This window comes from Enhydra lutris, unplaced genomic scaffold (assembly GCF_002288905.1).
Source record: "Enhydra lutris kenyoni isolate GAN:26980312 unplaced genomic scaffold, ASM228890v2 scaffoldscaffold68, whole genome shotgun sequence".
Lineage (NCBI taxonomy): Eukaryota > Metazoa > Chordata > Mammalia > Carnivora > Mustelidae > Enhydra > Enhydra lutris.
This window is the reverse complement of record NW_019154152.1, coordinates 10,089,604-10,161,692: the sequence shown is the minus strand read 5'-3', so window position 1 is coordinate 10,161,692 and position 72,089 is coordinate 10,089,604. Positions and strand designations below refer to the sequence as shown.

General features: G+C 37.6%; 6 protein-coding genes across 6 annotated transcripts in view; 2 read left to right on the top strand and 4 right to left on the bottom strand.

The window, feature by feature from the left end:
* Positions 1-10,958: 10,958 nt before the first annotated feature.
* Positions 10,959-12,682, bottom strand: LOC111159492 (olfactory receptor 51E2). The gene has a single exon (XM_022522009.1). The coding sequence runs from the start codon at positions 12,415-12,417 to the stop codon at positions 11,446-11,448; it is 972 nt and encodes a 323-aa protein (XP_022377717.1). The 5' UTR covers positions 12,418-12,682; the 3' UTR covers positions 10,959-11,445.
* Positions 12,683-19,484: 6,802 nt separating this feature from the next.
* Positions 19,485-20,430, bottom strand: LOC111159493 (olfactory receptor 51F2-like). The gene has a single exon (XM_022522010.1). It carries the CDS (start codon positions 20,427-20,429, stop codon positions 19,485-19,487), a length of 945 nt encoding a protein of 314 aa, XP_022377718.1. The 5' UTR covers position 20,430.
* A 17,597-nt stretch (positions 20,431-38,027) lies between these two features.
* On the top strand, positions 38,028-38,972 carry LOC111159573 (olfactory receptor 51F2-like). The gene has a single exon (XM_022522103.1). The coding sequence runs from the start codon at positions 38,028-38,030 to the stop codon at positions 38,970-38,972; it is 945 nt and encodes a 314-aa protein (XP_022377811.1).
* An 11,264-nt stretch (positions 38,973-50,236) lies between these two features.
* LOC111159612 (olfactory receptor 51F2-like) lies at positions 50,237-51,135 on the top strand. The gene is made up of 2 exons (XM_022522150.1): positions 50,237-50,677; positions 50,710-51,135. The coding sequence occupies exons 1-2, from the start codon at positions 50,237-50,239 to the stop codon at positions 51,133-51,135; spliced, it is 867 nt and encodes a 288-aa protein (XP_022377858.1).
* A 12,725-nt stretch (positions 51,136-63,860) lies between these two features.
* Positions 63,861-64,804, bottom strand: LOC111159599 (olfactory receptor 51F2-like). The gene is given in 2 exon segments (XM_022522137.1): positions 63,861-64,453; positions 64,456-64,804. Coding segments are annotated over 2 exon segments (942 nt in total).
* Positions 64,805-71,512: 6,708 nt separating this feature from the next.
* The window catches only part of LOC111159328 (olfactory receptor 51F2-like), a 945-nt gene continuing 368 nt past the window's right edge, over positions 71,513-72,089 (bottom strand). The window contains exon 1 of the mRNA XM_022521731.1: positions 71,513-72,089. This exon is cut by the window's right edge and continues 368 nt beyond it. Within this exon, the coding sequence (XP_022377439.1) occupies positions 71,513-72,089 (577 nt within the window).

Here is a 72,089-nt window from a genome sequence, read left to right as displayed (position 1 = left end):
GAGCACTGGGTATTATATAAGACTGATGAATCACAGACCTGTACTCCTGACACAAATAATACATTATTGAATTAATTATACATTATACATTATTATATATAACATTAATATGTAATGTATTATGATACATTACATATTAATTATACATTATACATTATTAATTATACATTATACATTATGAATTAATACATTATGAATTAATTAATTATTGAATTAATTGAATTTAAATTTAAAAAAATCTTATAATAAAAAAGAAATGCAGCAGATTTCTATACATTGATTTTTTTTTTATCCTGCAACTTTACTAAATTAGTTTATCAGTTCTAGCAGTTTTTTGCTGGCATATCACGTCACCTGCAATTAGTGAAAGTTTTACTTCTTCCTTACTGATTTGGATGCCTTTTTTCTTTTTCTTTTTGGTCTGATTTCTGTGGCTAGGATTTCTAGTACTATGTTGAATGGGAGTATTGAATAGAAGTGGACATTCTTGCCTTATTCCTGACCTTAGGGGAAAACCTCTCAGCTTTTCTCTATAGCTAAGCTATATTAGCTGTAGGTTTTTCACAAATGACCTTCCTTATGTCGAGGTATGTTCCCTCTGAACCTACATTGTTGAGGGTTTTTATCATGAGTGAATGTTTTACTTTGTCAAATGCTGTTTCTGCATCTGTTGAAATGATCATATGGTTCTTTTCCTTTCTCTTATTGATGTGTTAGTTGATTTACAAATTTTGAACCACTCTGCAATGCAAGAATAAATCCCATGTGATTGTGGTGAGTGATTTTTTTTAAATGTATTGTGGAATTCAGTTCACCATTATATTGTTGAAGATTTTTTAATTTATGTTCATCAGGGATATTGGTCTGTAGTTCTTTTTTAGTAGAGTCTTTATATGGTTTTGGTATCAGGGTAATGCTGCCTTCATAGAATGAATTTGGAAATTTTCCTTCCATTGCTATTTTTGGAAAAATTTGAGAATAGGTATTAACTCTTCTTTAAATGTTTGGTAGAATTCCCCTGTGAAGCCATCTGGTCTTGGACTTTTGGTGTTTGATTAGTGATTCAATTTCTTTACTGGTTATTTGTTCAAATTTTCTATTTCTTCCTGCTTCAGTTTTGGTGGTTTATTTTCCAAGAATTTATTCATTTTTTTCCTAGGTTGTGCAATTTGCTGACATACAGTTTTTCATAATATTCTCTTATAATTGTATTTCTGTGCTGTTGGTTGTTATTTCTTCTCCTTTATTGTGATTTTATTTATTTTAGTCCTTTCTTTTTTTTCTTGGTCAGTCTGGCTAGAGGTTTATCAATTTTACTTTTTCAAAGAACCAGCTCCTTGCTTGATTGATCTGTTCTACTCTCTTTTGTTTGTTTGTTTTGTTGTTTGTATATCATTTATTTCTTCTCTAATCTTTATTATTTCCTTACTTCTGCTGGGTTAAGGTTTTGTTTAATTTTCTTTTTCTGGGTCCTTTACATGTAAGGTTAGGTTGTTTATTTGATATTTTTCTTACTTCTTAAGGTAGGCTTGTAGTGCTATAAACTTCCCTCTTAGAACCACTTTTCTGCATCCCAAAGATTTGGGACCATCATGTTTTCATTTCCATCTGTTTCCATGTACTTTTTAATTTCTTTTATTTCCTGGTTGATCAATTCATTGTTTCGTAGCATGTTATTTAACCTGCATGTATTTGTGCTCTTTCTAGATTTTTTTCTCGTGGTTGACTTCTACTTCCATAGCACTGTGATCAGAAAAGATGCATGGTATGACTGTGATCTTAAATTTGTTGTAGCTTGTTTTGTGGGCTAATATGTGATCTCTTCTGGAAAATGTTCTGTGTGCACTAGAAAAATTGTATATTCTGCTTTTTTTTTTTAGGATGGAGTGTTCTGAATGTATCAAACCCAGCTGTTCCAGTGTGTCATTTAAAGCCACTTTGTTTCCTCATTGATTTTTTTTTTGTTCCATTGATGTCAGTGGAGTGTTAAAGTCCCCTACTGTTACTGTATTCTTATTGATTAGCTCCTTTATGTTTTTTTTTTAAAGATTTTATTTATTTATTTGACAGAGAGAGATCACAAGTAGGCAGAGAGAGAGGAAGGGAAGCAGGCTGAAGCAGGCTCCCTGCTGAGCAGAGAGCCAGACATGGGGCTCCATCCCAGGACCCTGGGGTCATGATCTGAGCCAAAGGCAGAGGCTTTAACCCACTGAGCCACCCAGGCGTCCTGAGCTCCTTTATGTTTATAATTAACTGTTTTATGTATCAGGGTACTCCCATTTGGGTGTATAACTATTTACAATTGTTTTGCCTTCTTGATAGACTTTCTATCCTGAAGAAGAGGTCCTCTAGTGCCCTGCAGTATAGTGTCCCCTGTTGGGACACTTCTATGAGTGTTTCCATTGTGCACTGCATGTGCTCTGCTCTTGTGTCCTGGCCCATCTATCCTTTAGGCCAGTCATCTGCAGAGGTTCTCTTTGTCTGTTGTGGGCAATGTTTGGTTCCTGGCCTGAATGTGGTGCATTTTAACTAGGTGAGTTCTTGTCTGTTTGTGAAATCATACCTGTTGCCCCACCCACAGAAACCATAGCTCTGAAAAAACACTTTTTGGAAGATAAGGTGTGAGTAGGGGTTTGGGCAGGTCTTGTGGGGAAAGTGGTCCTCATTCTGGGACTGAGGCAAGCATGACTGGGAGGAGTGGTTCTGCTGGAGTAAGCAAGCGTTGAGTGTCAGCACTGTGCTGGTTCCCACTGGTGGCTAGTGCTTATGCTGAGGGGCATGGGAGGGAAAGGGTGCTGACCAGTTCTCAAGGGGTCTCCCCTTGATTGCTGTCTCTCTTGGATATGCACTGAGAAGAGCAAATAACCTTCCCACTGTGTGCCCTAGGCACTCTTCAGATCATTGTTTCCATGTTGTATGTCTGTGGGTTGTTTGTCTCCTCTCTAAGAATACCCCCAGCGCCCTCCAGTCTCTTACCAAGACAAACACACTGGCCTTTAAAACTCCACGTTTTAAGACCCACTGGTTGCAGGAACTCATGAAATGTAGCCGCTTTCTCGCTTTCTAAGCCAGCTGCTATGGGGATTCATTTTCCTTATGTGCTCCTCTCTGTGCTAGTCTGTCTCTCGCCCTTCTCTGTGACTGTGGCTCCCCTAGCCATGATCTGTTTCTCTCCCAAACCATGTCTCTGCACTTCCTACCTTCTTCAGTGTTGCCTCTTCTCCAGCTTTAGTTGTGAAGTTTGTTCTGCTAGCCTTCAGGTCGATTCCTGCAGTATTTAGAATGATTTGATAGTTACCAAGTTGTGTTAGTGGGATGAGGTGCATTTAGGGCCCTCCTACTCCAACACCATCTTCCAACCTTGTCAACTCTTTAAGATTTTCTTTTTTGGCTTTTTATTTTGAGATGTTTGTAGATTCACATGCAGTTATAATATTTAATATAGAGATCCCATATACCCTTCACCCAATTTTTCCAAGGGTAGCATCTAGCAAAACAGTAGTGCAGTATCAAAATAAAGATATTGACATCGCTACAGAGAAGATACAGAATACTTCCAGTGCCACAAGGATCCCTCATGTTGTCCTTTTATAGCCCCATCCACTCTTCTCCCTCCCATCCCCCGTTTAGCCTCTGACAATCACTAATGTGTTCTATTCAGGAATGTCATATAAATGAAATCATACAATATGTAATCTTTTTTTTTTTTTAACCCCACTGCATCATTATCTGGAGATGTAGCCAGCTTATTCTGTGTGTGAAGAGTTCATTTCTTGTAAGTGCTGAGTAGTATTTATAGGGCCTTGTTGTACCAGTTTGTTTAACCATTCTCCTGTTGAAGAACATCTGTGTTTCCAGTTTTGGGCTATTATGCATAAAGCTGCTATAAACATTTGCGTGAAAACTTTTGGTGAACATCTTTTCATTTCTCTGGGATGAATGCCCAGGAGTACAAATGCTCAGCCATATGTTAGTTGCATGTTTAGTATTTTTAGAAACTGCCAAAATATTTTCTAGAGTGGCTGGCTATACCGTTTTACATTTCAACCAGCAGTGTATGAGAGATCCAGTTTCCCCACATCCTTGCCAGCATTTGATGTTTTCACCTTAAAAAAAAAAAAAAAAAAAAAAAGAACAAGCAAGCTATTCTGATAGATGCATAGTGATATTTCACTGTAGTTTTTATTTCCTCCTAGCTAATAACTTTGAATTTTTCCATGTCCATTTGCATCTGTTTCTTTTTCCACAAAATGTCTTTCCATGTCTTTTGCCTATTTCTAATTAGGCTTTTTTCTAGTTGAGTTTTCAGAGTACTTTATCTGTTCTAGATACCAGGCCTTTCTTAGATATGTAATTTGCGAATATATTTTCCCACTGTTTTTTTTTTGTTGTTGTTGTTTCTTTGTCCTCTTAACTGAGTCTTTGACTCAGAAACATTTTTTAGTTTTAATAAATCTTCGTCAATTTTTCCTTAGAGGAATCACACTTTTGGTGTTAAGGCTAAGAATACTTTGCCCTCTATCCTGAAGATTTTCTCCTAAATTTTTCTAAAAGTTTTAGATTTATGCTTACATTAAATTTTTTTTTTTACATTCAAGTCAGTGGTCAATTTTGAGTTAGTTTACATATGCATTGAGGTACAGTTAACAAATAACTTTGTAATATATTTAAAGGCTATAATGTGATGATTTCGTAACCATATACATTGTGAAAGGATTCCCACCTTTGAGTTAATTAACACATCCATCTTCTCACATACTTATTTTACTTTTTTTTCTTTTTTTTTCTGAGAACATTTAAGTTCTACTCTCTCATCAAATTTTAATTAACCAATACAGTATTATCAACTATAGTCACCATGTTATACTTCGATCCTCAAAATTCATTCTTCTTATAACTGAAAGTCTATATTCTTTTACCATATTCTTTTTCCATATTTCCCCATCCACAGCCTCTGGCAACAGCCATTCTACTTTCTGTTCCTATGAATTTGACTTGTTGTCTTCTTGATTACACATATAAGTGGTACTCTGCAGTGTTTATCTTTCTCTATCTCGAATATTTCGTGTAGCATCTTGCCCATCAGATTCCTCCATCTTGTTGCAAATGGCAGGATTTCCTTCTTTTTTAAGGCTAAATATTCCATCCTTTTCTTGTTTCCATATCTTAGCTATAGGGATTAATACCTGCAATGAATATGGGAGTACAGGTATTTCCTTGAGATAATGATTTCATTTCCTTTGGGTATATATTCAGACAGAAGTGAAATTGCTTAATCTTATATGGCAGTCCTGTTTTCAATTTACTGAGTAACCTTCATTTAGTTTTTCATAGTGACTGTACCAATTTACATTCCCACCAAAAATGTACAAGTGTTCCCTTTTATCTACATCCTTGTCAACACTTGTTATCTCTTGTTTTTTGAATATTATCTGATGTTCACTGTAATACCCACTATTGTTTATTTTGTATTATTTTCACCTTTTATAGGGCCCAGAATATTATAAATGATTCTTGAATATTTAACTTTGAATGATATAAAAATGGAAGTTGGGCATGAATTTTGGCCTAGGCTGGGAGAATTTGTGGTGATCAGCATTGGAAAGAATCTCAGATATGTGATGCGAATCTCTGGTCGTAAATATATATTGACAGTGAATCTTTTCTTCTAATAACAAAACAAAACAAAACAAAACCAAAAAAAGCTTAGGGGAATGTCTGTCCCCAGAAACAAACAAATTTATGTTCTGTCCTTATTTCTTGTCAATCCTGTTTGGAGTAAATGATTTGCTGCTCAGAGAGGGTCAAATGAAATTACTGGGGATGGGAGCTGTCCTGCTTATCGGGCAACCTCAGACTCTGTCTCTCAAGGGGAATTGGCTACCTAAACAAGTGCCCTCCACTGACCAGGCCAACATAAACATGACTGGGAACAGGGCAGTGTTTTTATGATCCTCAGTCCCTGGAGATCCTTGTTCACTGGGAAAGACACTCTTACTTCAGTGAGCATTTGCTTAAGACCCAGAGGCCTCTCACAGCATGCGCTGCTTGGGACCACCTCTATGAGTTGACTCACCTCCCCAAGTTCCCAGAGGGCCTCCTCTTGGAAGCCTTTCCAGATCAATGGGAACCAGAAAGCAAATACTCTCCCAGGACTGTGGTCCATGTGAACCAGGAATAAGCAATGGCCAGAATACCCACTTTAGTTTGCCACTTTCTAGAATGCAATGGCATTTTCCTGGGACAACTTTTAAAACTATGGCCTTCTGTTGTTTTTCTTCCTTTTTTGTGTAAGATCAGTCATTTCAATCCCATTTGAATCCCAGTTGAATCTTACTTCCCCCATTCACCACACTTAGTCCTGGTATAGGTGAGAGAGAGAGAGAACTCCAAGCTTCCAGGCTAATGATTAGATGAGTATTTAAGAAAAATCAGTGGTTTGTTTGCCACAGGCAGAAACTCACATCTCTATTTCCTCAATATCACTGTGAGGCAGGGAGTATCACCCGCTACCCCCTCTATGGTAATAATGAGTATTTAGTGAGTTCCTACTATGTACTAAATTCTGTGCTAAGGATTATGTGTGGTTTGTTGCACATAATTCTCATAAAATCCTGAGGGGTAGCTACTGTTATCATCCCTAATAAACAGAGGAGGAAAAAGAAGCCTCACAGAGGGTGAATTGACTTGATGAGTCAGAACTGTTTGCTTTTTCTATTGGATTGAGCTGCCTTTTATAGAGAGTTTGTGAATATTTTCTGGGGTGGAAAATCCCCATCTTTGTGGAGCAGTTTTGAGATTTGGAAGGGCCTTAATGGAAGAATCAGGGGTAGGAGATCAAGTTGATAAATACTATATTTGGGAAAATAGCAGGTGTGGCCTCAGGGAAGGGGCTTGACTTTCATATGTGAGGCAGAAGGCTGCTTCCAAGAGTCCCTGCAGGGTTCCAGGTTTGTAGGCCCTCTGGAATTGTTTGTATAATATTCAAAATAGGTTGGAATTTAGAGATCATCTAATTTAATCACTATGTTTTATAGAGTTAATTCAGAGAGATTATGTTTATTAGACAAGGTCACCCACCTAGAGGCAGAATAGGAACTACAGTTCAGAGCTCATAAATCCCATACTATGGCTCTTTCCCTCCCTTAATACAGAAGATTAAATAGGATCTCAAAGATTAAATATAATCCCAAAGAGGTAAAAGTACCCATAGGTACTTTTATAAAAGGGCGTTTTCTTTAACCCAGTATAATCAAAATATAATCATTTCAAATTTTTTAAAGTTTATTTATTTATTTAGAGTTTGAGCTGGGAGAGGAACAGAGTGGGGTGGAGAAGGAAGGGGGAAGAATCTTAAGCAGACTCAGCACTGAGTCCTGAGCCCAACATGGGGCTCTATCTCATGGCCCTGAGATCACAACCTGAGCTGAAATTGAGTAAGATGCTTAATTGACTGATCCACCAGCCTCTCCTTAACATGTTCTTGATAAAAAAAAAAAAAAAATCCGATAATGATAGTGAAAATTTCACCTTTTTCCTTTGGTGATTTTTTATTGTTGTAAAATAAATATAACATAAAATTTGCCATTCTAATAATTTTCAAATGTGCAATTTAGTAGCATTAAGTTGTACATTGTTGTGCAATCCACCACTATCCATGTCTAAAACTTCCTAATCAGTCCAAATTGATACTATGTACTCATTAAATAACACCTTATCCTCCCCTCCCCAGCCCCTGGTAACCTCTATTCTACTCTCTATCTCTGTGAATTTGCCTGTTCTACATATTTCGTATAAATGGAATCACACAATATTTGTTCTTTTGTGGGTAGCTTGTTTTACTTAGCATAATATTCTCAGGGTTTATCTATATTGTCAAATGTGTCTCAATTTTATTCCTTTTTATGTGAATAATATTCCATTGTATATATTTACTGTCTTTTGTTTATCTATTTCTCTGTTGATGAACACTTGGGTCATTTCCACTTTTTTGGCTATTATGAATATAGTGTTGCTATGAATATTGGCAAACAAGTCTTTGAAATACTTTTTAAAAAATATTCTCTTTGTTTGGCAGGGGCAGGTGGAGGAACAGAGGGGGAAGGAGAGGGACAAGTAGACTCTGCTCTGGGCTTGATCCCAGGACCCTGACATCATGACCTGAGCTGAAACTGAGTCTGACGCTTAACCAATCTAGCCACCTAGGTGTCCCTGAAATACTTTTAAAAAATGAAAATCTTATTTAGCTTAGCACAAGTCAGTCAGAGAAAGACAAATATCATATGATTTCACTCATATGTGGAATTTAAGAAACAAAATAAATGAGCAAAGGAAAAGAGAAGGAAGAGACAAGCCAAGAAACAGACTTTTAACCAAAGAGAACAAACTGATGGTTACCAGAGGAGAGGTGGTGGGGGGATGGGTGAAACAGGTAATGGGTATTAAGGAATGTATTTGTGATGAGCATTGGATCTTGTATGGAAGTGTTGAAACACTATTGTACACTTGAAACTGACATAACAGTATGTTAACTAATTGGAATTAAAATGAAACTTTAAAAAATGAAAGCAGTGTTTAATTGAAAAAAAATGAAAATCTTAGGGCAGAGGGAAGGGTTGGGGAGATGGGAAAAATATGAGCAGTTGGGCTGCGCTGGAATACTGCGAGAGACTTGAAAGCAAAACATACAAGCTTTATTAAATTGTCAACCTGGCCATGCTCTTAAGCATGTGGAGGTAGGCAGGAGGGTACGATTTAGTACCCTCCTGAGTAATGCATAGGAAGATAGAAGACGATGGAGGTGGTAGGGAGAGACATAATGAGGTTCAAGCTAATAAAATGAGGTCCTAACATCATTATTTGGGGTGAGTCCTGATAGCTGAATCTCTACTTTTACAGACTACAGGCATCTCTTTGTTTCTTTAGGGAAGTTACCCATTTGCTCCATCTTCTCTCTTTCTCTCAGCCTAGTCTATCAGCATTGATGAGCTGCATGACTTTGGAGGCCACTTTATTAATCACAATTAGATATTCACAGATATATATACTAGGAGGGCCCTTCTTCAGAAGAGAGGTTAAGTGTCTGAGGTTTCCTTCCCCTAAGAAAGAACCCACAGGTTGGAGTCTCCCCCGTGGTTTATCCACCCAAGTCCGCCATACAAGATTTGTTCAGTGAAGCTATTAAGGGAATCCAATGATTGTAGTCAGATTTCAGCTTCTCATGAGATCTGAGTTCAACAATACAATGGAAATATCCTGGGGTGTCTGGGTGGCTCAGTTGTTAAGCGTCTGCCTTCAGCTCAGGTCATGATCCCAGGGTCCTGGGATAGAGCCTTCCTTGCTCTGAGGGAAGCTTGCTTCTCCCTCTCCCACTCCCGCTGCTTGTGTTCCCTCTCTCACTGTTTCTCTCTCTGTCAAATGAATAAATAAAATCTTAAAAAAAATAGGAAATATCCCACCTTGATACATTCAGCATCTTTACAGTTGTACAAGCAGTAGGGAACCTCCTGTATCTTCAAATCTGAGTTTATAGGATTCTATAAAATAAAAGCAGTAGGCATAACAGAAAAATTTAAAATAAAATTTTATTATATCTTTTACCTAAGTTAAAACCCAGACATTCAAAATGTTTGACAGGTACAAAAAATACTTTAAAAAGGGAGATATGATTGAGAAGATGTAAGATATAAAAAGACAAAAATATTTTCCTTAATCTGGAAAGAAACAGACTGTGGAATGTGAAATGTGGCTATAAAACATGAACAGTTCTCTGGATTTGATGCTCATGAGGGCAGGGTTATCTCTCAACACAAATATAGTCATTCATTTTATAAGTCACACAGCAGAGAGCAGACAGAATTTGCACAGGTCCAGGAAATAAATGGCAGATGTTAACAGGAAGCAATATAACATGAAAATTAAATGACTGTATTTGGTTATCAAATTCAATTTCAAATCTTGGCACAGCACTCACAAACTGTACAGCTTAGTTATCTTGTTAATGAAAGCCTCCTTTCTCTCACTTGTAATGGGGGTCAAAATGGTATCTACTCCAAAAAGTTGTCATGAAGATCAGATAAAACCTCTGAAGTACTTAGCATAGTGCCTAAAACATGGTAAGCACTCAAGACCTGTTCATTGGCATTATTGTGTAGGGCTTAGATAAATTCCCAGATAATGCATAGTAAACCAGCAGTGAGATCTGTGACAAGCTTTGTTTTATGTAAATTATCACTTTCATTTTCTTCATTTGGAAAGTTACATGTCAGTTAAATAAGACCTCCATAAAAAAGAAATTTAAAAAGTAAAACCTAAGTGAGCCACTATTAATTTGAGCACATTTCCTTCAAGGCAAGGCATAGGTGCTTTTCAAGTTAATTTCAATCATGTATCCTTATTGTTTATTTTTAATAGTATATGCATTTTTCATTTTATAGCAGATTATTTAAAGGTTACACAATATTACTTTTATATAGATTATTCCACATAATATTCCATTAAATAAATGGGCCATACTTGAGTTTACTATTTCTTACTTTTATGTATTATATCCTAGTATTTTAAATATGATTTCTTTAAATAATTGTGTAATCAATATATTTTATGAGAAACCTGATTTCTGCATTTAGGAATACTTTTTTAGGATAGATTTCCAAAAGTGAGAATATAGCATTAAAGCATAGGACTTTAAAAAAAATTCTTGCTACAATGTGGGGGGTTTGGGGGATAAGGAAGGAATAAATGAAACAAGATGGGATCGGGAGGGAGACAAACCATAAGAGACTCTTAATCTCACAAAACAAACTGAGGGTTGCTGGGGGGGAGGTGTGTAGGGAGAGGGTGGTTGGGTTATGGACACTGGGGAAGGTATGTGCTATGGTGAGTGCTGTGAAATGTGTAAGCCTGATGATTCACAAACCTGTACCCCTGGGCTAATAATACATTATATGTTAATAAAAAATTAAAAAATTAAAAAAAATTCTTGCTACATATGTCAATCATACCATCACCTTTGATGGTCATGCATTTATATTTCAACATTGTGAATTTTCATTAATAAAAACTGTGAATTTAATAGATAAAAATGCCATCTAATTGTTGATTTAATATATTATTTCTCAGATTATTAGTCAGGTAGAATAATTTTTTCCCTGTTAAAAAGCCAGTTGTATTTTTTGTCACTCTTCTTTATGTTTTTTTACTACATATTGGAACATTGGTGGATTTTCTAATTTTGACTTTTGGTACAGTAACACTATCAATAACATCAATAACATTTTGAAAGAAATCACGGTAGCCTCCAAACTTTCACCGCAAGCAGAGGCAGAATTTGGAGACCACAGCAGAGAAAATCAATGATACGCTTATAGATAACTAGAATTAAGCTAGCTTTAGGAAATCCTTATGTCAAGCCATTAAAGATAAGGGAAAGTAGAATGGTAATGATCACCTTCTTCCCACATCCTGAGGGTCCTTGTCGTGGCTGATCTTGAACATAGCTAGCACACGAGTTCTGATCTGTTTGGTCTTGGCACCGTAGATGATGGGATTGATCACAGGAGGCAGGAGTAGATAAACATCACCCATGAGAACATGCACAATGGGATCAAGGCTGTTTCCAAAACGGTGTACCACTGAGAGGCCAATGAGAGGAACATAGAAAGCTAATACCACACCGATGTGTGACACACAGGTTCCAAAAGCCTTGGCCCGCTCTGACTTGGAAGGCAGTTGTAGAACCGTTCGTATAATCAGAAAATAGGACAAGGAGATGAACAGAACATCCACGCCCATGACCAACAGTATGGCAGTAAGACCATAGATCACATTGGGCAACGTATCTGCATAGGCCAACTTCATCATATCCTGGTGGACACAATAGGAGTGAGAGAGCACATTGGAGTGGCAGAAGGCCAGCCGCTTGATGAGCAGAGGCAGTGGGATAAAGAAGAGGGATCCACGGACAACAGCCACCATGCCAATCTGGGCTGTTACTGTATTGTTGAGCACTGCTGCATGGCGCAGTGGATGGCAGATGGCTATATAACGGTCAAAGGCCATGGCCAGCAGGATAGTGGACTCAATAGCTGAGAGAGCATGAATAAAAAACATCTGGGTAATGCAGGCATCAAAAGTAATCTCCCGGGAATCAAACCAGAAGAGGGCGAGGATCTTGGGCATGGTGGATGTTGACAAGGCCAGGTCAATTGCTGCCAGCATGCAGAGAAAGAGGTACATGGGAGCGTGTAGGCTGCGCTCTGTCCTTACGATGAAGACCACGATGCAATTTCCAAACACTGCCACGACATACATTGAAAGCAGGGGAAAGCCAATCCAAAAATGGGCTTCTTCTAATCCTGGGATACCAATAAGTACAAAGGTGGTATGTGTGAAGTTGCAGGAACTCATAGCTGGCATCGAGAAGGGGCGCTGGAGAGGGTGAGGTCACCCTGGCAACCTGCTAGCCTGCTAGGACATGGAGCACAATCAGAGGCCAACCCTGGAAACCTGGAAACTGAATGCACCTTAGCTCTCCCTCTCCTACTCTTCCCTCTCAATCTTCCAAGCCCTTTAGTCTCTTTCATAAGCTCTGAAGCCCTCTTCCAAGGGGAAAATGATAGCTCAAACTCATTTATCAATTGCTCCTCTCCAGGTCCATTTACATTAAAAATTTTTTTAGATTTATTTATTTACTTGTTTATTTGAGAGAGAGAGAGAGAGCAAAAGAGAGAGCACAAGTGGAAGGAGGAGGAGAGGGAGAGGGATAAGCAGACTCTGCTGAGTGTGGAACCCAATGTGGAGTCTGATCCCAGGACCCCAAGGTCATTACCTGAGCTGAAACCAAGAGTGGAATGCCCAACTGACTGAGGCACTCAGGCATGTCCCATTTACATTTTAAAAAATGGAATCTAGGGAGAACAATGTTTATCCCAAAATGTATCCTTTCCAAATTCTTTTGGACTCCTCCTGGCCCACACTTTCACAACCCGGATATTGGGTGGTCCTTTTCTCAGACAGGTGTTAACAGGTACCTTATTGAGAACCCTTTCCAGGTATGTTCTTTTTTTTTCTTCCCTCAATTATTCATTCATTTTATAAGCATCTACTTATATGACCTACTATGTACAAGGCTACTTGCTAGATGCTCATGATACAGAGATGAAAGACACATCTTTTGCTCTTCAGATACCCTGCCTATGGTGGAAGATAGACAAGTAACCCAATCATTAGAGTTTGGGGGTGAGTGTTAGCCTAAGGTGTGCATTTAATGCATAGGATGGGGAGAGGCATGATCAGAGAGACTTCCTGACAAAGATAATCCTTTTGATCAGCCTTCAAACATGAGTAGGAATTAGACAGAGAAGGGAATAATGGGTATATGAAGCCAGTGGGGAGAGGGATTTTTTTTCCTTCAAATTTTCAGGATTCTGGGTTCCCAGGTATAAGGTCAGCAAGGGGAAAAAGAAACACAAAAATGACAATTTTTAAAAGATGAGGAAAAAACCTAAGGGGGGGAAAAAACAAGTCTGGAAACTCCTTTGGGGTCATCAAATGAAAGGGAGTAGCTCTCTCCAGTGACTTATCTGTAGATGAAGGTGCTGGTAGGATATGTGGCCTCCATCAGATCCTAGCTGCCTGGACTTGTCCCTTGTGAAGGCTCTTCTCTCTGCTCCTGGCTGATGTGTCTCTCTGCACCTGAAAGCGACCTCCAGGCCACACTCTTGCCCTAGGGAAAACTTGGGTTGAGCCTTGATACTCCTAGAGCTTTGTCTTTCCTGGAACTTCTGCCAACAAGCCATTCATGGTAGGGTAAGTTTTTTGTTTTTGGAAGCCCAGCATTGCCTTGCCCCTGCCCTGCCACCCAAACACTAGGATTTGATCTCATCAAACACTTTTCCTGCTAGGCTCCTAAGGTACCCTCTTCTTTAGAGCTAATTGTCTCTAAAGAGCTAAGGGCTTGGCTTCAAGAAGAAGGACCTCTGAATCTTGGGAATAAACTCTATAGGTATAATAAACTCTATAGGTATCTTCATCAATGATAGTTGGGTAAACCTGTTCATCTCTCCAGGATTCTTCATCATTCCTAATCTGGGTCTTTACTGCAACTGGGAGATGCTCTTTAGGGGAGAGGGTTTGGAGAACAGCGGTCTTAAAATATAGTGTGATGAAATAGGAACTAAAAAGTTTAACTTGGATGATCCCCATCATGGATAAGCAAAGAAGATTCAAATCCAAGATCCAAAGATCACAGAATTCATACCTCTGACCACTATTTGCACTTCTCCCTATCCTCAGATCTTATGTAAAGACATAATAGCTACTCTCCTTGACAAATGTGAGATTCCAAATATGGGCCCACACTGCTATCAGAGAATGAGAAGCCTTTGTAATAGGCAGATAATTGTATCCTTAAATGAGATAAAAGCTTATATCTTGTATCCATGCAACCATCTATGCATCTACCATTGGTAGTTTAGGGAGAGAGATTCAGAAATCTAAACAATTCAGGCTGAAAAGTCTGGGTAATGCTAAGGAAACTTCCCCAGAAGGAGACCAGCTCACTAGACCTCTGTGGGGCCCACAATGAAGGAAAAGGCATGGAGGGATTGCAGGGGGAGCACAGTAATGTATTTCCCCTTTCCCTAAGCCTCTTGCCCATGCTACTGTGTAAGTACCTACAGATACATGGGTCTTTATTGGCCACAGAATTGGATCCTTTCCTGACTCCTCTTTCTACAGGGCATCTTTTCTGCTATTCTAGTAGCAGTCTAAGGCTTTGGGCCATTATATTGTCTCCCCAGTTACCTACCCAGAATACCACATATTTCTCTCCCATGTTGTCTGGCTTTCTGGCCAAAGTGACCCTTGGCTAGATCCAATTTTAGCTTCTCTTTGAGTCTGGATGTGGCTTCTGCATTCATCATTACTTGCCTTTCTGTTCTGTCTGCTAGTGCTGTGGGATATTTCTTCTCAGCCCATGAAGATGCATTTGGGACACAAGGGTTTCTTCTTCCTGATATGAGACAGCTGTGGGGTCCTCGTGATCTCCTAAGATGGTAGGAGTTTGGCCTTCTCAGTCCTGTGTGAGGGTGCACTCACTTGAAAACCAGGCAATCTTAGGAGAGAGCAGGTGGAGCTGGCTTACTCTTTCAAGTGCAGGTCTATTTATAATGCTGCCTAGGAGGCCCATGGGAATAGGCTGCGGGAGTACGTACTGAGGTCTCTGGGGCTTGGCGGGCAGGGGACAGTATCTCCATATTCACTTGTGTGTCAGTCCCATAAGCTTCCCACTTTTTCTGTCTGGAGTGTGTGTTGTGGGGGGTGATCAAGAAGGGGGCATTGCCACTGCCTCTGCCATCATTCCCACACTTACACATACAAGGATCTTGACAATCTATCCCCATTCTTCCAAATAACTCAAACTCTCCCAGGTAGCAATAGTGGTTAGAGATTTTCCTCAATAACCACTCTCCTAGACAAGACAGGCAACAGGGCTGTATAGTTATGTCCCTGGGCTCTAGGAATTCACATCCTCTTTAAAAACCAAGATGGGTACACAAAACCAGTAATTCCTATAACTCAGGATAAGGGCATGCACTTCAGTTTTTCATTCTCAGCTCTTCTCTTAGTTGATGAAATAGACCTTGAGATAGGGAAGTCACTCTCTTGCACCTGTGTTACAGATAAGAAATGAATGAGATGAAGGCTCTTTGCCTTGGTCACAGAGTTTTTAGTGATATTGGTTGGAGAACTAGGTATTCTGATTATTCATCCCCATTTAACAAATATTTATCAGGGGTTTGCAATGTAACAAGATATGCAATTTTTTGAAACCCACCCTTATAGATTATATATCCTGATGAGAGGGACACACAGTTCATGGTTAATATGAGAAACTAAATAGTTTCTCCTTATGACTACCTAAGGAGAAAAAATAAAGGGAAGAAGAGAACAGGTAAATATTGGGATGGGCAGTTGAAATTTTAATTTGAAGTTGGCAGGGAATGCCTCATATAATGGAGACATTTGAGGAGAACCCTGGAGGGAGTAAGAAATATATCCATGAGATCTCTGAGGAAGACCATCCAAAAAGAAAGACAAAAACTGCAAGGTTTCTGAGAAGAGAGTGTATCTAGGGGTTTAAAATAATAAGGAGGCTGGTGTGTCTGGGCAGAGAGAATAAAGGGAAGAAAAATAAATAGAGATAGATAATACGGAATTGGATCGTATAGGGCTTTATAGGACTTTTTACAGGGCAGTTAAAGTTTTTAACTTGGAGTATGAATAAAGGTAGCTACAACAGCAGCCGTGCATTTACTACTGTCCCAGCTTTCAGGAAAGTCTTCAATTCACTGTGAACATGTCAACTTTGAGTAGAGTGATATTTGCTCTGCAAATCACCCATTCCCAAATGTTCAAAGTACCCACTCCCTAGTGAGAAAAGCTTACAAGTTTCCAGGGTCGTTGGATAGAGGGGCCATCCATAGGTTAGTGTGTATGTAAGGGGTGGTGAAGTAGAAGAGAAACATCTGTAGAAGTAGTATGAACATCTTGGCTGTCTGGTTCTTTAGACTGAAGTTCCTTCTCATTCTGATTTTTAGGACTTTGTGTACCCCATCATTTTTCTCTAAGTTTCTTTCTCCCCCCCACAAAAAAACAAATATATAGCCTGTAAATATACATCTTCTGAACTTTTTCACTTCTTTCCAATAGTGAATGAATGAGTCATAGTCCCTGGTCTTAGAAAGTGGGCACAGAATCTGTGATAAAAAAACAGTTACGAGAGAGTCTGAAAAGGGATGTCCTAAGAAAGAACCACAAGGTACTGCAGAAGCACCTGGAAAGGACACCAGACAGGGTGTCATGATGTCATGATATCCCTGAGACATCAGGGAATGTCTCCAAGAGTTACTTCTTTTCTAAGTCAGGAGAAGGGAAATAGTGAGGGTGGTATAGAGGGAGGTAACAGCTTGTGCAAAGGCTTTTGATTGATCCAGAGCAGTCACAGTTAAGAAATGCAAGTGGTTCATTGTGCCTGGAGCACTGAACAGAGGGCAAACAATGAAGCTTGAGAGGTAAATAGAGCCAGCTACTATTAGTAGCTAGTAGTAACAGGGTTACTATTATTTTATTATGTGGCAGACCCTGGTTTGGGGTCTGGAAGACACCATGAATGAAAAAAATTCTTATTCTTAAAGACCTTACCTGGTAATGGGGAAACTAGAGAAGAAATAAATAGGTATGTAATATTTTGGTGGGTAAAGGGAGTGCCAGGTATTAAACATAAGATAGGTAAGGAAGCGAGTAATTGCAGACAGGAATCGAGGGAGAGGAGGTGGTTGTTTTTAATGTAGGAAGGTAACACTTAGGCAGAGACCTGCATGAAGTGAGGCAGGAAACCACAAGGGTGTCTGGGGGAAGAACATTCCAAGTAGGGAGGACAGAAAGTGTGAAGTTTGGTGTTGAAACATGTATGGTGATACTAAGGAAATATTTGGAGGTAGTACAGGTATAGTAGAATGAATAAAGGGGAGAGTAGTAGGAGATGAAGTTGAGATGGTAGAAGGGAGTTAAATCATACAGATTCTCATGAGCTATTATAATGACTGTGAATTTTCCTTGGGTAAGACAGGGGGCCACAGGACATGTTGAATGGAAGAAGTGGCATGATCTATTTTATGTATTAAAATAATCATTCTAACTACCATGAGGAAAGTAAAGCAAAAGTGGATGAAGGAAGATCTACCAGGAGACTATTATGATGGCTGGGCACATGGTGGTATTAGTAGAAGTAGTAGAAAGCAGTTATATTCCAGGTATCAATATTTAGAATATCTGAAAGAAAGAGTCATCGGCCTATTTTGCCAATAGGTTGGATGTGGAGTAGGAGTGTCAGACAGGTATCAGTAATAACTCCAAAAACTCTATCTCAGCCACATGAAAAATAGAGTTTTTAAGTTAGGGAAGACATGGTTGATGTGAACATTAAGATATGTTTTTGGACATGATGAGTCTGAGATGGATTATTAAACATTCAAGTAGGAGTACTGATACATAGGATATGAGTCAGGACTATAAATATTAGTGTGGGATTTGCCAGCATGTAGATGGGATTTGAAGCCATGATGCTGGATGAGATAACCAAAAATGAGAATATAATAAAGAATAAACAGGTCTGAGAACAAAATCCTAGAACATTCCAACATACAAAGATCATGGAAATGAAGACCAACAATAATGGAGACTGAAAATATTATTGTCAAGCTTACTTATTCTCTTACTGAGAATTTTGACACCATCTGGTTATTAAATAGTACTTAATTATCACTTAATAAATTTCCTGAATATCAATGACTAATCCTTCCTTGCTGGATCTCATACCCCCTATAGAGCCCATCTTTATGGAGTGATACCAATGCATCATTGAAATATGTACTTTAAATATTTGAGAATTAATGGCCATTCCTACTTGCTGGATTAAGCCATTATGTGAAGTAAATGCCACAAATTAAACATTTCCAAGTAAATGACACAAATTGAAATTCATTTACAATTCTTAGTCATTTTTGAGTTTCTGCTGGGGCAGAAAGTTGATGGAAGGCAGAGAAAAATTCTGGAATATGTTTACTTAGGAAAGAACATAAAGTAGAAATATATTTGTATTTTTCAGGTTTGAAAATTCTGTTTTGGATTTTTTCTCCATAATATGGTTGAAAATTTCTAGAGGATAGAGTTGTGAGGTTTTTTGTTTATTTGCTTGTTTATTTGTTTCTTTTGCTTCTTTATGTCCCCTAGTACAAATTACATGGACTCATATATATGTATACATACAAATTATATACATGTATACTTACATATAGTTTATATTATAGGTAGCAACATAGTTTATATTATAGGTAGCAACATAGCAACATAAACAAAGTTAAGAGAGTTGGGGGACCATGGAGTCAGTTTGCATGCATGTGAAATACAGTTCTGTTGTTTATGAGCTGTTTAAGAAAGAAACTTAACATTTTTGTGCCTCAATTTTCTCATTGATCAAAGAACTAACTACCTTTTAATGTTGTTTCAGATGTGTGTTAATAAATGCAAAAAACGCTAAGAACCATGACTAGTCAAAGGAAATAATAAATGTTAGTAAAAATTATTATTGCAGTTAGAAAAATACTGCCTATTTCTCATAAAGATATGGCTTTCTCATAATGTGTGATACCAACTGCTCTAAAGTGGACAAAGTCAGAAAATTCAGTTTGTTGGCAGGATAAACAACAGTTTAGAACAAACAGTGATGGATGGGAGAAATGATAGACTTAAGGCTTCACACTGCTCATTCCTTCTATTCTTATGTCTCTGTCTCCTCATCTGTAAAATAAAGGGTCAAGTGAGCTGATGTTCTAAATATATTCCAGCTTTAATTTTAAGTTTTTGTTTCATGATCACCAGTTTTGTTTTTAAATTGATAGTGTCAGGCCATCTCTAGAATTCTATGTGTTTTTGGAATGGATAATTTTTATCACAGCTCTGCGTATTTGTTTGGTCTTCACACTGTAGATGATGGGGTTCATTACAGGAGGGATCAGGAGGTAAGTGTTAGCAATCATTGTATGAACATAGGCTGGGGCTTGTTTCCCAAATCTGTGAACAAAGGACAGACTGATCAATGGAAAGTAGAAAATAACAACAGCCCCAATATGGGAGATACATGTGCTGAAGGCTTTCTTCCTCTCTTCTGGGGATGCAATGCTGAGGATGGTCTTAATAATCAAAATGTAAGAGAGGAGGATGAAGATTGAATCCACACCAACAGTAGAGATCATGGCAGTCAATCCAACTGCATTGTTGATCCTGGTGTCTGTGCATGAGAGCTTCATCACATCAGGGTGGAAGCAGTAGGAGTGGTGGAGCACGTGGCTGTGGCAGAAGGACAGTCTTTTAAGAAGTGCAACCATTGGTGTCAGCATTAGTGTCCCTCTGATGACAATTGCCACTCCAATTTGAGCTATTCTGGAATCAGTTAAAATGGTGGTGTACCTGAGTGGATTAGAGATGGCCACAAAACGATCAAAGGCCATGGCCAACAGCACTGAGGATTCCATGACAGTGAAGAGTTTAATAAAGAACATCTGTGACAAGCAGGCATTAAAGCTGATCTCCCTGGCATCGAACCAGAATATACCCAACATGGTGACCAGGGTGGATATGGACAGGCTGAGGTAAGTGGTGGACAGCATGGAGAGGAAATAATACATGGGTTTGTGGAGGCTGGACTGGGTGACAATGGCAAAGAGGATCAGGCTGTTTCCTGAGAGGGCGGTTATGTAGAGAAAGCAGAAGGGAATGGAGATCCAGATGTGGAAGGCTTCCAGCCCAGGAACACCAGTTAGGAGGAAAATGATGGAAGTAGATGTGGTATTCCAGAAGTTTGACATGCTAGATTAAAAACACAGAGTTCCAAGATGAAACTCTGGAACAACAACAATACTGTATTTTTTGTATTAATACAATTACAAATAATTTTTATTCAACCAAAAACTAACCAAAGATGAATATTTATATACTCTGTAAAAATGAATTGTTCATTGAAATTGATAAAGGAGTATAAGATTTCAACTGCTGTAGTAGGTACCATTCTTTTTCTTATATATACCTCGGTCCATTATTTTTCTTTCCTGGGACACTTTGCTGGTAGCTATGTTCATATTATGCTTTCCTTCCACTTCTCTAGCCAGAGATGACTGGATGAAGGAAAGTCACTTTACTCAAGACTGGTCAATTATATTTCATCCTTTCTGGATTTTCAAATTGTGATTAAGAGGTAGCAGGTTAGTTTGTCCATATAGTTAGCATCAGAAGAAAGTAGACTGGGACTGTGGAGCAGCGATATTATATCAGCCTCAAGTGTAGAAAGCAGAGAAGCTTATAGACAATTTGGGAAGCCAGAAAATATTGAGAAAGAGATACTTATGATACAAAGTACCACCTATGAAATGCTAATAGATGACTTGGGCACCAGTGCAGTCATGTGCAGATGTCTACAGTATCTAGCCTTGAAAGTGACACCTGCAGTGTGGCATCTGGTGTCTCATTTGGGAAGTGGAGTTAGAACACACATGCCTACCACCTTAGGGATAGAGGCTTCTGCCCCCCGCCCCATCTGTGATATAGCATGCTGCTTTGTTCAGATAGAGTTTTCTCTTGAACTGCCTGAAGGCTAGTTGTTCTCCATTTTGTTAAGATATACTTCTCAGGAGATATCTAATAGAATTTTACTGTTTTGCTTTGGAGGGGAAGATATACCTTTACTGTGAATGTTATATTTGGTTTTTCATTCAGTACAGACTTGCAGGCTATATAGGTGGGTATGCATGAGTTGGAAGAGAAAGTCTTGGGAAAGCAGACATTAGGGCTGTGACTGGAGAGGGATCAGTCGGTAACATAACTCTTCCTCTGGAGAACCTAAGTGTTTTCCAGACCACTCAAGTTCACCCAGATAAAGTACCTCAAGGATTCCCTAAAGAAATCTTAGTTTAAAAATTTGGGAAATTTTTAATTGAAATCAGTGAAAAATTAGAGGAAAAAGGAGTCCTAGGCTGTACAAATTGACCCAATAATTAAACTATAACTTTAGACTTTATAATTTAGAGTCATGAGAGTGTCCTCAGGGAACCAATGAAATTTCTGTTAGTAGTGTACAATTAAACCTCCTAATGGGAATAAGAATTGGCAGAAAAGAAACATTCATTAATAAAGGGAACGTTTTCTTTTTGGCACGCTTCTGATGAGTGTTTATTGAGTATCATGAATACAACTGACATGCTGCTAAAATGACTTGGATACAGACTTGCTCAACTGGCATGCATTTCAGTTAACTGTGAAAGTCTGAAAGTTAACAAGTTTAACAGGTTTGATGTTTAACAAGTTCTCTTAGCACTTTTCATAAATATTTTGATTTTTGAAAACATTTTTAGTAATTACAGTTTTAAAAAAATACATAGTGATCAGAAAGGCAAATTAAACTCTACTTAATAAATGAATAGTACTTATGATAATTAAAAAAATGGGTTCACCTCTCATGTTCCACAAGTCTCTGACCTGTTTATTTACTATTAATTTCCAGAACCTAGGTCTCAGCTTTTGAGGTTAACAACTTCCTAGGGTCCTTGGGAGCTAGAGTAATTATGAAAAAGGGAACAGTTCAATTGTGTGTAAAAGGCTTGGGGTATCTGGAGAAGTCTTCTTAGGAAAATCAGCGCTTGAAAGATTGCTATGTTTTGTGTAAATAGAAATGAAGTATTCCAAGGCTATTAGAACAGCATATGTGAAAGTGTTGAGCCAGAATGAATTCTTAAAGAGGTTAGAATCAAGTGAGGGAGAAAGAATAGTACTGTTTATAATAACTTCAGCATCTAGTGTACAGTGGTGAATGATAAAAAAGGGTTATGGGGGTGCAGAGTGTTTCCACAGGTGTTACTTATGTTTGGCTATCATGGAGATTTTCACAATGCTTATCACTATGGCATGCAATGATTGAGTTGTAACTTTGTTATAGAGTGCTAGGAAATTTTATAAGAGATTTTTTTTTAATTACTATTGGAACAAATTATCTTTCATTCTAATTTCTTCCTGGTTCCTTTACATTATTTTGGTAATTCAGACAATGTGTAACTCATTACACATTTTCATTCTTGTCAGTTTTTTCCCTCCCCATTTTGTTGAGGAATCAGAAGAAAAACACAGTGTGTAGGCTGAACTGATCTGAGCTGAGTCTGGCAGAAGAGAACTCCATCAAATTCCTTTCTTTCCATTGCTCTACAACTGTGTCTTTCTGTACCCTCTCCTTATCCATGCTGGGTGCAGACACAGAAGATTCCTTATTCCTTTTTATAGCCAATAACTCCATCTAAGCTCTTGATCAGCAGTCATCAGCACTTAGTTCATTTCAGTATCAAACTGGGAGCTCACTGGATATTTTGTCAGCCCTAAAGATATGAGGCAAATAAAATGGCAGTGATTTGGTGCCTGAGAAAACCAGAGAGGTTGTTAACGCCTCATCTTTTTAAGGCTGAAAACCTTATCTTTAATTAGAGCCCAGGGACGTCTATGAAAATGAAAACTTACCAGTTTGGAGCATGTACTACATGCCAGGCACCCTGCACATAAGAGGAATCAGAGTCAAAGAAATACCACTAGCTGTAGAGTGCATCAGGTAGAGTATTTCTAAGTGATAAGATAGAATAGTGTGGAGTGCAGGTTCTGAGTGTGTGTATACATGAATGTGTCTGTGTGTGTTAAGAGGAATTAGCTTCAAGACCTCTTAACTAAGTAGATGAATTAGAACTGTGTAATGTTTTGATGGGTGGATGTGAATTTACAAGGATGCAAAGCAGGAAAAGGGTGTTCTTGACATAGATAACAACATGGGCAGAAACTGAATGAAATAACAGGGTTTGTTGGACAACTACAAGAAAATTAAAATGCTGGAGGCTTAAGTATGATGCTGGGTGATGTGGGAGATGAGTGAGCGAAATCAGCAGGCCAGGCCATGAGCATCTTCATTCCACAGAAAGGAGAGGGTACGTCAATTTTAGTTGCAGAGCTAGGCATTTCCAAATATTTTATGAATAACTAAACAAATCATTTTTCATTTCTTCTCCCTTAACTCTTAACAAAATTCCTTTCCTTCTTTAGTATCTTAGATAATACCAGTGGCTCCTTTTCTGGAGCTTCAGTTCTCAAGTTATACCCCAAACCATTAAGGAATGCTCCTTACACATTTATATAGATGTTTTCAATATGACATTAAGTTCAACTATGATAGATTGACCATCTTTCTTCACCGGCTCCTGTGCTTCGCTAGTAAGGGAAATAAGAGACAAACCCTATTTTTCCCTCAATTTTCTGCCTTACCTTTTATAATGACAAAAAAATATTAGTTAAAGGACAGTTGGCCTGTGATTATTATTCCTTCACCTTCAGTAATAATCTGGGTTCTTTGTCTAATGACTCTCGGGAAATTCTCCAACTTGTCACTGATGACTTTCTAAACACCAAATCCAAAAGTTTATCTTCAGATTTGTTTTCCTCTCTCTCATCTCAAATTTTTGCTGTTTTAGGCACCTTTTTTTTTTGTCTTTTCTTTAGGTACTTTCTCCTTCATTAGCTTCAGTGATAGTTATTCTGTGTGTGTTGCTTTTTTTTTTTTTTAAATTTCTTTATCGAACAGTGTTTTTGGTCTGTCTTTCCGGTTGTGGTGTTCTTTAAGAGTCTTTTTCTTTCAAGAAGCCCCTGGTTTTTTTTTTTTTTTTTTTTTTTTTTTTTTTGGTCTCTGGTATACTCTACTTGGGATATCTTGGTTTTTCCCACGGCTTTAAATAGCACTTATATTCAGATGACACACAAATCTGAAATCTAATTATAGAGTCTTCTGAGTTCTATATTTCAAAAGTTAACAGGATCTTTGAAGCAACGGCAAAAATGTCTGGGCTGAAACTTGAAAGCAGTCGTGAATCCTGGAACTAGAGTGAGGTGATAAAACAGGCAATTGGGAAAACTAATGGACAGCAGTTTGGAGAGCAGGTCAAAGCTCTCTGCTTAGTGACAGTGAACAAAAGTGAATAAGCTGCTTTATCTACCCATGAGGCATACTCCCTCCTTATAATCCCTCAGACACCTCCACCTCAATATGGGCCAAACGGAACTCATTCCTTCCTCCATTCCAAACCTGGCTCTCTCTCCTATGTCTCGTTTGTCAGTAAATGACATCAAACTAACAAATCATTTCATCAGAGTTACTGCCCTCACATACACACACGTTCACACACTCTTCTCCCTCTCTTTCATCCTCTACATGCAAATGTTCATTAAACACTTGCAAATCAACATATTGATTTTACTTCTAAAATGTCAAAAACTGGAGAATCCAGAGGTTTCTATTTGAGGGCCAAGTAATAGCAATGTGATTCATAGTGGGCGCTTGAAGTTGTACTTCATTGCGCTTTCCTTAATTGAACGAACTTACCTGTTCCTAACATCTTTATTAGGGGGCTAATAGATTTATCAAGGGGAGGTACTAAAATTCCTTGAAACTACTCTATGCTGCCATCACCCTGGAATCTGTTCAGTCTGTCCTCTCCAATCCTGGTACAACCTTCCTTTTCTTCTGTAAAATATAAGCTACAGTCTCCTAATTAATTTTCCTGTCCCCCCCCAGATCACAGTGATGCTCTTCTTTCACTGCACTATTATGAGCTATGGCTTCTATGTCTTTAACTCCTGAACAGATGATATAGCTCTGTCAGTATTGTCCAAGCCATTGCTAATGGCATCATTATAGTGTGTGACTGATCTGTGTTCAGATCCTCACTCAGACACTAATGAGTTTTGAGACTATTTGTAACAATAATAAAAAAATATTACTCATAACATACTCATAACAACAGCTACCATTTATTATTGGAATTTGTTCTGTGAACATTACAGTGCTACAGAATGTTGAGAAACATTCTCTTAATTATTACAACATCATTTGGCAAGTATTACTAAATTCACTTTGATTCCCCTTTTCTGGTAACCGAGTATGACAGAGGTTATGAAACATGTTCAGAATCGGGATTTTAAACCTAATTTTTTAAAAAATTTTGCTCCCAAAACTATGGTTTCATGTATCAGTAGTGTAAACTTTCTTTGATGCAGTTTCTTCATCTATAAGGTAGACTATTTCGTGCTCCTAATAAAGTGCCTGGCATGCAGTAAGTGTTCAATTTTTTTTTTAATTTTTAGTAAGAATAATTGGACTTAGGAATGATTCCTTCAGCTCCTGACAGCCTTTTTGTTTTTTTCAAGCACCAAACCACTATAATAACTTATATAGCACCCTGATTAAGTCATTTGCTTAACAAACCACAAACTATTTTTAATTTTTTGAGGAATCTCCACACTGTTTTCCAAAGTGGCTGTACCAACTTGCATTCCCAGAGGGGGAGGCAAACCACGAGAGACTATGGACTCTGAGAAACAAATTGAGGGTTTTAGCGGGGAGGAGGTGGGGGGATGGGTGAGCCTGGTGGTGGGTATTAAGGAGGGCATGTATTCATGGAGCACTGGGTGTGGTGCAAAAGCAATCTTGGAATACTGAAAGAATAAGATAAAATTAAAAAACAAAACAAAACAAACCACAAACTGCAACCCACACGGGGCAGAAAAATGACCTTTTGTTGCAGGTTTCCTGAGAATAAATAATTCTATAAATTCTGCTGTCCATCTCAGCTCACCATCTGACTATCTCATCTAATTCTGAACATTGTGAGGAAATTCTTCCCGTGGATAAAAACGTTCAGCTCACCTAGAGTCAAGTCTTTTCTTTGAACAAAACAGTTTTACTTACAGAATTTGTACTTGTCCCTCCCGGGCTGACTCAGAAGGCTGACGAGACTTGATTCCAGGGGAGGACAGAGCTTATGAGGAGACTTGTTGCAGCCTGAGTGGAGACAGGCACAGAACTGAGAGGTCCATTTCTGGTGGTGGTGTCACTCACTGTGTCTCCAGGGGTATGGTGGTTCCCAGAAGACTTCTTTTGCCTTTTACAGTCTTTGTCTGTTCCATTACGCAACTACTTAGTGTGGTCATGTGCTTTATAGGCTGATGTAATTTTTTTTGTCCTTGGGCCCTTTTTATTGGAGTGGGTTTTTTTGCAAAAACAATTTTAAGACATAATTCACATATCATAAAATTCACCCATTTAAAATGTACAATTCAATAGTTTTTAGTAAATTTACCAAGTTATACATGCATCATCATGGTCTACCTTTAGAAAATTTTTATTACTGCAAAAAGAAATCCCATGCCCATGAAAAGTCACTCTGAAGAGAATTTTTAAAAATGAAATATTATACTAAATTGCTAAAGGGAATATCATCTGGTGAGTGTAAATCACATTCCACTTGGTAACTCGTTAGCATCTATTACTATTCATGGTAGTCCTGTTTCATTAGCCTACCTCTACTTTTTAGCAACCTGTCCTTTATAACTAGGAAAAAACACAATTTACTCATATATATATATACATATGTCCAGTAAAATATTGCATAAGACTGTCCTGTATTCTAAACATCATGCTAAGTGCTGGAGATTAAGAAAGGGGTTGGTGGGGATTCAACACTGTTCTTACTGTCCATGGTCTCTTAGTTTAGTATAGAAACACACTTAACTGATAATTATCAATACTGATAATTAGTGATAGTGTCTTCTTAGAGGCATGAACCAAATACATTTTTATTTACTTTTTCATAACTTAATCTATATTCTATTTTGAATCCCAGCACATTAACTGGAAGGAAACTGACAAAAATAATTGGGATTCCCCGACTTGTGTTTAAATGTTGCAGATCTTACAATGTACCAAGAACTTAGACTTTGTGGGTGATGGATCTGGCTGGTGATGCAATCTGAAAAGAGGTGACAATTGCTCTCTCTAGTCTTTAGTAAATAGAGTATCCACAGATTGCTGTAGACTGTCCATCTTTTCTACTTATGGTTCCTTTAGATCCTTAGATGTTCCCACCATTTCTGGACCACTCTAGAACATGTGAGTCTTGAAGTCTACCCTTGATTTCTGTCTCTTACACTCTGCATATAAGACTACAGATACTAATATCTTTTTTTTTAATTTTTTATTTCTTTTCAGCGTAACAGTATACTATACCTGGAATGTATCACCCTTCATCATCTCCAAAAGTGCCTTCTTTTTCTTAAGCACCATTATCTCTCACTTGAGTAATTTCAATAGTTTCCTAACTATTCTCCCTGCTTCCATCCTTATCTCTCCCTACCACCCAGTCTGTTTCACCACAGAAAATATCTTGGCCTGAAATACTTTATTCTTTATAATGTAACAACAAACTTTATCATGCATTCTGTGCCCAAGATATTATGAAGTGTTTTTGGTAGAGGAAATGACACCCCCCAAAGATGTCCACATCCTAATGCCTGGAACTTTTACACAGTAGAAAGGATTTTGGAAATGTGATTGGTCTGGAAGACCTTGAGATGAAATTATCCTGAATTATCTGTGTGGGTGCATTCTCATCACATGAGTCCTTAAAAGTGGAGAAACAGAGAGATGGCAGCCTGAGAAGGACTTGATCTACCATTGCTAGCTTTGAAGGTGGCAGAGGGTGGGAGATCAATGAGCCAAGTAATGTTGGCAGTCTCTTGAAGGAGAAAAGGCAAAGGTATTGTTCTCCCTTATGCCCTCTAGAAAATAATGCAGCCCTATTGATGCCTTGATTTTTAGCTCAGTCAGAATCATATCAGTTTTCTGACCTACATGACTGTAAGATAATAAATTTGATGAAAATCCCTTATCACCTTGATTTGTACAGTTACCAAGGATTAGAATTTAAGTAACTTACTTAGGTCTCTCAGTTAATAAGTGTCACAACCACTGTTTAAAGCTTAGGCTATTGGGAACCCTTTAAGGTTTTAAAACTCATTCTCCAGAGAATCTTCACATGACCATTCATCTGCCACTAATTCCAATTCAAATTGTTCTAACCCAGCAGCATGTATGCATGGTTATGTGCTAGCCTGGATGTTAACATGCTGTCAGCTGTATATACTTGCATTTTGCATGAAGGTTGATCTGTTATATCTCCTTACAGTGAACTTCTTGAGACCTTTGGAAACATTTTCTCTACCAGTCTGGGCAAATTCTAGGGCAGTGACTGCGTTCATTGTGTTTATTTATCTCCTGGCCAAAAGAAGGTTACTTTTTTCACAGCAATAGAATTATAAAAATATTTTAGTATACTCTGAGCCAGAGCTTGGTGCATGCACATGGAACTGGTATGCATGTGGTAGAGCACTGACACGCATTGTACTCATACTTTCAAAGGATGGTCTTTCTCACTGCCCTACTCTCATGCCAGCCCAGCAGAACAGTAACTGGTAATTCAATTCAACCTTCTGAAAGTCTGAACAAAATGCTCCTCAATAAAATCGCTTAACAATAGGAATATGCCATTATCAATCTGCCAATATTAATACCATTGAACCTGGGAAACATACCACTGTCTGTAACATTACTGGACTTCATGTTAGTATTTTCCAAACTTGTTAACCCAAACAGGAAGAACAGAATTAGAAACAAGAAAAAATGTGCCATGGGGACTTGCAATAAATGTTATTTACTAAATGTCAATATTTTATTACAGTAAACAGTAAAATATCCTTGCCTGTCAAATAAGCAAATTTTTAAAAAGATTTCATTTATTTATTTGAGAGAGAAAGAAAGAGAGAGAGAGAGCACAGAGGAAGAGTGAGAGGGAGGAGCAGACTTCCCACTGAGCAGGGAGCCCAGACACGGGGCCTGATCCCAGGACCCTGAGATCATGACCAAAGCTGAAGGCAGGTACTTAACTGACTGAGCCACCCAGATGCCCCTAAATCAGCAAATTGTTAAGAAACTTATAATACACAGTGTTATGTTGTTATCATGGACTTAAGCATTGTTTTACAGTATTTATATGAAATTTCTGGAAGTGTATTTTCCAGTATATTGTTGGCTTAAAAGGTCCATTATATTCTATTTCTAGAAATTTACTTGAGGAAAAATAGAGATACAAGCCACATTTTATATAGAGGAACATTTATTGCAGTGAAAAATGTAGGAAACAAAAATTCTCAATGACACAGAAATAATTAAAGTATTTCATCTAGTCATAGGATATGACCTTTAAAATTCACACATGGAGTAGCTGATATAGACGGTCACCCTGAATCAAGAAATGGGAAAACAGGATTCAGGACTACAAGTTTTCTAAGGCATTAAACACTGTAGGTTCTAAAAGAAGCAGTCTGAGACAGGAACAAGAGGCCAGAGGCAAATCAGATAATTTAGGGTTAATATATCCAAATAGTAGAGGCAAACCTAAAAGCAAGCAAAGAATAACAACAAAAACTGTACTGCATCAGTAATTGTGTTTAGAAATAATCTATTTGCTATTTACAAAAAATACTGAAGTCCTACAACTTCTACTAGCCCTCCAGAGTCTGATGAAAGTCTCATTCTCTTCTCCTGGATTCAGTCATGTTGAATTATGGTAGTTCTACCCTACTTATTAAACATTCAATTTTAGTGGATAAAGAAATGTAGCTCTTCCTTTCCTCTGTCTATCATCTTCTTCTGGCTATGATTCCTATTTATCCCGTTCCTCTCTGCTCTCACCATGTCTTATACATGCTTCTATCAACATTCTTCATGCATTCATTTATCATTACAAAAATATTATATGCATACTATATGTCTGTTACTGAGTAAGATTTGAGGGTATGATAACAGCGAACACAATGGATATTGCCCGAGATGTTACAGAGTTTAGTGGAGGATAAAATTAAGTATGTGGGAAATTATAATACTGTGTTACAATTACTATAAAGGAGGAAAATTAATAGAGATCTCTGCTACTAAAAAACCAATAGTATTGACATCACCTGGAAACTTGTGAGAAATACAGGATGTCAGATGTATTGAGTCCTAAACTTCATTTTTGCAAGATACCTAAGGGACTTAAGTGACATTCAAGTTTGGGAAGTACTGATGTAGATCAAATGGATGTTGAGACCTTGCCCTATATGGTCAAGGGAGGCTCGCCAAATATAATTGCTAAAATGAGATCTGAGGAAATAAGAAGAATTTCCTGAAGGGAGCTAGGGATGAGTATAGTAGCATAGAGGGTAGGGTGAGGAGATGATAGAAGGTTAGGGAAATGTTGTAGACATGGTCAACAGCTGTGGTGTTTTATCCCATAGGCATACTGAACATAATATTGGGGAACTGTAATGCAAGAGAGCTAAGAAACAAACACAAACACAAAACAAAGGAAAATAAAACACTCCACAATATTCAGGTTCCATTAATTTATCTTTAATTTTATAATCATAAAATCTTAGAACAAGTTATGTGGTGTATAAACAATGAATTTTGGAACACTGAAAAAAATTAAATTAAAAAACAAATTCAACATCACTTTATGATAAAAATTCTCAATAAATTGGTTATGAAGAAAAAAAATCTTAGAAAAAGTTATTTTAATTTTAATATAAATGTAAACTTTATGTCAATAAAAAATAAAATCTTTTTTGAATTACATTTGAGACGGAAGCTAGGAATCGCTTAATATTGCCTTGGAAAACAAGGCTCAGAGATGAGCAAAAGTGGGCCTTGTTTAGGGAGTTGGAAGATAAATTCAATAAGGTTGAAGCAGAGAAAGTGGAAAGCCAGTGCTTACAGGTTGGTGCCAAAAGTCCTGCAAAGCCAGATTCCTCAGGGAACTGAGAAGACAAAGGATTGGAAGCAGGGTGATGTCCTAATTAGATTTGTTTTACTATGGTGCTTCTCTTACCTGTCAGAAATGTGAACTCCTTGAGGGTAGAGACCATTTCTTCTAGATATCTGGTGTATTGTATCTGACACATATCATTCACTATGTAATAATTTATTAAGATTTCTATATTAATGAAAAAAATAATTGTAATGGCAAGCAATAACAATAAATATTAACAGTTGTTAATAACCTATTATGAGAGAGTACAAAGTGTACTGGGCTGACTTTTCTATGGATTGGTATTGGGTCATTTTGTTTATTGCAGAAAGTAAATCTTTGAAGAGGATAAAATTATTTTCTCCATGTGAAAATGAAGAAATGAAAGTGAAGTGGTTACATAACTAGCCCAAGGACACACTGCTGGTGACAGAGCTGAGCTTTGAAGCCTGACTATCTGGTTTCAAATTCTTTGATTTTAACCAATGCTTATCAAGTCTAAATAGATAGGTGAATGCAGAGAAGCTATTGAAAGTATTCAAGTCCTGGGACAGGGCAATTATAAAAGGCACTCTATCAACAGAATGAATACTGGCCATTATGCCCTTTGCTTGTGTATCCACTAATCATTAAACTTGGGTTATTGGATGGTTGAAATCCCTCAGTTCGCACTGGAAAAGAACCAGAAGTTCTCCTAATAATGTACCATCTCCTGCAGTCCTCCTCATGGACCAGTGCCTTTAGATTAGAATGCTTAGTGTGGCCAGCAAGTTTTTCACATATATATCCCTGTAATTGCCTGGGCATCCTCCTTTACTTCTGTGTCTTGGAAATATCTGTTTGATTTGTGCATATTTTCCCATTGAATCTCAGTCATTTCATGGCAAACTTATCCAGGGCTTGGAAAATGCCTGCCCTGTTTTTGTGTTTTCTGTGGGGAAGACTATGTTTCTATTAGTCCTGAAGGTTCCTAAATGGATGGCATATTTTATCAGGCTTTAGATGAGCTCTTGGAAGGAACTGTGTCTTCCAAGACTCTCCTGGGGATCTAGAATCTTGTGACAGAAGAAAAAAAAAATTCAACAAGACAATTAAGACCTCTGCAGCAATGCTAATGACAATAAATACTTCATTCTTTTTTTCTGTCTAGCAGACCTTTGCAAGACAATGTCCCCTTGGCATAGATTTTGTGCCAAGAAGTATGTTAAATTAATTACTGTTCTTGAAACTACCAGCCCTCTCAATTTGCCTGTAATTGTCTGAGGCTGTATTAATGGCCAAAGGTTGAAGGCTACTTATCAGTACCCACAGTTTTAACAGAAGCTGTCTGCCAGATATGGCTAATGTCTCTACCACAGAGGTGAATATATTAGTGTCAGTTTTAGACCAGTTATCAGAACAGACTAGTGCCTTTGTAAGATTGCAAGGGACATACAAGGGACTCAAAATTTTGTATTCTTTTTAGTTGCTTCTTTTTATTTTTTAAATAGACTGCTCTTTTTAAAAAGATTTTGTTTAAATTCAATTAACCAACATATAGTACATCATTAATTTCAGATGTAGTGTTCAATGATCTTTCAGTTGTGTATAACACCCAGTTCTTTAGAGAAGTTTAGGTTCACAGCAAATTGAATGGAAGGGGCAGAGGTTTCCCATATACTGCCTGTGCCCAAATGTCCATAGCGTCCCACCATTACCAACATCCCCCACCAGAGCGGTTCATTTCTTACCATTGATGAACCTTCACTGACACATCATTATCACTTGAAATCCATAGTTTACATTAGGGTTCACTCTTGGTGTTGTGCATTCCATAGGTTTAGACAAATTTATGACCCTTGTATTCACCATTATCGTAACATATGGAGTATTTTCACTGCCCTAAAAATCCTTAATGTGCCATGCCGCCTATTAATTCCTCACTCTTCCCTAGCTCGAGGCAAGCCACTGATCTTTTTTACTGTCTTCATAGTTTGCCTTTTCCAGATTGTTACATAGTTGAAAGTATACAGTATGCTGTCATTTATGACTGGCTTCTTTCCCTTAATAATATACATTTAGGTTTCCTTTGTGACTTTTCATGGCTTACTAGCTCATATCTTTTAGCACTGAAAATATTCCATTTTGTGGATATATCATACTTTATTTATCCACACCTACTCAAGGACATCTTAGTTCCTCCCAAATTCTGACAATTATGAATAAAAGCTACTATAAATATCCACGTGCAATTTTTGTGTAGCTATGTTTTCAACTCCTTTGGGTATATAAGGAATGTAATTGCTGGATTGCATGGTAAGAATATGTTTAGTTTTATAGGAAATTGCCAAACTGTCTTCTAAGGTGTCTGTACCATTTTATATTTCCACCAGCAATGAATGGGAGTTCTTGCTGCTCCACTTCCTTGTCGGGATTTGGCAGTGTTGTCAGTGTTCTCGATTTTGGCCATTCTAAAATCATTATGGGTTTAATTTCCATTACCCTGATGACATATGATGCAGGGCATTTTTTCATATGCTTGTTTGATGAATCACTTCCTTTTACATTGTCATTTTGTATGCTTGTGTACAGGTTAGCAACACTCCCAAGATATTCAGAATGCCCAGGAACAGTGCGGGCTTTGAACCAAATACTATTGCACTAGCCTCAGTGAATATAGTTATTCAGCAATTCCTTTCCTACCCCGTTCAACGTCTTATGATTTCTGTGACCCTGGCAAATGCCTGGTGAGCAAACTCATGGGTGAACCATTAAATGCCGCTTCTCTCTTACTTTAACCCTGTGCAAAGCTTTGCCTTTATAGCTAGCTGTTCAGGGGTCAGAAAGCTCTTGACTGAGACTTGGACTCCTGGAATCTCCAGGATTATTCTTTGTTGTAGTAAGAGTGAAGCTAGACTGCAAAGTAATTGCCCTTCATGGTCTGTTTTTCAGGGTACAAAGGGTTAGTGGGACACAGATGTGTAGAGTTCTCTCCTAGGAATTTGATTTTCTGTTGGGAAAATGGCTCTTACCAGGCAACTTCTGGGCCCCTTATAAAGGCTGCTTTTCTGAGAGCTGATACCTGAGTAATTCTCTATGAGTTTTCTTGGCAAAAGAGAAGTTCTTTGGTGATGGTTTAAGGAGACCAGGCTGATCAGGAAATATTTCTCTAGCCTTAGGACAGAAGGATCTTTCTGCGCATAAGTTTGTGAGGTGGAGATAATCTCTCTCTCTCTCTCTGGTTTTAAAGGACTCTCTACTGCTGCTTGGGATGACTCTTCAAAGAACAGGGCATAGGAGAAAATGACCTCCCTTTCCTGACTCAAGATATCTTCTTTGCATGAGGTCAGTGTTTTTGTGCATTGAAATCTTTTCTGAATACACCAAGGACTGTACAATTTTCAGATAATTTATGAAGCCAACAGGTCAGAGAAAATTGGTGAACTTAGTAGTACATATTCAACAAATTTCATGTATTAGATCAATTTAAAAACAATGTAATAAAATATACATTAAAGCTATGAAGTTATGAGCATGTATTCATTCATTCAACATATTTTGAAAATTAAATTCCTTTTAAATAAGTAGTGGCAAAGCACAGAATTTGAAGTCAGAGAGAACAGAGTTTAATTCTTGGATTTACCATTGTCATGTTGGATAAATGTGAGAAAGTAATATGATTCCTCTGAGCCTTGGTTTTTCCAATCTTAGCTTCAGTTTTTCATCTGTAAAAAAGGAGCTCAAAAGACCCAGTGCATGTTGTGATAGTGTTGGAGGCAAAGCTTTGTAATGGGGGCAGTCTATATGTTCTTGGTGGTCTGGTTACAAGGGTGTGTAAGTCATACGAGCCCTTGTCTTGTCTTGGAAGACCTCCACTGGGGAGATAGAGACATTTAGCTATATCTTTCCATGAATGCTTATTTAATATTTGCTCATTAGTTGTAGTGCAAGAGGACCCAAGGGGGTTTAATACTCATAGAATTTTAAAAAAAGCTATTCTTTTCCCACAAGCTTTACTAATGGAGTTCCCTGCAGTAGAATAGTCCTGCTCTGTTTCCCTTTGAAAAAAAGAGACCATTAGAAGCATGCAAAGCAGTGGATAGAAGATTCAGAGAAAGAGATACAATGAAGTAAATTGTTTGTTACACAGTAGGCATTTAATACATTATTATTTTTATTACATAGAAGGCTAGTTTGGATTCTTAGATAATCCACTGCAATCTCTTAATTCATTTAACTATAATAAAAAATCATTAACTTGAGAACCTGCTTCCTCATCTTCAAAACAAAGAGGATATGATTTAAAGGTCCTTACAACTTCACATAGAAAAATTTATTTTTATCACCAGGTATGTCTTTGAGCAAATCCATAGTACCAAGGATGAATACCAGATTAATCAGAAAAATGTCAGCTGATCTCCTATTTTAATATATGCCAATATTGTTATGAACTTTATTCATAATTTGAAGGGGCTGTCTGTCAGGAATCACCATATATGCCTGTTGTTAATTGTTTAAGGTCTATTACTATTATCAGATACAATGAATTCATTCATTGAACAGATACTCTTAGAAACTGTTGTTCCAGGCATTTTTCCTGGCTCTGAGGTCAGAGGTCTGAGAACACAAGACTTTTCTTTCTTGGGGTTATTTTCACCTTAGTGGCATGCCTCTGCAGTCTCATCACTAGGTGCCACTTATCTTTTTTAAAAATACTGCTATTCTCTAGGGCTCTTCCTCTGACCTCCTTTTCACTGCTCCTGTGACAACTCATAAGCCTTATTATCAAGGCAGGAGTCCCTTTGATGGGAAAGCAAAGGTAAGTACATATTCTCATTCTTACATGTAAGTCACAGGGAAAAGTCAGGTTTGTCTTCCGAGGTCCAAATATTGACACAAAACTCATGGATTTTATTTTATTATACATTGCCCCTCGATTCAAATTTTCTAACCATTAATTTTTTTGTGTGTTTGAGTTCTCAAGAGGCTTCCTGTATTGAACATTTGTTTCTTTTCTTCTCTTCAATTGCTGTCTTCACGTAATGAATTATTCCCAGTCTAGTCAAAGCCAGTGCCTGTTCATACAACAGTTAGAATGAAACTCACCAAGTTGACTTACACTTAGGTATGTTCTTCCCCAGAGTTATGGACAGACCTTCTTGGAGTACCAGATCTAATTCTACTTCTGTCCACAGCAGACACTAACAATTTGTAGATATTTAAATATTTGTCGATATTTAAATATTTGTTGAGTGAATACATACATCAGTGAATAAAAGAGGAGCATATACCTTAAAAACCGAGCATTATTTCTGTAGATAAAAACAGGGTGTCAGGAAACTTAGGACAAGAATCAGTATAGCGGAACTTCTTTAATCCTACAGATGTTTTGATCTGGGTGACATGCTCATATCCTCAGAGAGGAGATGCTTCACAGTCATCATCCCCCACTTGAATGTAGATGAATCCAGACTCATGAGGGTTTCTGAGGGACCACACCCCCAACCCTTCCATTCATTTCCTTATCCTTTGGCAATAATGGACTATCAAGAATCTTATTCAGGTAATTCTGCTCCAATTATTATCTGTTAGTCTGCAGTTAGTTCCTTTGTTCTTGTAATATTTCTTAAGGGAGAATTTCCTTTAAATAATACCAGATTCATAGCTACCACCTAAATAATGAAGTACTTTTATCAACTGTCACCCATTGCAGTCTGTTTGCCAGATTGAATTTGTTCTTCTGTAGTAGTTTTCATTAATAGCTGTTGTACATTAATTTGATCAGTGATATTTTTCTAGAAAATGTTAGTACTATCTTTGTGATCCTATTTTCATTGGGTGCATAAGGACTTATGAATCTTAATGGACTTCCTTTTTTAAAAAGATTTTTTTTTTTTTTTGTATTTTATTTGTCAGAGAGAGGGATAGAGAAAGCACAAGCAGGGGGGAATGGCAGGCAGTGGGAGAAGCAGGCTCCTCACTGAGTAAGGAGCCTGACACAAGACTTGATCCCAGGACTCTGGGATCATAGCCTGAGCTAAAGGCAGATGCTTAGCCAACTGAGCCTCCCAGGTGTCCCATCTTAATGGACTTTTTTTTTTAAATTTTTAAAAGATTTTATTTATTTATTTGACAGACATCACAAGTAGGCAGAGAGAAAGGAGGGGAGAAGCAGGCTCCCCACTGAGCAGAGAGCCTGATGTGGGGCTCGATCCCAGGACCCTGCGATCATGACCTGAGCTGAAGGCAGAGGCTTCAACCCACTGAGCCACCCAGGCGTCCCTTAATGGACTTCTTAAGGGCAACTGAGAAGTGAAGAAAAGCAGGCTGAATTGCCTTTTGTATTGTCTCAGGGTTACATAGAAATGTCCTGTCTCTCCATGTACCTGGAATCATAGAGCTGGAAAATTTGTTACTGTTATCTACTCTGACCTCCTCTTTTATATACGTATATATGGAAATATACTGAAGCCTAGATATAACATGTTACTCTTGCTAAAACCCAGGTGTCCTCATAAAATTTAATGTTCTGTCTCTTTTCCTAGTTCATGCAAGATCAATTCTAAATCTAGGAAAAGGTTAACCGGGTATGCACTTCCACTGAAGACAAGACAAGGCTCACTAGCAATCCTAAATTGTATGATATGTAGAAGAGAGTGAAAACATCTTTCTTGCCTACTTTACAGGGTATGGTCCTTTGTTCCAGGGAAATTGCTTCCTTCACTCATCATGCCATCCTTCAATCAGAGCATTTTCCACCCTGCAGTCTTCTTTCTTACCGGCATCCCTGGTTTTGAAATTTATCATGCCTGGCTCTCCATCCCTTTTTGTTGTCTCTATGCCATTGCCATCTCTGGGAATGGCATGATCTTGTTTGTCATCCTCACTGAGTCAAGCCTCCATGAATCCATGTACTATTTCCTCTCCATGCTATCCTTCATGGACCTAGGGCTGTGCCTTTCCACACTGGTCACTGTGCTGTGTATTTTCTGGTTCAATGCTCGAGGAATCAGTTTTGATGCCTGCATTGGCCAAATGTTCTTTATCCATGGTTTCACATTCATGGAATCCTCAGTACTCCTGGCAATGGCCTTTGACCGCTTCATTGCCATCTGTAACCCACTGAGATATGCTACAATCTTAACCAGTTCAAGGATCATCAAAGTGGGCTTTGCCATTGTTATTAGAGGGACAATGGCTCTAGTGCCTTTACTCCTACTTCTAAAGCGTCTGTCCTTCTGCCGTAGCCATGTTCTGCACCATTCGTATTGTTTCCACCCTGATGTGATGAAACTTTCATGCACAGACACCAAGATCAACAGTGCATTTGGTTTGGCCATTGTCATCTTTACTGCTGGCACAGACTCTGTCTTGATCCTCCTCTCCTATGTTCTGATCATCCACTCTGTGCTCAGTATCGCCTCCCCAGAGGAACGGAAAAAGGTCTTTGGTACTTGTGTTTCACACATAAGTGCTGTTGCCATCTTCTACATCCCCATGATCAGCTTGTCACTGGTGCACAGATTTGGGAAGCATGCCCCTCCCCTTGTCCATACTCTCATTGGCAATGTTTATCTGCTCATCCCTCCTGTGATGAATCCCATAATCTACAGTGTGAAGACCAAGCAAATTCGCAAAGCCATGCTCAAAATATTCTCCTTGAAGCTCATTTAGGGATTTTTCATTTTGTCTTTTCTTTTCATGGTCTCCCTGACTCATATTTGACAATTTGTTAGAATTGAAAGAGCCTATTTACAAAAGCTTTCATTCTATTCTGATGATGCAATAACTTGCTATTTACCAAGTTCTAGAGTGTGGATTTTATGAGATAGGGACTGTATCTTGTGTACCATTAGCCTTATCACAAATGCTTCAGCTGGCACAGAATAGGACTATAGTGAAACTATGTCTACAAAATGGACAAATGAAGCCATAAATTGACTTTACAGTTTAAAAAGTCTTACATCATCTAAGGTATAGCAATTCAAGGGATGTCTGATATCATTTACATCAGTAGGAAGCCCTAAGTTAATGGTAATTCTAATAACTTATTGGTAATGATTATTATTTCCCCAAATAGACTATACATGACTACAGAACATGAATAAGCATAGAAAACAAAAAGAAATTAAATGAAAAACATACTTTCCTCATTCTTAGAAGAGTTATTCAGGTCCCTTTTGTAAATGTATTAAAAGTTAATTATGTAATAGCCAGTGATTTATGCTTCAAAATATGTAATATGTATCTAATGGAGGAAAGTGAACAAAGATGTATTGTGATGTTCAAGATATCATTATTCAGTGCAATGAAAATTTGGAAACTGCTTAGATAATTAAGGTATTGGTTAAATAAAATATAAACTATCATGCAGCAAGCTAAATACTGATACAGATATAAATGATACATTATTAAGAGAAAAGATAGGTACCACTGTTTGTGTCTGTATTTCATCTGAATATACACACACGTACACACATGCCCATTCACACATATACATTGTGAAAGTATGAATAGACATGTTCCAAATGTCAGAGTGCTTCTTTTTTGATACTTGGAGATTGGCTTGTTTATATTTTCTTTGTACTTTCTTTATATTTTCTTTATAAATGCATAATAATGAGCTTTAAAAATTTTTCAGGTAATGAAATAATCAATTTTCATTTGACACCCACTTCAAAACACAATAATTTTATTTTTCATCTTCCATTGCATCCTCATTCCCATCGGTCTTCATAATCTGTCTTCTATACTATTGATTTATAATATGACATCCACTTTCTGTTTTTGTCCATCACTGTACTGACTGTGGTCCAAAAGCAGTGCATCAGAACCACTTAATATCCTCAACCCCAACCTGGAACTAAGTCAGAAACTCTTTAGGTGGAGCCCACGAATTTGCATTTTAACAAGCTACCTACAGGTTATCACTCATGTTAGAGTAACATTCCTCGGGATGTTTAGTCTTTTGGAAAAAAACACCATAAATTCCTTGCCTTTTATCTATGATCATTTTGCTCTCCATGAATGAAGTATTCACCTATTTTTTTCTTCTTCTAGTTGCTTTCTTCTTTCTTGTACTTACCATTAATAAATCATTGTCTTTTTTTTAAAAGTAAATCATTGTCTTATAGGCAATCAGGTCCATCTTTCCTGACTGACTTAAAAATTTTTGAAAATAGGCAGGATACTTTGGGATTGATATATCATGCACAGACTCAAGTGTAGTACTTAATAATAGCTAATTTAATACATGCTTATTGAATTAACTTGATTTTTACATAACTTTGCAAATATTCTTCTTACACAATTTAGGCATTACATAATTTAGGCTTACATAATTTGGCAAGCACTATGGGAGGTACTGGTGTTAAAACAGTGAAAAATGAAAACATAGTCTCTATTTTTAAGGAGTAACAATCTGACTAAACATATCTAAATTGAGTAATGTTTAGCCAGTTTTTTTTTTTGAATGAGACTGGGTAAAATATTGAAGCAGATACTAAGAGGAATCATGAATGGGATATCTCTCTTTTGGAGGAAGGACCTGAATTAAAGGGAATATCAACAACTCAGGAGGCTGTTAGCATGAAGAGAAAAATAGAGCTCCTAGAAATGTACTGTTTAATAGAGGAGGTATAATACACATTCAATTCTAAGCAATAAAACTATAAACAAGAAATTCAAATTTCATGGATTCTCAGGAAGTCTTAAAAATGGAGAACTTTGAAGGTAAGGAACCATATTTTTTTTTTTCTCTGAGTATAGTTGACACACAATATTACATTAGTTTCAGGTGTACAACTTAGCAATTTGACAAGTATATACATTATCCTATGTTTACCACAATATAGCTACCATCTCTCCTGTTAATTGCCATTGCAATATCACTGATTGTATTCCTTATGCTGTGTCTTTTATTCCTCTGACCTACTCATTCCATAACTGGAAGGCTGTATTTACCTTTCCCCTTCGCCCATTAGTCCAACTACCCACTTCAACTTCCCTCTGCCAACCATCAGTTTGTTCTTTGTATTTATAGGTCTAATTTTCTTTTTGTTGGCTTATTAATTTTTTTAAAATTACATTATGAGTGGAATCATATGGTATTTACCTTTCTCAGTCTGAATTATGTTACTTAGCAGAAAACCCTCTAGGTCCATCCATGTTGTCTCAAATGGCACAATCTCATCCATTTTTAAGGCTGTGTAATATTTTAGTGTGTGTACATACCATATTTTCCTTATCCATTCATCTATTTATGGACACTTAGGTTGTTTCCATTCCTTGGCTATTGTATATAATACTGCAGTAAACATAGGGGTGCATGTATATTTTTGAGTTAGCGTTTCATTATTTCTGGGTAGATACCCAATAATGGAGTTATTGTATCATGTTATTTCTATTTCTAACTGTTTGAGGAAACTCAATACTATTTTCCAGACAATCTGGTTAAGAAATGGGTGGAGGACCTGAATAGACATTTTTCCAAAGAAGACATACAGATGACCAACAGACACATGAAAAGATGTTCAACATCACTCATTATAAGGGAAATGCAAATCAAAATCATTATATCAGGGAAATTCAAATCAAAACCTCATTGAGATACCACCTTATACCAGTTAGAATGGCCAAAATTAACAGGACAAGAAACAACAAGTGTTGGAGAGGATGTGGAGAAAAGGGAACCCTCTTACACTGTTGGTGGGAATGCAAGTTGGTGCAGCCACTTTGGAAAACAGTGTGGAGATTCCTTAAGAAATTAAAAGTAGAGCTACCCTGCAAGCTCTGCGACACTCAATACCCAAAGAACAAATAATCCAATCAAGAAATGGGCAGAAGACATGAACAGACATTTCTGCAAAGAAGACATCCAGATGGCCAACAGACACATGAAAAAGTGCTCCATATCACTCGGCATCAGGGAAATACAAATCAAAACCACAATGAGATATCACCTCACACCAGTCAGAATGGCTAAAATTAACAAGTCAGGAAATGACAGATGCTGAAGAGGATGCGGAGAAAGGGGAACCCTCCTACACTGTTGGTGGGAATGCAAGTTGGTGCAACCACTCTGGAAAACAGCATGGAGGTTCCTCAAAATTTTGAAAATAGAACTACCCTATGACCCAGCAATTGCACTGCTGGGTATTTACCCTAAAGATACAAACGTAGTGATCCGAAGGGGCACGTGCACCCGAATGTTTATAGCAGCAATGTCTACAATAGCCAAACTATGGAAAGAACCTAGATGTCCATCAACAGACGAATGGATAAAGAAGATGTGGTATATATACACAATGGAATACTATGCAGCCATCAAAAGAAATGAAATCTTGCCATTTGCGACAATGTGGATGGAACTAGAGGGTATCATGCTTAGCAAAATAAGTCAATCGGAGAAAGACAACTATCATATGATCTCCCTGATATGAGGGAGAGGAGATGCAACATGGGGGGTTAAGGGGGTAGGAGAAGAATAAATGAAACAAGATGGGATTGGGAGGGAGACAAACCATAAGTGACTCTTAATCTCACAAAACAAACTGAGGGTTGATGGGGGGAGGGGGGTTGGGAGAGGGGGGATGGGGTTATGGACATTGGGGAGGGTATGTGCTATGGTGAGTGCTATGAAGTGTGTAAACTGGGCAATTCACAGACCTGTACCCCTGGGGATAAAAATATATTATATGTTTATAAAAAATAAACTTAAAAAAAAAAAAGTAGAGCTACCCTATGACCCTGCAATTGCACTAATGGATATTTACCCCCAAGATACAGATGTAGTGAAAAGAAGAGCCATCTGTACCCCAGTGTTCATAGCAGCAATGGCCACGATTGCTAAACTGTGGAAAGAGCCAAGATGCCCTTCAACAGACGAATGGATAAAGAAGATATGGTATATATATACAATGGAATATTATGCCTCCATCAGAAAGGATGAATGCCCAACTTTTGTACCAACATGGACGGGACTGGAAGAGATTATGCTGAGTGAAATAAGTCAAGCAGAGAAAGTCAATTATCATATGGTTTTACTTATTTGTGGAGCATAAGGAATAACATGGAGGACATTGGGAGAAGGCGAGGAGAAGTGAGTTGGGGGAAATCAGAGGGGGAAATGAAACATGAGAGACTGTGGACTCTGAGAAACAAACTGAGTGTTTTGGAGGAGAGGAGGGTGGAGTGTTGGGTGAGCCTGGTGGTGGGTATTAAGGAGGGCACATATTGCATGGAGCACTGGGTGTGGTGCCTAAACAATGAATCTTGGAACACTGAAAAAATAAAATTAAATTAAAAGAAAAAAAGAAAAAAATCACAATGAGAGATCACCTCATACCTGTTAGAATGGTTAAAATAAGAAAACAAGAAACAAGTGTTTCTCTTGTTGGAAAGAAAGAACCCCTCCACCCCGTGCTTCTTGTTGGCAGGAAAGGACTCCTCCACCCCGTGTTTCTTGTTGGAAAGAAAGGACCCTTCCACCCCATGCACTGTTTGTGAGAATGTAAATTGGGAAACTGTATTTTCAAATTTTAAAAACGTAAATGTATTAGAAAATGTTTTTAGAAAAGCAACAATGTTGACTTATGCTTCAATAAGAAATTACATATCACTTTGCATGCAGTAGTTATACATACACTAATAAAATTCAAAGTATATTTCTTTCCCTTCTTTATAAAGTGATATAATTCACAGAAAAATACCTAAAGTCTACTTTTTTTCTTTTTTAATCTTACAGACAATACTTTTCATTCCTTTTTAGGTGTGTTTTCCTGTGAATTCAGCATCATCAAATACAGAGCTCTATATATTTTCACAGCTTTTTCTTTAGTTTATAGACTTATGAAACAATGCTTGTTCATGACTGTCTGAGCCAATGTTGAAAATAATAGTCTGGCTCATCTGATGAAGAATTTGAAAGATTGAGTGACTGAGTGTTCTGCCAAAACCACACGAGCACATTGAGGTTCTGTTTGAGAATGTTCCTAATTGATATTTCACTATAACGGATGTATTGTGGCTTAGATGTAAAATTTAAGATTTGTATCATTCAGGTTGATATTGTACCAAGCAGGGAACTACAATATATTATGTAACCTCCAACAAGATGCCTGAAATCTTCAGTTGCTTCTCAAGGATGTAGAAATGCATTTTTCTAGGGAAGGAGAAAGATTAAATTCCTTACTGTGCAATGTCTTTTATGTTGTTTAGATTCAAAGTCTTGAGAATGCCTGTAAAATCTTCTGTGGCATAGATTCTGCCTCCCTGTTTAGCTGTACTTGCCACTTGCTCTCCCACTTGTTCTCCACATGTGCCGACCATATTATGAATCACTCCTGGTTTTCCTGTGCTCTCTTCTCCCATGTATCCAGACAGACCAGGTGATGACCTGGATAAATACATGCTCTTTCTTCTGTGGTCTCATTGTAATTATGCCCTATTGTAATCAGTGATTTTGATGCCTCTTTCCTCACTGACTTGTGAGCCCTGGGGAAAGTGACTCTGTTGTAATTTCTGTATTATCAGTACAAAACCCTGGAATGTGATGGATACTTCAAGTGTTCTATGAAGGATTCAATGAAGCTTTTTTCCCACCATGGATGAAGAAGTCTCTTAAAAATGTACAAAATTGGGGAGCCTGGGTGGCTCAGGGGGTTGAGCCTTTGCCTTCGGCCCAGGTCATGATCTCAGGGTCCTGGGATCAAGCCCCATGTTGGGCTCTCTGCTCAGCAGGGAGCCTGCTTCCGCCTCTCTCTTTGCCTGCCTCTCTGCCTACTTGTGATCTCTCTCTCTGTCAAATAAATAAATAAAATCTTTAAAAAAATAAAAAAAATGTACAAAATTCACCCAACAGATGTTGGAGGAAGATACATTCATCTGCTGGGTGTGGAGGTAAGGTAGGGAGAGAAATGAGCTTGTACATATAGCAGGTGTTTTGTTTTGGAATTTTTACTCACAAACTTACCTCTAGCAAAATTTTACCATAATATAAGGTCAAGGTACTATAATACTAGTCCTTACATGGAGATGAGAAAAGTAGGTGTCGTAAAGTAGAAAGGGAGGGAAGTCATGAGGTAGAATGAACCCTTGGGAAACTTTATACTCTAGGAGCCAAAGAAAGTCCACCAGGGTTTTCTGATTAGGAGATTTCAAACAGCCTGAGTCATGGATCCTTATATATGCTATCTATCCCTGAGGAGAAAGCCTCCACAGCTCCTCAAGCCCTTTTCTTGCAAACAGGTGGGAAAGAACAAGCTCCATATGTTGTAAGTAAAACTGCTGCATTCAGGGAAGACATCAAATGTTACACACACTGGTTTCCTTTAGAATGAGGAAGATCTAATTAATTGCAAAAAACTCTCCTGGGCGTCTCAGGAAAACTATGAAAAGATTTTTCCTGAAATCTGTATTCAGGTAAATTATGTTCTAACTGATGGGGTTTAGTTGACCTGTGGACCACATATCCTGATGCTTGGAGTAGGTTGTTGGCATGTTCTTGCTGTTGTGAGTTTTCTGGTTAGTTGTGCTACATTCCAAAATCATTGTCTAAGTACAGCTGTCACAGCTGCTACCACTCACCACCCCATTCCCATTTACCAACCTCATTCCCATTTACCATTGTTAAATGCTTCCCATACTAGATAGCAGGTGAAATGCTTCACAAATGCTATCTCACTTAATCCTTACAGTTAATGCTGTTGGTGAACTTAATTTTACAGAAGCAGAACCCAATATGAAATGCTTCTTTGGAGAACCTCAGCTGGCTGGTAGCAGAGCCAACGTTTGAAACTAGACCTACCTTACCCTGCAACCATATTATTGACTTTCTCTAATCAGAGGAAAGAGTTAACTCAAGACAGTCCTGCATAAGACCTGCAGAATGCTCTTACAATGGGACTGGAATATTGTTTTTGTATAAGAAAGAATTACTATCAAGAAATGAGGGAGGCACATAGAAGGTTACCCTAAAATAGTAGCACAAGTATTTCATTAAAAAAAAAACCAACACACACACACACACACACACACACACAACTTCATTTTATAGAACTAAAAGAGCTCCCTGAGATTCTTCTAATAGTTACCTGAATAATTTGAGGCCACCCAGCATGAATTAAATGCACAAAGCTATAATGTGTTAAGATCCTGATTTATTTCCAGAATCCCTCACCACTTTACAACTTTTAGATTTAATTAAAAAAAAAATACTTGTTGATTTCCCACACTGCAAATACAGGGGATGGTAACAGGAATATAATGATGAAAGCAATGGTCTACCTCCCAGTAGCTGATTTCAGTTGGAGAGGCACATTTTCAAACAACTTATGATCATGCAATGGAATTAACACTATTCTAGATGTATAAATAAAAAAAGAATGTTACTCCAGAGGAATAAGTAATTCATTCTGCCTTGAGGTAGACAAAGTGATGTCACAAAATGCATCCTAAAGATAATATACTAATGTTGAATTTATGAATGGATCCATGGAACAAACAATAAGTCTAAAGAATTTAGGCTCAGTCAAAGAAGAGTGGGAGATTTATGAATTAAACATAAATTTATGTTTAATAAATTTATTAAATTTAATAAAGCAAGTTGTCTTCACAGTGTGAAAGAACTTGCTATATTTAGTATAGCCAGTAAATATGTGAAAGAACTTGCTGTGAAAGAACTTGCTTGTGAAGGTTCTTGCTATAAGAACTGTGAAAGAACTTGCTGTATTTAGTAGTTTGGTGAGGTAGGAAAGGTCCAGGCTGATCATATCAAAAGGTCCCTGAGGTAGAGAAGAGATTGGACAGCAGGAAAAGTAGATTTTGGTTAGATTGAGAAGATCCTTGACTTTTGTGATAAAGGGGGAAAGAGTTTTGACTTCATGCTGAAGACAATGAAGAGCTCTGTAGGAAGATGTATTTTTGAGAGATCATGCTGGCGTCGATATGGAGAAAGTGTGTAAACAACTCAAAACTCAAGGAGGGGAAATTACGTATGAGAAAATTGCTGTAGTTCCTGCAAAAACTAATGAAACTGTTATTACAATAGAGGTGATAGAAGTGGGAGGGTAAGGATGGGTCAGTCAAAGGACATATTAGAAGTCAAACTCATAAAGTTTGTAGGTTGGCTGGCCTAGATATTTGTGGTAGGCAGTGTTCTAAAAGGGCCCTCACAATTGCTGTCCTCTATGATTACAGCAGTATGAAACCCACCCCTTGAGTGTGAGTGGGCCTATGAATGTGATGGGATATGTTGCATTGTATGTATGGCAAAGAGAATTTGCAGATGTCATTGGGGTTTGTGATGACTTGACTTAGAGTTAATCAAAAGGGAGATTATTCTGGTGGGCCTGGCCCTATCATGTGAGCATTTAAAAGGGACGAGAAGAAGCAGAGAGATTCCTCTGATGGATTGGAAGATGCCACCTGTCATGTGAGAGGTCCACATGGCTGGGTAGAGGGCAGTCTCTAGGAGATGAGAGCAACCTCTAGTCCACAGCCAGCCAGAGACAGGAGACCTCAATTCTATGCCACAGGGAATACCATGCTGCTAATAGCCTGGATGGGTCTGGAAGAGATCCTGACCTCTGGATGAGCACAGAGTCCTGGCTGAAAGAGACCCTGAGCAGAGACCCTGCTGATGCTGTGTTCAGATGTCTGACTTGCTGAATTTTGAGGTAATGAATGTCTGTCAAATCATGACTTTGTGCTAGGATTTTTATGCAGCAATAGAATGCAACAGAGTATGCTTCAGTCCAAGAAAAAGCAAATTTTAGTGATGGGTGTGAAGCATTTAAGAGAGAAATGAGGCTAGACAAATGTTCAATAAGTTGTTGGTAAAGGGAAAGAGATACATGCAACAGGAAGGAGGCAGTGTTATGGTTAGGTTGAGAAAGAAGTTAAAATATTTATAGACTCTGGCGCCTAGGTGGCTCAGTGGGTTAAAGCCTCTGCCTTCTGCTCAGGTCATGATCCCAGGTTTCTGGAATCGAGCCCCACATCGGGCTCTCTGCTCAGCAGGGAGCCTGCTTCCTCCTTTCTCTCTCTGCCTGCCTCTCTGCCTACTTGTGATCTGTCAAATAAATAAAATCTTAAAAAGATATTTATAGACTGTGGTAATGGTACAAATGAAAACATTCAAATTTTAATAAAGAAGGAAAATTGGTAGGGTTATTTGACAGTGCAGAAATGTACCTATGTATTTTTTTATTTTGTTTGGTGTTTAGAAAACATCCAAATTCCTTATAGTTTGATGGTGATAAAATAATTCCATACTTGGATTCTTGTTTTTCTAAGTATTTTATCCTTCCTTAAGTATCTTTGAGGGCAGGTGCCATGTTTATTTTGGTTCTGTATCCCTCTATTGGCTTACAACATGCATTCAGTAATTTAATGTTAAACTATACAAATATCCATGAGGCACCTGGGTGGCTCAGTGGGTTAAAGCCTCTGCCTTTGGCTCAGGTTATGATCCCAGAGTCCTGGGATCAAGCAGGGCTCTCTGCTCAGTGGGGAGCCTGCTTCCTCCAATCTCTCTCTCTGCCTGCCTGTCTGCCTACTTGTGATCTCTGTCAAATAAATAAATAAAAATCTTTAAACTATACAAATATCCAGAATTTATTTAGAGGCTACATAGTAGGTAAGATTTCTTTGGAAGTGAGCAAGAGTTCTGAATCAGGTAAGAATGAAGAAGAAAATCTTAGCTGTGGAGGAAGAAGGGACCATATGAAGAAGTTATTAACCAGTAGTCGTTGCTGAAGTCAGACTTAGATAATATTTTCATCTTTTGTCTCAGCTCAGACAGTAAGACCTGTGACTAAGGGGGAATGGCATGCAAATAGATGTGGGAGAGGAAACAAAAGAAATTATTTTACAATATTTTAAATTTAATTTTAAAAAATATAATAGCTAGTACTTGGTGACTTTTATATCACACTGAAATACCCCCAGAGATTTTCATATACATTAACTAATTTAATCATTATAAAAATTCTATGGGATATATCTGTCATTATTACTTTAGAGATGGAGAAGTTCAGGGCACAGATAATTTAGGAACTTATCATGTGAGTAACTTAATATATATATATATAATATATATATCTTAATATATATTAATATATATATAACATATATATATATTCATTCTGAATGCATCAGCATGTAGAATATGCAGTCCTAAAAAATGGATTTGGGATGCCAAATAAAAATCTAGAACATCAAAGTATCCATAATACTTACTTTTGAGACCCTTTATCCTTCAATAGTTCTGTTTGTAATGGTCTTGATGGCTTATCTTAATTATGTGATATGAAAGCTAATTAGATACAGTTCAAGTTATGATACTACAAATAAATTGTATGTCCATATAGGATGCTATCACAACTACTAACAGATAGTAGGGGCTCAACAAATATAGGCTATTATGACTGGAGATAATCAACCTGCTTCAAAAACATATCCAAGAGATGAAAAGAACATTCTTTTTGGGCTCTCAGAAGCCAATTTACTTTATTTACTATATCAGAATCCCTGCATGTACAGTTTGTTGTTCATCTAAGATTTCATACAACCCAGTATACACATTTCATAAAGTATTTATTGACTGCATACCTTGTAAAGTCAGGAAGGGATGGGTGCAATCTGCTTGACGGACGATGAATTTAAGTAAGAAGGTCATTGCTAGATTTGTTTATAGACAAATTCTGTATCCTCACGTAATTGTTCATTTCCTGTTTCCTGCTTCTTTATTAGATGTGGTCTTAGTTTTTTTCCTTTATTTTTTAAACAATCTTCATAATCTCTTTCTATAATGCAGATATTGTCTTTTATAAATGTTTACTAGGTGAAATAATTACTTTTAAGTCAAATTCATTATAAAGAAATACAGTTTATCATTGCAGGATATTCAGCTTAAGATTCTGCAGTTTGAGTTCAACATGTCAATTTTACAGAATACCACATCCTCTTCCATCATTTTCTTGCTAACTGGTGTACTTGGACTGGAAGCCTTCCATACCTGGATCTCTATTACCTTCTGCTTTCTCTACATAACTGCTGTCTCAGGAAACAGCCTGATCCTCTTTGCCATTGTCACCCAGCCCAGTCTCCATGAACCCATATATTATTTCCTCTCTATGCCGTCCACTACTGACCTTGGCCTGTCCATATCCACCCTGGTCACCATGTTGGGTATATTCTGGTTCAATGCCAGGGAGATCAGCCTTAATGCCTGCTTATCACAGATGTTCTTCATTCAACTTTTCACTGTTATGGAATCCTCAGTGCTGTTGGCCATGGTCTTTGATTGTTTTGTGGCCATCTCTAGTCCTCTTAGATACGCCTCTTTCTTAACTGACCTTAAAATAGTACAGATTGCAGTAGCAATCATCAACAAGGGACACTAATACAGACTTCTATGGTGTTGCTTCTTAAACGATTGTCCTTCTGCCGCAGCCACGTGCTCCACCACTCCTACTGCTTCCACCCTGACATGATGAAGCTCTCATGCACAGACACCAGGATCAATAGTGCAGTTGGGTTGACAGTCCTGATCACCACTGCTGGAGTGGACTCTATCTTCATTATTTTTTTTAATTTTTTAATCATTAAGACTGTCCTCAGTATTGCATCCCCAGAAGAGAGAAAGAAAGCCTTTAGCACATGTGTCTCACATATTGGGGCTGTTGCTGTATTCTATATTCCATTGATTAGTCTGTCCTTTGTACACAGATTTGGGAAACAGTCTCCACCTTATGTACATACTCTGATTGCCAATGCCTACCTGCTAATCCCCCCTGTGCTAAACCCCATCATCTACAGCATGAAGATCAAATAGATATTCAGGGCTGTGCTAAAAGTTCTCCAGCCCAGTGCAACAAAGGAATAGATGGATTTTTCACTTTTTTCTATTTCTTGTTATTGTATAGGTGAGTAAAATGCCATTCATAGAAGTTAATGTGCTAAGACTTATGTTTGGGATAAAAGCTTCTCAAAAGATCACTTTAGCTTTAAGTAAGAAGACCATGAACTAAAAGAAAAATTTAGGCTACATTTATCTATTATTATTTCCTCAGACAACCACAGTGATATTAACATTTATTCATTTGAGATAAAAGATCTTCAATTACTTAGATAACCAAAATGACCCAGTTTGGATTTCAAATGAGGTGTTATTTTGTTTGCTTGTTTTAAAAAAGAAGACAGGAATAAAAAGTGTGTTAATAGCCCATTACTGAATTTTATCATCTAAATCTGGCACATGAAATTGGCATTACTCATGGTTATGGAATTGTTCCAAATATTTTTACTTTTTCTCTGCCTCAGACCTCCATAACTTTTTATATAATAACTAGTTTTATCTTCAACACATGTTTTACTGCTTTGTCAGTAAACTGAACTTTTTTGGTCAAGTGTTCTTACTTTCTCCCAACTCTTCAGGGAAGATTTATATTTATAGCATAAGCAGCCTATGAAAAAATAACTCTTCTTTTTTTAAAATTTAAATTCAGTTAGCAAACATATAGTACATCATTGATTGCATATGTAGAGTTCAGTAATTCATCGTTATGCATAACATCCAATGCTCATCACACCATGTGCCTCCTTAATGCCCATCACCCAGTTACCTGACTCCCCACCTCCCTCCCCTCCAGCAACCATCAGTTTTTTCCCCATAGTTAAGGGTCCCTCATGGATGGTCTCCTGCTCTGATGACTTACCATTCCATTTTCCCTCCCTTCCCCTATGATCCTATGTGCTGGCTTATAGTCCTCTTATGAGTGAAACCATATGATAATTGTCTTTCTCTGAGTGAGTTATTTTGCTCAGCATAATACCATTCAGTTCCATCCATGTAAATGGTAAGATTTCATCTTTCTGATGGCTGACTAATATTCAATTGTATATATATGCCACATCTTCTTTATCCATTCATCTGTCAGTGGACATCTTGGCTCATTCCATAGTTTGGCTATTGTGGACATTGCTGCTATAAACATTGGGGTGCAGGTGCTCCTTCAGATCACTACATTTGTATCTTTGGGGTAAATACCTAGCAGTGCAGTTGATGGGCCATAGGGTAGTTCTATTTTTAACTTCCTGAGGAAACTCCGTACTGTTTTCCAGAGTGGCTATACCAGCTTCTGTTCCCAAAACAGTGTAAGAGCGTTCCCCTTTCTCTGCATCCTCGTCTCACTTGTTAATTTTAGACATTCTGACTGGTGTGAAGTGCTATCTCATTGTGGTTTTGATTTGTATTTCCCTGATGCCAAGAAACACTGAGCATTTTTTCATGTTTCATTGGCCATTTGTATGTCTTCTTTGGAGAAATGTCTGTTCATGTCTTCTGTCCATTTCTTGACAGGATTGTTTGTGTTTTGGGTGTTGAGTTTGAGAAGTTCTTTATAGATCTTGGATGCTAGCCCTTTATTTGATATGTCATTTGCAAATATCTTCTCCCATTCCATAGGTTGCCTTTTAGTTTTATTGACTGTTTCCTTTGCTGTTAAAAGCTTTTTAACTTGATGAAGTCCCAATAGTTCATTTTTATCCTTGTTTTCCTCGCCTTTTTCTTGATTAAAATTGTCCACAGTATGGGGATAGAGGGAACATACTTCAGTAACCAAAAAGCCATCCATGAAAAGCCCACAGAGAATATCATTCTCAATGGCGAAAAACTGAGAGCTTTTCCCCTAAGGTCAGGAACAAAACAGGGATGCCCACTCTCACCACTACAACATAATAGTAGAAGTCCTCGGCTCAGCAATTAGACAACAAAAAGAAATAAAAGACATTAAAATTTGCAAAAAAGTCAAACTCTCATTCTCATTCCAAAAGACTCCATCCCAAAATTACTAGAACTCATACAGCCATTCAGCAATGCGGCAGGATATAAAATCAATGTACAGAAATCAGTTTCATTCTATACACTAACAATGAGACAGAAGAAAGAGAAATTAAGGGATCAATCCCATTTACAGTTGTACCAAAAAACATAAAATACCTAGGAATAAACCAATCCAATGAGGTAAAGGATCTATACCTTAAAAATTATAGAACACTTATGAAAGAAATTGAGGGGGACACATAGAGATGGAAAAACATTCCATGCTCATGGATTGGAAGAATGAATATCGTTAAAATGGCTACACTACCCAAAGTAATCTACGCATTCATTTCAATCTCTATCAAAATACTACCAGCATTTTTCATGAGCTGGAACAAGGAATCCTGAAATTTATATGGCACCAGAAAAGAGCCCGAATAGCCAAAGGAATATTGAAAAAGAAAACCAAAACTGGGGCATCACAGTGCCAGACTTCGACCTCTATTACAAAGCTGTAATCATCAAGACAGTATGGTATTGTCACAAAAACAGACATATAGATAAATGGAACAGAATAGAGAACCCAGAAATGGACCTTCAACTCTATAGTCAACTAATCTTTTTTTTTTTTTTAAGATTTCATTTATTTAACAGACAGAGTTTGTAAGTAGACAGAAAGGCAGGCAGAGAGAGAGGAAGGGAAGCAGGCTCCCCATTGATCAGGGAGCCCAATGCGGGGCTTGATCCCAGGACCCTGAGATCATGACCTGAGCCAAAGGCAAAGGCTTTAACCCCCTGAACCACCCAGGCGCCCCTATAGTCAACTAATCTTTAACAAAGCAGGAAAGAATATCCAATGGAAAAAAGGACATTCTCTTCAACAAATGGTGTTGGGAAAATTGGATAGCTGCATGTAGATGAATGAAACTAGATCATTTTCTTATACCACACATGAAGATAAACTCAAAAATAGATGAAAGATCTAAATGTGAGATAGGAGTCCATCAAAATCTTAGAGAAGAACACAGGCATCAACCTCTTCGACCTCAGCTGCAGCAACTTCTTGCTAGACACACCTCCAAAGAAAAATAACCCTTATTAATTCAGCACAATCTGTATGATTTTTTCAGAAGTACTAATGTCATATTTCATGATTAATAAGTGTTTTTGGTTTTGACAGATATAATCTCATGAGTACCAGGAACCAAAGGCAGAGAGATTTTAATCTGGTTTTATTTGTGGTGTTTTATTGGACTTTCTCTTCAAGGAATGTTGAAGTGGGTGTGTTAATATGCTCTAGATAGGAAGACAGAAATCATACCAGTGGTTAACATTGGTAGTGTTTAATCCAAGGAACTTGATAAACAAGTTTAGGTGGACTGAGGGCACAAAGAGACTACAGAAATAGCAGAGGTAATAACTGCAGGATGCCACTTCCCCCTGTATGTCTGTGGGAACAAAGAGGGGAGTTTGAAGTTATGAAAACCTAGAAGCTTGGTGGAAGGTCTTCCTAGAGCTGACACTCAGACCCATAATGAGAAGGTGCTATCCTGCTGGTTGTAGGATATCAGGAGCTGAGAGGATGGATCACATAGGATCCAAGACCCAAACTGCTGTGAAGGGGCACTGTCTAGCTGGAGCTCATACCTTAGGAGAACAGGAGGATCTCTCATGGACCTGAGAGTCAGATTCTTGAAAAGCATCCAGCTGGTGTCTGGTTCTGTTTCTTCCAAGGGAGCATGATGAAATGAGGGAAAATATAAAACTAGAAAATGGATCCAGTAATTTTGGCATTGTTGCATGGCATTGACAGGAATAGCAAGCAAACATGCTGGGATACTCATCCTTCCAGTAGCTTCCAGTTTCCTTTTAGCATATTCTAATGAACAGAAAGTAGTAAGGAACCACCTGGCAAATGATAGTCATGCTTCCTGATTCCCAGTTTTCTTATCAAAGCAGAGTAGAAAATAGTTATTTTAGAGCTGAGATACAGTATTTTCATAGGTAGCATGGTGTAATATACATGTAACATGTATATGTAATATACATGTAATAGAGTTAAGTTTGAGAGAGTCATGACAGGGGCTGTCTTAGTTGCTCTAATCTGGACTGCTGATCATAATAAAAGTATCTAGTAATTATAGGTAAGTGCTTCCGTAGTTCACCACGTATTTCTGCATATAATCTTCTGGAATGCACCTAGTTGACAATTTCCAGGAAACATTGGACTTGAACTATTTGTTACACCAAATGTTCCTACCTGACAAATGTGAAACATTTTTTTTCCCATAGAGTCACAATACATCTTCTTAACACATAGGGAACATTATCTGGGCTCAATCATGTTAGGTTACAAAATGAGTCTTAAGAAAATTACCTGTCAGCTTTGTTAGTGATTCTGAGGCAACTCAGATCTTTTGCCCAGATGCTACTGCTGACATATTTTGTTTCCTTTTGGGGAGGGGAATTACTCTTAAGATTGTATGACTTTTCTCTCTCCCTCTCGCTTTTATTTTTCAATGTTTGTGTTTTTGCCTTTTTAAAGTTTTTTAATTAGCCTCCACATCCAACATGGGGCTAGAATTTACAACCATGAGACCAAGAGTGGTATGCTCTACCAACTGAGCTAGCCAAGGGCCCCAAGATTGTTTCCCTTCTCTTGATCCTGCAGAGACAGGTTGGGTGCTGCCAGTTTCTCATCACTTTCTCTAGAATGGTGCTTCTAGTTCAACTCATGTGCTTTCTCCCAATCCTGCAAAGTCCATCCAGCATTCTTCGTGTGCTCACTGGCTATCTGCAAAAAGCTTGCACAGCCTATCCATGGGGGTGCATATAGGGAGCTAGTCATAGAGGATGTATAGTGAGGGGTATGCAGTACTGAGAGTGCCCATGGGTCAGATAAGGGGTCTGAGGTGAGGCATCCCCACTAACTTGCGGGAAGTTTTACCAATGGAATCCACAAAGTGGTTAATAGTATCTGTATTTGCATCCCTTCTATGAGTTCCAAACCCCAGCTGCAATGCTTCCAGCCTCTCCCTGTCCCTAAGTCATGCAGACCACCTCACTATTCTGGGTGGGTTGAGAGAGACATAGGCCTCTTTGGGAACATCCTACACAGATGGGAAAGCTAGGTGCTCCCTCACTATCCTCTTACTTTCCTCTGTGGAAGAGGTGATCTCTCTTGGCACTGAGTTGTGCCATCATGGGGGTAGTGTAATGCAGGTAAGGTGAAACTGTTCTTATCCTTTCCGGTGCATCTATTTCCAGATTTTTTGTGCCAGTGGTGTGGTGGAACTTCTTCATTGGACTCCTGGACTCCCACAAAGTTACTCTTGTCTGTGGGTGACTATCAAAATCAGTGTTTGTTGGAGGGAAGGTGGTAGGATCCACTATCTTGGATAGATCCACTATCTCCACTATCCACTATTGACATTTATAGTCTTGACTCAGAACTATATTATCTTTCCAGACCTCTTTCATAATAGTTTGAAGAGGCCAATAGGGCAGCCCACAGAGCATCACAATGTCCATTAAATTGATGCAGTGATGAAACCGAACTAATCAAGTGGGATGGACATGACGTACACTCCAGAGGGTGGCTGGCAAACCTACAAAGAGGCAGAATCCTGCCACATTGGTTACAGCTATTAGTGGACCAGGGTTCTGGAACATGCTAGGACATCTCTGTCACCACAAACAGGAAGTTACTGTGTCTTGCTTTCAAGCATGAGAAGGATGCATAATGCTTACCAGGCCACTTTGCGTTCTGAGGCATGCACACTGACTGTGCTTCTCTCCCCATCTCTTTCTGTACATAATTAGGTGTGGCCTAGCTGATGCTGAGCTCTTCTTGACCACCAAGAGATTTCTCAGACATTTCTATGTATTTTTTGTTAAAGGGTTAGCTTATTTGTGTATATTCCTTCTGAATGGAGATGAAATCTCTAAGTATTCATGGGCCTAAGGACTATGGCTGGTGAAAAAATGAGGCTGTGGTCTGACCTTCTCCTAACATGTGCAGACAGTTGTCAGCAACTTTGCTTTCCCCTCCCCTCCCACCACATTCATGTTTCTGGGGCATAAGGGAAGGTACTGTAAGATATGCTCATGTATAGCCTGATATGGGGACACTTCCAAAAATATTCTGGATTTAATATTCTGTTACTTAATCTACTGTGTGTTGTGTGTTAGCACAGGTGTGAGTGTGTGCAGGTGTGGGTGCACATACATAGGACTACTTTCTGTCAATTCATAGCCACCTGAAATGTTGTCTTTAGAGATATTTCGCTATGTAGTCTTCCATATATTGAATGTATTCTGTCTGTATTTTCATGGCTATTGTTTACATACTATAGACTTACCCTATCCAGTATCAAGAGGAAGGGATGACATATGCTTTCATGGAAAGGGAGGGACAATACATGACTACCTCTTCATCTGGGCACATGGATTCTCTATTTCTCCTGGATGTTGCCAGAGCGTTAAAGTATAGACCTCCCTTGGTAGCAGAACTATTCATGTTTATTATTTCTACCCTTAAGCAAATTACACTGTGGCCCAAAATATGCCACAAAGAAGGCCTGGTTATGGCCAGTAGGACAGAAGTAAAATGAGCATTTCAATAGAACTTGGGAACATCGCTTAAATATGTAAATATGTAAACATTTAATGATTTTTAATATATTCACGGAGTTTTGCAATTATCATTACAGTAAATTTTAGATCATTTTTATAGTCTACAAATGGAACATCCTACTTGCAGTCTTCTCTTCATACTTTCCATCCCACTCAGCCCAATGCAACCACTCATCCACTTCTGTCTCTGTAGATTTGAGATCTTTTATAGAAATTGAATCATATATTATTTAGTCTTTTGTTATTGGCTGTTTACAATTAGCATAATGTTTTTAAGATTCATCCATTTTGTCTTTTTTAAAAAATTTAAATTCGATTTAGTTAACATGTAGTGTTTTATTAGTTTCAGGAGTGGAATTAAGTGATTCATTGGTTGTAGATAACACCCAGTGCTCATTACATCAAGAGCTCTCCTTAATGCCTACCACCCAATTACCACACCTCCCCACCCACCTCCCCTCCAGCAACCTCCAGTTTGTTCCCTATAGTTGAGAGTCTTTTATGGTTTCCCTCCCTCTCTGTTTTTATCTTTTATTTTGCTTTCCCTTATGTTCATCTGTTTTGTTTCTTAAATTGCACATATGAATGAAATCTTATGGCATTTGTTTTTCTCTGACTGACTTATTTTGCTTAGTGTTACACCCTCTAGTTCCATCCACATAGTTGCAAATGGCCAGATTTCATTCTTTCTGATGGCTGGCTAATATTCCATTGTGTATATATTTGGACTTCTTCCATATTTTGGCTGTTGTGGACATTGCTGCTATAAACATTGGGATGCATGTGTCCCTTTGAATTACTATTTTTGTAACCTTTGGATAAATATATGATAGTGCAATTGTTGGGTGGCTCTATTTTTAAATTTTTGAGGACCCTACCTACTGTCTTCCAGAGCTGACTCCTGTGCATTGATTTTATATCCTGTGACTTTGCTGAATCCTGCATCAGTTCTAGCAATTTTTTGGTGGAATGTTTCTATAGGTTTTCTACATGGAGTATCATGTCATCAGTGAAGAGAGAGTTTGACTTCTTTGCTGATTTGGATAACTTTTATTTCTTTTTATTGTCTCATTGCTGAGGCTGGGAATTTCTCGTACTATGTTGAACAGCAGTGGTGAGAGTGGACATGCCTGCTGTGTTTCTGACCTTAGGGGAAAAACTCAATTTTTCCCCATTGAAGATGATATTTTCTGTGGATCTCCTGTATATGGCTTTTATGATGTTGGGGTATTCTCCTTATATTCCTCAATGGTGGAAGGCTTTTAATCAAGAAAGGAAGCTGTATTTTGTAAAATGCTTTTTCTACAAATATTGAGGATTATATGGTTATTGTGCTGTGTTTTATTGATGTGGTGTAACACATTGTTTGATTTTATGTTTTTTTTTTTAGATTTTATTTATTTATTTGACAGAGAGAGAGAAAGAGAGCGAGCAGGTGAGCAGGAACAGGAGGAGGTTTGGAGGGGGAGGGAGAACCAGACTCCCCGCTGAGCAGGGAGCCCAATGTGGGGATCGGTCCCAGGACCCTGAGATCATGACCTGAGCCGAAGGCAGACACTTAACCACCTGAGCCAGCCAGGTGCCCCTGATTTTATGTATTTTGAATCATGCCTACATCCCAGGAATAAATCCCACTTGGTCAAGGTGAATAATCCTTTTTTTTTTTAATTTTTATTTTTTATAAACATATAATATATTTTTATCCCCAGGGGTACAGGTCTATGAATCACCAGGTTTACACACTTCACATCACTCACCATAGTACATACCCTCCCCAATGTCCATAACCCCCCCCCCCTTCTCCTAACCCCCCTCCCCCCAGCAACCCTCAGTTTGTTTTGTGAGATTAAGAGTCACTTATGGTTTGTCTCCCTCCCAATCCCATCTTGTTTCATTTATTCTTCTCCTACCCTCTTAACCCCCATGTTGCATTTCCACTTCCTCATATCAGAGAGATCATATGACAGTTGTCTTTCTCCAATTGACTTAATTTGGTAAGCATGATACCCTCTAGTTCCATCCATGTTGTCGCAAATGGCAAGATTTCATTGGCTGCATAGTATTCCATTGTGTATATATACCACATCTTCTTTATCCATTCATCTCCTTTTAATGTATTGTTGGATCCTCTTAGCTAGTATCTTGGTGAGACGTTTTGCATCCATATTCATCAGGCATTTTGGTCTGTAATTCTCCTTCTTGGAGAGGGTCTCTGAATGGTTTTGGGATCAAGGTAATTCTGGCCTTATAAAAGGAGTTTGGAAGTTTTCCTTCCATTTCTATTTTTTGGAACATTTTCAGAAGAATAGGTATTAACTCTTTTTAAATATTTGTCAGATTTCCCCTGGGAAGCTGTCTGGCCCTGGACTCTTGTTTTTTGGGAGATTTTTGATGACTGCTTCAATTTCCTTGCTGGTTATGAATCTGTTCAGGTTTTCTATTTCTTCCTGTTTCAGTTTTGGTAGTTTCTATGTTTCTAGGAATGCATCCATTTCTTTGAGATTGTCTAATTTGTTGACATATATTTGCTCATGTTATTCTCTTATAATATATTTCTGCAGTGTTAGCTCCTGTTTCATTCATAATTTTATTTGGGTCCTTTCTCTTTTCTTTTTGGTAAGTTTGGCTTAGAGTTTATCAATCTTATTAATTCTTTCAAAGAACCAGCTCCAAAGTTCATTGATCTGTTCTCTTGTTTTTTTTTTTTTTTTGATTCCTATATCATTGCTTTAAGCTCTAATCTTTATTATTTCTCTTCTCCAGCTGGGTTTAGCTTTATTTGCTATTCTTTCCCCAGCTCCTTTAGGTGTAAGTTTAGGTTATGTGTTTGAGGCTTTCCTTCTTTCTACAGAAAGGCCTTTATTGCTTTATACTTACCTCTTAAGACTGTCTTTGGCACATCCCAAAGGTTCTGTACTGTTGTGTTTTCATATTCATTTGCTTCCATATATTTTTTTAACTCTTTAATTTCCTGATTGATCCATTCATTCTTTCATAGGATATTCTTTAGCCTACATGTATTCATGGTCTCTCCAATTTTTTTCTTGAGGTTGACTTCAACTTTCATAGCATTGTGGTCTGAAAATATGCATGGTATGATCTCAGTCTTTTTATTCTGATTGAGACCTGATTTGTGACCCAGTATGTGATCTATTCTGCAGAATGTTCCTTATGCACTTGTAAAGAATGTGTATTCTACTGCTTTAGGGTGAGATGCTTTGAATATATCTGTACAGTCCATGTGCTCCAGTGCATCATTCAAAGCTCTTGTTACCTTGTTGATGTTCTGCTTGGATGATCTGTCTGTTGCTGTAAGTGGGATGTTAAATTCCTCTACTATTATTTTATTATTATCAATGAGTCTCCTTAATTTTGTTATTAAGTGGTTTATATATTTGGCTGTTCCCAAGTTAAGGCTATAAATATTTACAATTGCTAGATCTTGTTGGATAACCCCCTTTTTATGATAGAATGTCCTTCTTCAGCTCTTATTACAGTCTTTGGTTTAAAATCTAGTTGTCTGATAAGGATGGCTACTCCAGCTTTTTTTTTTTTTTTAAGTTCCATAAGCATGATAAGTGGTTGTCCACCCCCTACTTTCAATCTGATTTGTCTTTGGGTCTAAAATAACCCTCTTGTAGACATCATATCTATGGGTCTTTTTTAAAAATCCATTCTGATACCCTCTGTCTTTTGATTAGAACATTGAGTCTACTTACATTCAGAGTAATTATTGAAAGATATGAATTTTGTGCCATTGTATTACCCATGAAGTCACTATTCCTCTCTGATCTTTGTTACTTTTGGGCTCTCTCTTCATTCAAAGGATTCCTTTCTTGCAGGGCTGGTTTAGTGTTCATGAATTTCTTTAGTTTTGTTTGTTCTGGAAACTCTTCATTTCTTCTTCTATTCTTTGTAATTTGCAGTCTTCACTACAATATGTTGAAGTGTTGACCTATTTTTGTTGATTTTGAAGTGGGTTCTTTGTGCCTCCTAGACTTTTAAAAAATGTATATGTTTTTTAATACTCTAATTAATTTCCAGTAGTCTAATCATTATTATTATTTTTTCTTTTGCTTGTTTTAAGACCAGTTTGCTTTTTTCCCCCAGTATTTAAATTGGATGCTTAGGTAATTTATTTGAGATATTTTCTTTTTCAATATAGGCATTATGGCTATAAATTTTCCTCTAAGCATTCTTTAGCTTCACCTCATAATTTTGGTATATTGTGTCTTTATTTTCATTCATCTTAATGTATTTACTAATTCCTTCTGTGATTTCTTTTTTTTTTAAGATTTTATTTATTTGACAGAGAGAGACACAGTGAGAGAGGGAACACAAGCTGGGGGGATGGGGGTGGAAGAAGCAGGCTTCCTGCCAAGCAGGGAGCCCGATGTGAGGCTTAATCCCAGGACTCTGGGGTCATGACCTGAGCCTAAGGCAGTCACTTAATGACTGAGGCACCCATGCACCCCACTTTTGTGATTTCTTTTTTGACCCACTGATTAGGAGTATATTGTTTAATTTGCTAATATTTGTGAACTTCCAAATTTTTATTATTGATTTGTAATATAATTCCCTTAGAACCCACTTCTCTTGGAGTTAATCCCCTGATTTACCTGCATAGAATGGTGGGATAGCATATGCCTTTTCAGCTTGCCTCTATTATCTTGAGTCTGGTTCCTTATGATAGAGGTAAGGAAAGGCTGATTGAAGCCCCAGTATTCTCTGACTGCCATGCCTGGAATAGAGCTTCTGCCATATGAGTAATGCTGGGTGCATGAAAACAGCCACTGACCTCTTGATTGTACTCACCTGGAATTTAGCTTCCACAACATGAGCTGAAGTGGGAAGAATGAAGAATATGGTCATTTACCCTTTCTGGAAGATATCATAGCCTTATGCTAAGAGCTGGTGGGGGATGAGGGTGGAGAGGGGGCTAGGGAACAAAGCCCTGTGTTCTTGGCTACACCTATCTTGGCTACACCTACACCTACACCTATTGAGTGGAGCTGTCAATAAACTGCACCGTGGAGGAAGGGAAGGGTGAATGTTTGCTCTGATTCAAGTGCCACAGACTCCCATTATTCTTTTTTTTTAATTAATTAATTTTTTTTAAAAGTATGCTCCACACCCAGCACGAGTTCAGACCTGACCTGAGGTCAAGAGTTGGACACTAAATTAAACCAGCCAGGTGGCCCAGACTCCTACTATTCTTACAGTTATTTAATAGATTTTCTTAAATAGTGGTTTTTCTTTTGCTGTATGAACCTAGGGCAATTTTCAGAGAACTTAAATGTTTATGCCCATGTCTATATAAATTTTTACTGTTTATGCTTGTTTCCCTAAGGGAGAGTGTCCACAAATCTCTCATGCTACCATTCTGAAAGTTGACCTCTCCAGTTCTTAACTTTATAGTTTAAACAATACGTTGTGATGATTTTCTGATCATCCCAGGTTAGACTAAATGTTGTTCTTATAAATTCTATTAATCCTTTTGCTTATATCTATATGTTGTAACATATCACATAGTATATCAGATTTTGATTGGTTGCTTTCTTATCTACATAGTTCACTATTATGACAATATCTTCTTGTTTGTCTCTGCCATCCTATCATATTGTGCAGTGTCTAACAATAGTAGATAAAAATGAAAGAATGAACCAATGGTGATCAAAATGTATGTAAGAATAATAGAGATCAGGGTTTAATTGATGATTAAACAAAACTTAATAGTTATTATGTATATTTTAAGAAAACAAAATGAGACAGAAAGATATGAGTTACTGTTTTAAGCATGATTTTGGAGGCTTGGTCTAATGGGCAAAGTGTTCATTTTAGCCATTGTCACTCATGCTTTCCAAATTTTATATCATGATATATAGTACCCATTATATTAGTATATTTTATTGCTTACATCTAAAGAGTAGATTAGTAATAGTTCTATTGAAAATAAAAAGTAAATTTCTGTCAAACTGCATCTCCTACCCAGCTACCTAGTTTTTTTGGTTTCAGGCCACTGATAGATGAAAGTATGTTGATTAAAGTTAGGTCTTGGAAGTGATTACTAAGGAGTAGATTTTACTAGAGAGATATTAGAGTCAGAGCTCAGATTCTTTGGCAAAAAGGACTTTTTTAATGGCCCTACGGATCTGCTTGGTCTTCACACTATAAATAATGGGATTCATCACTGGTGGAATAAGCAAATACACATTGGCCATAAGAGTGTGTACATAAGGAGGTGCCTTTTTCCCAAACCTATGGATAAAGCACAAGCTAATGAGAGGAATGTAGAAGATGGCAACAGCACCTATGTGGGAGATACAAGTGCTGAAGGCTTTATGCCGCTCCTCTGGGGAAGCAATGCTTAGGATGGTCTTAATAATCAGAGTGTAGGAGAGAAGAATAAAGATGGAGTCCACTCCTGCAGTAACTATAAGGGCAGTAAGTCCTAAAACACTGTTGATCTTATTGTCAGAACATGACAGTTGGATTATATCAGGATGGAAACAATAAGAATGATGAAGCACATAGTTTTGGCAGAAGGATAAACGTTTAAGAAGCAGGACCAGAGGCATTAGGATCACTATCCCCCTCATAAGGATGGCAAACCACACTTTGACAATTCTGGAATCAGTCAGGATGGCAGCATATCTCAGTGGGTTGCAAATGGCAATGAAGCGATCAAAGGCAAGAGCACTGAAGACTCCACAACAGTAAAGAGTTGAATGAAGAATGTCTGGGCAACACAGGCATGGAAACTAATCTGTCTTGTACTGAACCAGAATATGCCCAGTGTAGTGACCAGTGTTGAAATACACAAGCCCAAGTCAGTGGTTGAGAGCATAGAGAGGAAATAGTACATAGGTTCATGGAAACTTGACTCAGTGATGATGACAAACAGGATTATACCGTTCCCAGAGAGGGCAGTCATGTAAAGACAGCAGAAGGGGCTGGAGATCCAGGTGTGGGCAGCTTCAAGTCCTGGAACTCCCGTCAGAAAAAAGGTCAGAGAAGTGGAAGTGATGTTAGGAAAAGACGACATGATTACTTTGGAGGAATAATTCTTTTAAAATAAAATATCCTAGAGGGAGAAATGAAAATTAGAGATTATTCTTGAACTTTATCCTTTCTTTTTGCTTCTCAGTTAAAATTTCTTTCTTTCTTTCTTCCTTCCTTCCTTCCTTCCTTCCTTCCTTCCTTCTTTCTTTCTCTCTCTCTCTCTCTTTCTTTCTTTCTTTCTTTCTTTTTCTTTCTTTATCTTTCTTTCTTCCCTGTATTGAACTTCCCTCCATGATTCATATTTCCTAGTTCACAAAAGAGAATAGGGTATTCTTTTTTTTAAAATCTCAGCAGTATTTTTTGTCATCTTCCACTTTAATCCAATGCATTTTCTTTCCCCTCCTCCCTGTACTTCCTACATAGAGAATTGTAACAAGATAATCTGAAAATGTCAAGAATTTAATGGATATCTCAAAGTAATAGTAATTTTTAAAAGTAAGATTTATTATTTAATAAAGACTATACATATTTTTTAGTATTTGTGTTGATACTAGTGCGTTATCATGGAACTTTATCATACACTTTAAAGACATGTAATCTTTTCAGGAAATAATTTGAGACATCAGGTCAAAATAGCCTATTCATTATTTCTTGGTCAGTGGATCTTATCCTTTTTGCTAAGGTTGTTTCTAGTCTGGGGTTACATTTCCAGTATTGATTTTTTATTTTCTTATCTGTTATCATTGTAGTGTTGACACATAATTGTTACAGAAGATTTTCCTTAGCATTGTTTTCAGCAGTTAGTCCCTTTCAGAGACAACTGTATTAAACTTCTAGGCTAAGAGTGAACTGTGTGTACAGAGGCCAGATATTAGATACTTCCATCTGCAGGCTAGTGTTGCTGCAATCATTGCCATCAAAGTAAATACACATTTGAGCTTTCAGCTCCACCATTAGGTATCATCTGAAATGAGACTTATTATTAGGTAGATGCGGTCATGGGTAACTTTTCTTCTTCTTCCTTTCTTCTTTCCCTATGTTGTCTTAACTCTTTTATGATCTAGTCCCCATAATATACTGGAAAGTCTTTCTGGGATGTTCACTAAGCCAATATGGTAGTGCTCTGAATGCCCCAAACTGTCTTCTCTTTGGCTTCTCAAAGACTGGTTACTTTCCTCATAGTTCTAGTCATTGGCTGGAATCTCATTGGTCTTCCATGGAATTTGGAGCCACTATGTCTCCAACCACTTGATTTGGAGAATATGCTCCTGCAGTTGTGTTATACATACACAATTTTACCTTCTTAGTTATTGAAACACTCCAGCTCCAAATATTAATTTGTGATACCTCTTGTGACTACCTGTTTTATTGTTGACTACTTATTTTTAAATCTCTAGCTACTATTTCTGTCTAGTCTCAGCTTTAGTCCTGCTCTCACAGGCTACTGAGATGCCAACATACCTTATATCTGAGGCTGCTCAGTTTGGGTTCATTCACAAAAGGCACATGTCCTTGGTCTTGTCAATGAAAGTTGATATTAAGGATGACTAAATTAGATAATCTCCATTATTTTTTTCTTATTCTGTGTAGTTGCAGTTTAAAAAAACTATAGAAACAAGGTTGTGGGTACTACTTAATATCTTTAAGTATTTGAGAGATTATGGAGGAATTTCAATTGTGTACTGTGGTCGTTATGGAATAGTTACTATGTTGATTATAAGATGATTAATTCCATTATTATTTGACTGAAAAGTGTATTAGGTGGAATGAAATAAATTTTTCAGTTTTCTGGCATCATTCAAAAATAAATATGCAAAAATAAAAATAAAAATCCCTGTGTATCAGGTAATTCTCAAAGATGAGTTTAAAGGTTTTTTAAATATATAGACGGATAGTGGAATTATTAGAAAAAAATGCTCTTATGTCTAGAATCATCAATACAAATTTAAGTAGATTTAATTTAAATAAAATAAATACTCAAGAAAGTTAGTATTTAAAACCAGTGTCCATTGACAGGACAGTAGCAGCAGTAGAGTTCAAGAAAACATACTGTTTTGGTTTTCAAAGTCTCTTCTAAAACAGCATAGGACATTGGCTTTAATTTATAACATTTTAGAGTAATGTAGAATCCTGGAATTTTTAAATTGGAATGTAGCTGAGAGATATTTTAATTTCTTTCATAGAATGACATTAATTTTATTACATGGTCTTCTTGTGATAAAAGCAACTGCTTAATTTTATTAGTCTTATTCTTATCAAGCTGAATTGAAGGGATGGATTTATAAAGAAAAAAAGAAGAGTTGGAAATGATAAAGTTTAGAATCAACAAGGAGAAGAGAAAACTAAGAACAAACACATGGTTGTGTCAAATGGTTGAAATGTTAACTACATTTGAGAAGAACTACATTTGATCTATGTGCCAAAGAGAAGGCAAACCTAGAGCCAGAAGAAGGGAACTTATAAAGCTCTAAGAAGTGCTTTAACGCATGGAATGATCCAGAAACAGAAGAGGAGTTGAGCTTCCAGTACTACATGTCAAAACTGTCACTTTAAGCATAAATACTGAAAATGCACTCAGTCATTAGGAAAATATGTACTGCACATCTACTGTGGATCAGAAACAGGAAATTAAATGTTAAGCACAATGATGTCTACGACCCTGAAAATTTTTAGTTAACAAGAGACACAGACAAGTAACATGGAATTACATAATGTAAAGAATAAATCTAGAATGCTATGAGAGCACATAAAGAAAACAGCAAGCTCATTGTGAGGGATAAGGAATGGTTTCCAGTAAATAATGATGTCTAGATTGAGACCTGAATTCTAAGTAGAGTTGGCATGAAATGGATTTAGGTGTCTGTATGTGTGACAGTTTTATGTGTCAACTTGACTGAGCCACATCAAATGTTATTTCTGGATATGTTTGTGAAGGGATTAGCATTTGAGTCAGTAGTAATCTGAATAAAGCAGATTACCCTCCCCACTGTGCGTGGGCCCCATTCAGTTAGTTGAGGGCCTGAATAGAACCAAGCAGAGGAATGAAGAGTTCTTTCTCACTCTGCCTGACTGCTGAGCTGGGACGTGAGTCTTCTGCCCCTGGGCTTGGACTTACACCATCAGTTCTCCTAGTTTTCAGGCCTTCATACTTGGACTGGTACTACAGCAGTGGCTTTCCTGGATCTCCAGCTTAGAGATGGCAGCCTGTGGAACTTCCCATCCTTCATAATTGTGTGAACCAATTCCTCATAATAAATCCCTATCTATCTATCTATCTATCTATCATCTATCTATCTATCTTCCTCATTGGTAAATTGGAGATAATAATATAGCTTCTTGGAAAGGTAGCGATCATTTATGAAATCCCACAATGTGTCAAGCTTTACATGAATTTTGTGTTTTAGGTGGAATATCTTAATTATTTTGAAAATCATGTTGTGTATAAGATTCTAATTTTTTATCCCAGAAAGGTAAAAATTAGAGAGATAAACAAACTGCAATATTTTCATACAATGGGAAAGCTAGGATTTGAATTCCATTTATGTAAATTTAAAATTGGTTAAAATTCTGCTGTGCTGCATATCAATACCTCTTGATGTAGCGAAATTTGTAGAGTAACTTTAAAAAAATAAACTTTTGGGCATCTGGGTGGCTCAGTCATTCAGTTAAGCATCTGCCTTTGGCTCAGGTCATGATCCCAGGATCCTGGGATCCAGTCCTTCATCAGCCTCCCTGATCAGTGGAGAGTCTGCTTTCTCTCCTTCTGCCCCCTCCCCTCTGTTCATGCTCTCTCTCTCTCAAATAAATAAATAAATAAAATCTTTAAAAAAATAAACTTTTATGCTGCATATGTATGTGAATAACTAAAATGTCAAGTATTCATGTGATTTTTTTTTCTACAATAGTCATGCATTATCATTGTTCTTTGGCTACAAATACTCATATAAATGCATATGTATTAGGGTTTCAAACACTTGATATTTGATAGATTTATTTTTCACTTCCTTATTTTTGTTGGTTTATTTAAAACTTATTTCCTTGCCAGTTGAGAAGAGATGGAAAGGTATTATTTCCTTATATGCTAAATTATTAAGACCACTGGTAAAATTAATTGTGTATGTTAAATAATGTCTCCTGGAGTCAGGGATTTGAGCTATTGGTACTTCTGTTAGGGCTGCACATTTTCATAGCCACTGCTGACATATTTAACCTAAGTTAATTGACTTCAAATGAATCTCTTCATTATCAGTTTGGCTTGAGTGTCTTGATCTCTAAGAATATTATAGTAACACTACATCGAAAACTTATGACGTGCTATATGCTGGCTAACTGAACATAATAATAAAAAAAGAATATTATAGTCTCTTATTCTGAATGGGCCAGCATCATCCTCACTACAACAAAAAGAACTAAAATCTCATGCCTTACCAATAACAATTCTCTATTTTTGGATGAATTATTTATCTCTTTGAAATTCAGCATTGGGATTTGGGCATTTGACCCTAGATATCTCATATTTCATGTTTTTGCTTAAAGAAATTATATTATTCTTTTTTTTATAATTTTTTAAGAGATTTTATTTATTTATTTGACAGGCAGAGATCACAAGTAGGCAGAGAGGCAGGCAGAGAGAGAGGAGGAAATAGGCTCGCTGCTAAGCAGAGAGCCTGATGTGGGGTTCGATCCCAGAATCCTGAGATCATGACCTGAGCCGAAGGCAGAGGCTTTAACCCACTGACCCACCCAGACACCCCTATATTGTTCTTTTTATGGCAGAATTCTACGTTGATGACTCAGATTCAGTGTTGGGGCTATTCAGACTCCCCATTTCTAGTACCATAGATAATACACTTTAGGTATTTTATCTTATCTAAGGAATCCTAGCTGGATTTTAAATTGAATACATGCAGTGGATGTTTTTATTTTCAGAACTTTACTGTTTATGAACTTTTTCAGAATTGAGATTCAGTACGTTGGAAAGAATCTCTATTTTTTATTTCTAAGCTTTGTTGACAACTCTACAATACTAGGATACTTACGGTAGTAAGTTCTTAAATCAAAGGCAGTTCCACAGCATCTTATGTTTGCATGGTTGCATCTTAGAAATACTTTCTCTAATAAAGCCAAATTTCTTATTGCAAGATGAGCCCACATAAATCTAACATTAGTGCACATCCACTGTCTTTCTGATGCCCCTGTACTTACATCAAGTGAAGACGATGAGGATGAGACAAGGATCTGCTGTATCATTCTCCTCTGAGTGGAGGGTATCTATGAGAAACCCATTCTCAGGAGAATCATTTGCCCCTTAGAAAAATCTATTCCTAAGTGATCTTTCTGGTCAACTGTATTTTCTTGTTTTGCCTTTGTGCTTCAAAAACACTCTGCATGCCTAAATCTGCTTGCTGTGGTTTAATGTGGTTTAATGCACTGCAATTGCTAAAGTGGTTTTGTTTTTAACTTGAATAATATTGAAATATATGCCAGGAAAATATAAATATTGAAAAAAACATGGAAAGTGTATGAATATAGTTTTCATACCTGCTTTGGGAAGGAGACCACTGAAATCATTTGATATACTCTGGTATTTTAGATCCAGTTTTTCCCGAGAGAGAGAGATTTAAAGATTCTTCTCTACCCCCACCATTCTCCCACGGAGATCAAAACAAATACATGTTATGTTGATGATAATAAACAAACAACAGAGAGATACAAGCTATACTGTGTTTAGTTCAGTGGCTTCCCTAACTGGCTGGATATTAGACATACCCTGGGATCTTGTTATAAGTTCAGATTCATAGGCCTCATCCTAGAACTAGTAAAATAAAATATTTGGGAATGGGGCTCAGGAATCAGCACTTTCATAGATTTGGGGTTTTCAAGAGCAGTTTTAGGTTCATAGCAACAAAATTCAGTGGAAATTACACAGTTCCTGTATACCCCACCCCAACTTATGCACAGCCTTCTCTATCATCAACATCTCTGATCAAAGTGGTGCATTTGTCACAATCAGTGAACTTATCTTTGGCACCTGGGAAATTTTAATTTTAAATTATGTATAGTAGTTGGTTTTGTGAAACCATTCATGAAAAAAATGGCTTTAATTACTCTTAGTCAAATTGGGCCATATGCAAACTGGGATAAATTCCAGAGACTGTGATCTCAAGTTCCAAAATAGTCCTTTGCCTATGTAGTTTGGAAAGTCAGAATGCTGATCAACGGCTGGATAATATAAGTAAAAAAAAAAAAGGGGGGGGGTCATTTGTAAGAAAATGTCTTACACATACAAAATGAATTAAATGGCACTTAAATTGTTCAGATGTTTCTTGAGATACAAACAGGGTTGCTGGAGGGGAGGAGGGTGGAAGGGACTTTGTTAGAGATAGGAATGGTGTATGAGAAATAAACATGGAAAAGATGCTTATTGATTTCTTATTAAATTTTATTTGTGCTGGATATTTGGAAAATTAATTCAAAGTGAATGATGTGTAGTTTTGATAGGAAGAGTAGAGAGATAGGAAGTGAGTTAGCCATCTATAGGGATAGGGTAACTGAGAGATACTGAGAATCTGACTTAGTATTTTGGTGGTAGAAAAGGTAAGATTGCCCTAGGTAAGACTAACAACATTGTGGAGACATTTGAGTCATATGACACATAGTTCCACCCAACTTTAAAATTGGATGGATTATAACTCCAATTTATGATCAAATTTTACTGACTTTGAAATAGGTCTTCATGGGTCAGTAATTGTTAAATATGAGTTCCCTTAGAACACACAAGTTTGAGCACAGCTCTTTGAATCTGCTTTGTTTTCACACTGTAGATGATGGGATTCATCACAGGGGGAATGAGCAAGTAAATATTAGCAATCAGTGTGGGCACATATGGTGGAGAATGTTTTCCAAATCTGTGAACAAAAGACAGGCTGATTAAAGGGATGTAGAATATGGCCACAGCCGTGATATGAGAAATGCAGGTGCTGAAAGCCTTTTTTCTCTCCTCTGGGGATGCAATGTTGAGAACTGAGCGAATGATCAGGACGTAGGAAAGCAGGATAAAAATAGAGTCCATTCCAGCAGTAGAGATGATTGCAGTTAGTCCAAATGCACTGTTGATCTTTGTGTCTGAACACGAGAGCTTCATTACGTCAGGGTGGAAGCAGTAGGAATGACGGAGCACATGGCTTCGGCAGAACGATAGACGCTTGAGAAGCAAGACCAGTGGTGTCAGAATGACAGTCCCCCTGGTAATGACTGCCAAACCAATCTGTGCAATCCTTGCATGAGTTAGAATGTTGGCATATCTCAATGGGTTGGAAATGGCCACA

What these genes read in the sequence shown, in the direction of transcription:
- LOC111159492 (XM_022522009.1), bottom strand. Translation starts at nt 12,417, where the DNA reads ATGCCAGCTATGAGTTCCTGCAACTTCACACATACCACCTTTGTACTT.
- LOC111159612 (XM_022522150.1), top strand. Translation starts at nt 50,237, where the DNA reads ATGTCAATTTTACAGAATACCACATCCTCTTCCATCATTTTCTTGCTA. An exon ending in TTAAAATAGTACAGATTGCA is followed by an intron (nt 50,678 to 50,709) that starts GTAGCAATCATC and finishes ACACTAATACAG; the next exon opens with ACTTCTATGGTGTTGCTTCT.
- LOC111159493 (XM_022522010.1), bottom strand. Translation starts at nt 20,429, where the DNA reads ATGTCAAACTTCTGGAATACCACATCTACTTCCATCATTTTCCTCCTA.
- LOC111159573 (XM_022522103.1), top strand. Translation starts at nt 38,028, where the DNA reads ATGCCATCCTTCAATCAGAGCATTTTCCACCCTGCAGTCTTCTTTCTT.